Below are 67,120 nucleotides of genomic sequence, written 5' to 3'. Positions count from 1 at the left end.
ATAAACATATAGAGAGATGACTGACGAATTAACGAGTAACTTTCTGGCAGATTTTTTAGGCTTTTACGACAAGAAAAAATCTAAAGACGAATCTGTCAATTTTTACGCAATTACAACACCCGATTTTTATCGACAAGACAGGGGAATTTAGTTTTTCTCCATCGGGAGAGGTAATACCCCGTCTCTATGTAGGGTCCGAGCGGATTACGGACACCACACAAACGAAAAATCTCGATTTCGGCACAGGATTAATAGAAATAAATCGTTCGGATACCTCGGTGACGATCCGCTCGAACCGTACATAACCTCAAACATCCACCCAATGTTGACAAACGTACATAGTTAAAATACATAAAGCAAATTAAACAATAGCCCGGTTGCACTAAGTGCTTCAATAAGTTTTGCCCTTTTCTTAACTATTTAAGACATCTTAAGTAGTTACCACAAATAAAAAATTTCCATAGCCCAAAATCAGGGATCTACTCTCGCGGACTGACATCTGGGAGCGATGTGCGCTGTCAGACGGGTCTGTTATGGGCACGAGGCAAATTGCCCAACTCGCCTCTGTCTTTGAGTGTATCCCTGAGATCATATTATTTTCTTTTGATTCTCCAGTAACAGACGCCGGGACGTTTTCGTTCAAACTATGACAATGCTGTTATTTATGACTGATAACATATTTCGAATATTCACGTTTAGGACAGCATATTAAAAATAAAACAATAAAAATGAGGTTAGGTAACGGTATTGATATTGGCTCGGGACGGTCCGGTGGTCTGTTACCAATTTTAAGTGTATTTTACAAAATATAACGACTAAACTGCCCGATAACGTCGTATATTTATTGTAAAATTACATGCGAAAAAACAAAATTTATTTTGCAATAGCCCACAATTACAAAGTGTCGTCGTAATGGTGGCACACAGTTTTTCAATTTTCTCACCAATTTTCAGTTTCACTTTTCAGTTGACTGTTTTTTGACGGGCGCTGCCGCCGTTCTCCTTCTGCGGGGCCCAAAAAAAGTGGCCATCAAGTAGATTAAATGTAGTAACACACAACCTTCCCCTCCCACTCCCCCGCTAATTACACACTCAGACTTTCAATAGCCGATATTACAAGTATAAATGTAATCCAAATCAATGTTTATATATAAGCAATTATCGCGTAATAATACTTTTTTATCAATTAATTCACATCTGAAAGTAACCATAATGTTTACTCCTTAACGATATAAACAACAACTGCCCTACTCCGTATATAATAATTACATAGCTTAGTGAAATAGAGCCGACAAAACGCTAGTGAAAATCCCACAGAAGGAGGAAACGGTTGAACTGGCGGCAACGCCGGTTGTTTAATGTTTCCGTTAAAAAGCAATAGCCTAAACGGACGTTTTTGTTCGAAAAACGCCCTATACAAAAATTTTCGATAATCCACACTTCAGTTCGAGTTCTTTCGTAACTTAGACACTTTTGGGAAAATATTCAAATTCTTGTTAAAAAAAAGCGTACCGATGAAAACACAGCGGAAAACAAATTCAGTATGTTTCGCGACACTTTTCAGTTAACACGTGATTTTGATTTTTAGTTCCCCAAAAACAAGGTTTGGTATATTTTTTCAAAAATAAGGGTTACCTTATTATTTTTTTACAATAATATATAAAAATCAAATATATTACATTTTTACATTGACACGTACACACGTTTTTGGGTACATTTACAAAAATATTTATACATTCTTACGTAAAGATGCATTTCAAAAAGGACATTTCGATATTTTCGTTGACAATATTTATTTTAATGAATACGAAAATGTTGCACGCTAAACTACAATATTTCGACGGGATAAAATAACAAAAAAAATACTCACTGACAACCAAAGACCATTTCGCATTACGGTGCAACATATAATATTCGAATTAAGAAAAAAAATGATACAGATTTTAGCGGGTGTTATTTTTATGTTTCCAGTCAAAATTTCACACATTAACACTTTAAAATTGTTTGGTTGCCGTCGCAGGCCGGTCGGACGTTCGGAAGATTCCCTTAATACCGACCTTATCAAAATTAGTTGTCCAAAAACGATCACCGTCCTTCTTCGGCTAAATTCTCTTTCGTCTTTCGACAGGCCCAACGGCGGAAACCGATACCAATAAACAAAACGTCACTTTTGGGAAAACTACACACTTTTCGGCCTTGCAAAACGGAAAATTCTGCGGTTAAAAAATACTTTCATACAAAATAAAACCACATAATATTAAATGTAGTTTTTAATGTTTAGCTAATTATTGTTAAAAGTTATGTTTTCGTGCTATTTGTTAATAAATTGTTATGTTGGATGTCCCTTTAAAACTGTCTCAGGGTTGGATTATTTCGGTTAAATTGACAACGTCTATATTCAGCAGTCGAATTAGTCGTCATAGGTTAAAAGACCACGTAAGTACCAATGAGATTTATTGAATGGAAACAATAGAGATTGATATTTCACCAAACATTTGCCATAACATATACTGTATTAATCGCACCATAGCTAAAAATAAACTAGGTATACGTTGTTAAACTCTTGAATAGTACAATAGTTACAAGTGTCGTTATTTTTTTGTTTTTACTCTAAGCGGGGAAATATCAACGTTCAAACTTATGAGACAGGTTTTGACTAAAAGCATTAGTCTTTTGTAGCCTCGACTAAAATAAAATCTACCATCGGACAAAATTCTATAATTTATTTGTTAATTATCTTAACAGAATTTTGATTCTGTATACCAGCTTTGGTCGTACGAGGCCATGCATAACTATGTGCAATATAATTTATATTCGAAGCAAAACAAAAGATAATCAGGACAACAAACTCGGTTACACAAAGGCGATGCCAATTTTAGTTTCCGTACACTGGAAAGGGACAATTTTTTGATAATAATTACTGTATTGTGTAATACTGTATAAGAATTCTTCAAGGTGTATTTATTTAAATAGTTACTTTAAAATATTTTGCTTCCGATGCGCCTAAAATAAAGATAAATGCCATCTTTTTAATTTTAATCGAATCCATGAAATTTTTCGATGACATTTGACTTTTTTAAATTATTATCGTTCCAATCGATCAACTCGAAAACGTTACACGTCATTTCTAACAAAATTCACACCACATTTAAAAAGGTCAAATCAACTATGAAAAAAAACAAATACAAACAGAAGCTATATTAAGTGTTCTACAGTTGTAGGTATATTTATTTTGTTTTTTATGTATACGTTTATAAGAAGAAATCTATGTATAATGTTTTTAAAAAAATATATATATAAAATAATTTTAAGATATACGTATGAGCCTTTTTATATATTTTTTATTAATATTACGTTGTAGGCTTGAAAATAATGAAATAAAGGGAATTTCAAGAACGGCACCCAACTGATCAAAAAGCCGACCTTGGAAAATTCTGATTAATAATTATTTTGTAGGTTAAGATTTATATTGTACACGATTTAATTTTTTTTTTTACTATACCTACTACGAGACGTGTTTTGCCATTTTATGTTTTTGAATTTGACTGCCATTTTTTTGATTTAACTTATACGTTTGCTTTTTTTAGTTATTCTAAGTTCCTATCTTATATACTGTAGAGCAAATTTTTTCGAATGGAAGACTGTGGGAATGTGTGTGCAAAAACTCCTTTCGTCGCAATTTGTTTACTTCAAAAAAAAATGTTTCGCCACGTTTGGATTATGTTTAAATTCGAGAGTATCATTTAAAAGAGACAAAAATATATTTTTATTTGCCGCGCAAAAATTGTACGGACAACAAACGACTTGTATAAAGGAAAAGTTTAAGCCAATAAAGACAAAATGTAAATTACTGTATAAAGTTTTAGCGATAGCGAGAGAGGGAAACGTTTTTTCGGATAGAAATTATGTGGCCAATAAGAATTTATTTTTGAGTAAATGACTTGTATCGTTGAAATTAGGTTTAGAAAACTGAAAACTTACTGTGAAATTCATGGCATTATGGAAAAATAAATAATTTGTAAGATATAGGTATTTAAAGAAAATGTGAAAATTTTAGACGAATTTTGTTGCAATTATTTTTAACCAAATTTGATGTATGAAAAAATTGTATGTGTGACAATGTATTAATTCTATTTACTGGAATAGCAATCATTAAAAAAATACCACGGACTTTTATTTCGACCATTTACCATTTAAACGTAACACATTAGTTCCGCACCTAACTAATAGAACAATTTTAATACAAAAATCAACTTTACTCGTCAAATTGTCGTCTCGTTGGCAATCATTCCTTCATTGAAACCACATCTCTTTCCTTGAACTATTATTTTGAGCGCTGCCAAACAAGGTTGTCAATGCCAATTTATCCATTACACAAGGTATACCGGAAAGTTATTACCGGTTTTTCTAACAGATGTCGCTAGGCTTAAGTATGTGTAACGACCGCCACGACACTTTAGGCCACCACGCATTCACCTACAACAAGTTCAAAGGTTGGCAACGTCGGTGGATGGATACCACGCAGTTCCAAGCTATAAAAGACCATCACGATAACGTCTGACTCTCCAAACTTGCCGAAAAACCGATATTGAACGCATTAAACGATTTCACAGACGCACATCACATAATCCCGAAACAAACAATTTGGTTTCCGTGCTAAACCATCATGCTGCCTCCATCAAGCTGCCTGCGTGGCAGCAACTATCCACCAGGCAATGATAAAAGGTCGAAAAACAGGATCCATCTTCTTAGATGTCTCCAAAGCTTTCGACCAAGTATGGCACCACGGTCTAATATTTAAAGCAAAACAACTAGGTCTACCGAATGACCTAATATCCCTAGTAGATTCATACTTGGACGGCAGTGATCGGTGACGCAGTCTCCTCTCGTAAACAAATCTCCGCAGGAGTCCCGCAAGGCGCTCCATTAGCCCCAGCCCTATTCAACCTTTATATGGCTGATTTCCCGCTCTACACACAGCATTTTATGCAGATGATACCGCTTTCTTCACAACCGGTTACTGTCCCGACGCAACACGCAATAGACTCCAAGTACAACTGAACAAAGTGATAGCGTGGTACAAATTCTGGCGGCTGCAGATTAACCCGAGCAAAACTCAGGCTATTCTGTTCCACCGCAAGAAGGAGTTTCGCGCCTATCGCCTCTAAATCGATAAAGTCCCTATCCCATGGCTCCAGAAAGTTTCATACCTCGGTCTCCAGTTCGACCACAGATTCCAATGGTCTGCCCACGCCATTTGCAAAGGAAATGACGTATACATCCTATTATTTCCTCTACTCTGCAGAAAAAGCAAATTCCCAATCCCTCAGAAAGCGACTCTGTATAAAATGCTGGTCCGTCCAATCTGCCTGAATGAAGCACAAGTGTGGTACAGGTATGTCTCGGAGAGACAACTTGAACTACTCCAAGTGTTACAACCCAGAAAAGTCCTTGCGTTACTCAGAGCCCTGTGGTTTATGAGGAACGTTAATATACACCTCGAATCAGGCATCCCGTTTGTGAAAAATTTCATAAACATGCTCAGTGTGAGGTTCTCCATAGGAACCTTAGAATACGATAACATCTTAATAAAAATCCCTACCCGTCCACAAATCCCGGTAGTAAACAAACCACGACAGTCCCAGTCGTAACCCAGGGTCTCTGTCGCCCGCAAAACAATCATATCCCGAACCTGAAGCGACATCTGCCGAAGACCATTTGGTTCTAGCTGGTCATTCTAGTAAATTAAAAAAAAACAAAAAACCTTCTCGTTCTCTTTTCTTTTTTTTCTCTACCCCCTTGTAACAGTACCACTTCCACAGCGCTACCGTACTTCCTTTACCTTAACCTAATATCCTGTCCATTCCCCCGTCGACCACATGTATCAACTATAAGTCGAAATAGACAAGTATTTCTTCAACCAATGTTTTTAGTTCTCATGCAAATTCCTTCCAAAAATAGTAGTGAGTGTTCGGACAAATAATCGCATCGACAGCCACACATTTCGGCCAACCTGGCGAACATACCTACATATGCAATGTTATAAATGACACGTATAGTCTATACAAAGTTGGTGTGAACATACGTCATCTAAATTTCTGACGTTAAAATGTCGCGAATGTTGCCGTATCGACTCTGAGTTTTAGTTTAGTTTAAAAAGTGGAAACTCACCATGTTTCCTTGTCAAGTATTTTGATATCATTGTATTTGTATGTTTTTTCTGTTAATACCTGTGTACACCATTCTTGATAAAATTAATCACTGAATTATTCCTAATGCATTTCCCATATCTGCAAAACAGTTGGTATTTTCTCTCTCCTCGCACATTTTAACCAAGTGCTCATGTATATTCTGAAAAATTACACACATATCAAATGGACATAAATCTTTCACACTTTTTAAAATTCTTAAAATACTTACTTTAGTTGTTTCCGCCCTCATCACTGAATTGAATCATAATCCCATATTGTCTACAGCCTAACCTACAGACTAACCTGAGGAACCAGAGATCATCACAGAAGACATCCGGTCTTACCCAGCCTGATTACTAACGTAACTGGAATCATTTTCCTTGCTGGATTTTGCACTCTCTCCAGCCTAAGGACAATTAGAAATATAAATTTAAGACCATGCCACAGCAGGATTTGAACCCACGACTATTACAATAGTAAGAGGGCCGTCCTGCACTGCGCCAACCAAGCCGGCTTGAATCATTATTATTAAAATTATTTCATAAAGTTAGTATCATAAAGTGCCATGTTATGAATTGCTTGAAAGGTTAAACTTGACACGGCCGCTCAATTTCTTGTTATCATTAAAGACACTACAGTATCTGTAGTCGATATCGGCTCTTTGTTGTAATAGCTTAAAGACCCTAAATTTTTACTTAACCGATGCGTACGAAAACGATTTTTACGATGCGATTTTTATGTTTGGGAACAAGTATTCATATATTATCTTCATGAAGTTCAAGCCCATGTTGGGCAAACTCCACCAAGGCATAAGCTCGCCACTCGTCCTCTAATTTTTGTGCTCACACAGATTTTTGAAGCGCTGGCAGGAGTAAATAAAGGACCGCTGAAATCAAATCGCATGGTAGTGTCTGACGTTAATGTAATATCAAATTATTAGCATGTTCTATAGAAATCTGCAAAAGCAGTCTTCATCCTATGGATATTTCGCTTATATCTAGAAAACGTGTAGAATTGTTGAAGTTAGGGTTTGACATATTATTTTAAGACTTGACGTTAATTTTCATGAATCTAGCAGGCGGTGTATTCAAAAGATTTTCTACCTCTGGTTTCACTTTATAAAGAAGGGATGTTAGTGATTGAAACAAAATATTGAAATTCATTATCAGTGAAAGCAAATAAGACATGAATTCTAAATATAATGATGAATTGGTTGATCATTGTAATCAGCATTTCTTCGATAGTCTTCGAATTATCAGAAAAGGTATTTCTGTCTAGTAAGCTTTTAATGGAATGTACTACCCTAACACACGGTTTACACACACTTTTAGCGAGAGCCATCGAGTTTGAACTGATGCGAGAATTTTATTAATAACTCTTTAAATTTTAGTTGTCTAAAGTCTTGAGTTTAATACATAATCCCAATCCCCTATCAAGAGTTTCTCCTCAGATTAGGAAATTTTCCACAAGTTGGCAACGTACCTACTAATATTCAGTAGTCACACAAGTGTTTAGATTTGGACTACAACAACACTGTTTGATACTATAGGGAAGATAATTGGCTCGATTTGCGTATACTCATTTCGATAATCTATATCAGTTGTGTTTAATTTCTACTAATTCTATGGTACAGAATAGTCAGTCAGTATATTTTTCCCTGTTTTGTAGTTGTTTTTATTAACTTATTAATTTTGTGACATTTGATGGGATTGGACATTTATGATCATTTACCCTTTAATACCTTTAATTTTATGGCGGGAAACACTCATGTACAGCACCCTGCAAAGCATCAGATAACATGGCAAAATGAAAGAGGTATTGATTCAGCGATATTGCATTTTTTTGATACCATTACTGGTACTATTACTAAGTATTATTATTGGTGAACAGTAGATACTATCAATCTGTATTGGCTTTTTGTAACAAAAATAAAGGTAATAAAATGCCTTATATCATTTGTAATTTATAATAAAATAAATCATAGCTGTTGAAATATCAATCTTTATATATACTGTTATAATAATCCCTTATTTACCTTCACCAAATTGTCTTTAAAAATATTGTTGATTCTATTTATTAATTTAAAAAGTACATTTTGCGGTATGAATAAACATATAAGCACTATTGTAGGTAACACTACCGTCGAATATCAATTTTTTTAGAAGATACGGTGTAAGACATCAAATATTGATCCTTTAATCTCTCTTAAAATAATACCTTCCTTCGCAACATTATCAGTAAAATATTGTTTCTTATATTTTAAATAATTTATTTAATATAAAAAGTATAAAATTATACGATATCAATAAATATACATATACTATTATTAATTAACAGCAGACACTATCGCTATTGACTATAATACATTATAATACGGCATAAAAAATAAAATATTTAGTTTGGTAATAATCATTTTAAAGTAAATTTGTCTATCGCAAAATTAACAATAAAAAATTCGTTTACTTATTAATATAACACTATGACACTGAGCATGTCATGTGTTTATAGTCAAGGATTCAAAATCCGACAAGAAAGGCTACCCTAATCATTGGTAAGGAGTAAGACCAAATGTCTTCTATGGTAGCCTTTAAGTTGATCAATTACCATCTCGTAGACTTTAATCCCAACGCTCATATTAAGCAATTACTTAAGTCCAGATAGAGGAGAGTCTAAAATATAACAAATAGATAACTAATACTATGATAGAGATCAAATAACATTATATTCTACTAATAATTACTAGTTATCACAAAAAAATTAAAACTTTTTTATAAATACACTATTTTCATGTATTCTAAAATTATTTCAATTGTATGTTTATTTAACACAAATATTAAAAATTTCCTTCGCCATATTATCAAGGTACAAAGTGTTTAATAATAGGATATATGAGTTCATATTTTGATAACCCGGAGAAAAAAGCCCTAAAAATGATCTCCTCCTTATATACAATAAATTTAATTGAATTTTAATGTATTATAGTGTCTAAATAATTATTTTAATTAGGTTGATTTACATCTAGAATTCAAACAAATGAACACTTTCACACACATACATAATTAATGAACACTTTCTTCTATAAAATATCGATGACATGATAATCTTAAAATTATCCGTTTATTACCATAATTAGTACTGAGTTCAATTTCTCCTTTTCAAATCAATCAAGTAATAATAATAATAATAATTCTATACATGTTAAATATATTGTCATTAAAAAATTCCAGGCTTCACCATATATTTGTACACGTAGTTATATGTAGATACTATTTCTATTTATAATTTAATTAAAAATCATTTAAAATTAGCTAATTAGCTAACTTTTAAAAAAATTTATCATATATTTATTGTATCATATTATTATGAGGATATGGTAAATAATTTATTCACTTTCTTTTTATTTTATTTATTTACATTTATTAACTATTATATAAAATATATAAAAACAAAAATAAATAAAAAATTAATCATATTTTCCTGCATTACTTTTAATAGTTTAAATAGTTACTACAAGATGACGCTCAAAATTGGCCCTCTGGCGAAGACGGTTGTAGATATGTGTTTTAAATGTGACATTTCTAGAAACCGTTTTGTTTGTGTTTGAAAAGATCGTTATAAAAACTACTGCAAAAAAACCATAACAGAATATCATTCTTTGTGTAATTGTATTGTTTTGAAACATACTGATCACGGTCTATGTGTTCTCATAGTGGTTTTTATGTGAAATACCAACATTTCAGGACAATTTAACTTTCTAACAAACAATGGATCCATTTACGGAGGTGAGTGTCCGTTTAAAATCTCATATACTAATTAGTTCTAGTATTTTCATTGTGTATTCACATTTTTATCAGTTATTTTTATTGTTGTTTTAGAATATCTTATCTAGAGCTAGAGAAAGACAAAGAATGCTGGGTGAAGGAAAAGTTATGCCATTACAAGAATCAAATAAAAATGCTGTTTCTGAACCAAATTTGACTGAAATCAAACATATATCTCCAAAAGCTGTTCTTTCAGAAAGTAACTTAACAAAATGTGTCTCTACTAATGAAGATAAAGCATTAGGTATGCATTTCTCACTGCACTAAGAATATTTACTATAATCCAATACTAACATTACCATTTTTTTGTAATTCATATATATCATTTTGATTAACATACTCATTTTAGGAATAATAAATTGTTCAAATACACCTTTTAGTCGTCAAAATTCAATAACTAGAATTTCTTCCAATATTGAAGGTTCACCAAACACTGTACAAACCAAGACATTAAATATACAAAGAGAAGATTTTAACATGGAAATAAAAGTTAAAAGCGCCGATAATGTTCATGTTCAAGTTGAAATTGAGGAGCGTGAAAATAATGATAATTATAATGATGGTAGAGCTATAATTCACCATACACAAGAAAATGGACTTAGGGAAGAGTCAAAAAATAGGCTAAAGAGGCTAGGGAAACTTTATGCAGGCAAGTTTTTATAGCAAATTATTGAACATTTATTAAATAATTTTTATTTTTATAGGTGGAGATGAACCAGATATTTCTTCGCCAATTCATAGAACTGAAGCACAGTTTTACAGCAAAATTGCTAATGATGAGGAAAATCCAATTAATAATCAAAGAAATGCTCCTATAAGTAGAAAAGGCTTGAGCAAGCTGGCTGACCTTGCAGATTCTATTAATCAGTGGGAGGATGACCTTAGTCACTCAGTATGAAACATTATTATTGTGAATTTAATTATAATTGATTATTGTTTTAAATATAATATAGACCCATTTAACCAAGGCAGTACCAAAGAAAACATGGAAGCCTCCAGCACCACAACCACCTGTGAATAAACAACCATCTACTCCTCAAAAACCTACTTTAACAAAATCTACTAAACCTAGAGCACCAAGTCCACCAGTTGTTAAAAATTTGAGTCCCAAGAAAGCTTTGCCTATACAAGAAGAATCTAATGGAAGGAAGGCCATAGACGTGGAAAAATCAAATATTTCTACCAGTCCAAAAAAGACTAATTTCAATAGTTCTGTGAAGGATGTTGGAAAGGGAGCGATACCAAAACAAATTAATTGGGATCCAAAAGTTTTGAATACATTGGTATGAAAATAGCTAATTTACTATTTTTTACTTTAGTGTTGTATATTGCTTTGTAGTAGAATTTTCCTTGTGATTCCTCTATATATGGTGAGGTTTTTTGGGTATTCTCATAATATAATGGAATGTTCTGAAGTAAATTAAAATATTTAATTTATGGTTGAAAGGTGGGTATTGCACTTTTCATAAGTCACAGCACTGTAAATCTTAATTATTTAACACTTGACTTATTTAATTTAATTGCACCACAAATATACAGTTTTGTTCAGTGCTTGTGCACTTTCTATCTAATTTACGAAAGGCTTCTTTCATATTCAACTTTAAAAAATAATCATTTTATTGCTAATGAGTTTTTTGATTAAATTTTAAAAAATATTCAACAATTACAATAAATAAATAGTTTAGTTTTTATTTTAAATTGTTGGATATTATTTTATCATTATGTTTTAATGGTATATACATCAATCTGCCCACTTACTGCAAAATTTATATAAAAATGAATGGATAATTAACCAATAAACAAACTGTTATATGCCATAAAGTTTTATTTCTTTTATCTCAATTTACTTCTAGAATATTTTCATTTTCCAGATACAACTTTGAAAATGCTTCTTAACCTCTTTACTTAATGCACTTTTTATTTTATCCTGAATCAAATATATTTATTATTACAAATTGTGTTGATTGTAGGAATCACAAGGTTTCACGCGTACAACCTCATCATCGCGCTTAGTATACTCATACAATTCACAGGAACATGGTAGTAAATCAGAGCACTCCAAACCTAAGCTACAAAACTCTGACCAAACTATTGTTGAAGAGACTGAGCAGCAAATAAATAAAACAGACAATCAAAGGAATCAAGTTGCTTCGGTCAAAAAAACAGATGATAAAGCAAAATCAGTTAAACCAGGGTCTATAGCCAATAGGGCTGCCATGTTTGAGTCAAAGGTTAAAGTTAACCCAACGAAGTCGGATAAAGATCCGGCTCTTCTTAGTATTGCAGAACGGAAGGCTTTATTTGAAAAAAATAAAGGTGATGCCTTAGTTCCAAAAGCAGCATTTGGTATGTCTGCTGCAGTTAAAGTAGATACCACAATGAAAGCAAGTGAAAGTAAATTCATTGGGCTTACCAGTAAAGCTGTTTCATCTGTTAGTAATTCAAATCTTTCTGAGGGGACAAACAATATAAAAGTTTCTCAGAAAGTAGTACAATTGAAAGAAAACAATACAACGCCAAATAATGGTATTACAAATAAATCAACTGTTAATTCAGCACTATCAATGAAATCAGATAACAACTGTAATGGTAAATCTGCAACAAACTTACCTACAGTGGCACAAGTTCATCAAGCAGATGGAATAGCTAATAAAATGGCAGCACTTTTAGGTAACAAATCAACTATATCAGAAGAGCAAATTTTCAAGAAAATGAAAGAGGAACGTCAAAAAGAAATGGATATGTTATTAAACAGATTTAATAGGAATAAAGAGGTATAATATAGCACATCTATGTAGTATTTTTGACTTAATACATGTTATCTAAAGGTTTCTGCTCAACAAGACTTAATAGAACAGGCACCTAGTGACTCTGAAGATTATTCAGAGGATGAAAGCGCCGATGAAAACACTAGGATGTTAAAGGATAAGCCCGCAAAAGTTATAACTGGCACACCCAGGAGATCAGCAGAAAAACGGAAAAGTGGAGGCAGGATATCTTGTAAGTATTTATTTAAGTATTAACAACTACCAGATAGTCATTAATCTATTAACTCATTTTCTCTACTGTTAATAATTTACAGCTGCTGACTCAGATAGTCCCCATGTGGTATCAGTTTTAGAAGATGTAAAGCGAATCAAAGTGTCGCCACCAAAAGCTGGTCAACTGTATCCGAACCTCTCCGACATCGAAACAGTCACAACAGATGCCGATACTCGGACACCAACACCAAACCAAGAGAACAGGTGCGATAAAATTACCAACTGGATCTTATTTTGTCTTTGTCTCGCATGAAAAATAGGGCTTGGTGCTTACTTTTAACATTTGTTTTGTCTTATGTCAAATACGGCAGCTACTAAACCTTTTCTCCAATAACATAAAATAAATGTGGATATTTCTACCAAAAATGTCTATTTTAAAAAGTCTATTTTGCTAAAAAAAAATTATGAATTTTAATGTGGATATTCTATTACCTTTAACATGCACCCAAAAAGTCGATTCGCAAAAAAGAATGAAATGGAAATATCTGCACTTTAACTAATATTATTTATTTTACTAGGAATAAGTAATTTTGAATTCTAAATTTAGCGAATTTAGAAGGAAGTTTAAAATTAGAAAAATTTTCATATTTATTTCATAATAAATTTATACATTGACCAAGAATACTAACTGCTATTTATGTTCCATTTTTAACATTATGTGTGTTTTAAATGTCTTTTTATATATACTTAAGGGGCTTTTAATTAGCATAATTAAACCAGAATCATACTAAAAATACTTGTTTGTCTTGCAAGAAAAAATAGGTATATTTCAGCTGAATTCTTTATAACAATATAAAGCTTGTTTAAAATGTTCTAATAAGTTGATGAATATTCAATAATTAAGAACATTTTCAGCTGTTTATTAATAATACATTTTAACGTATTTAAGAATAATTTTAGTATGGTAATGGGCTATATATATATATATATATATATATATATATATATATATATATATATATGTTTTGTTTACATGTAAATACTGTGATACATGGAGAAAATTTAATAAATCAATATTTTATAAATTCATATTTTTCATTTCATTCACCTCCATACTAACATTCATTATTTTATGTTTACTAACGTCATTCTGAATAGTGGAATACCATTTAAATATATGCAAATGTACTCACAGCTATTTACATTGTCATTGAAGTAATTCTAGTTGTAAAACAATTGTGTTTTTGACAGTTTTATGGAAAATAGTTTTGATTCTGGCGATCCTAATACAAGCTTTGGACGGGACATTTTGGAAGCAGTTTGCAAGAATATAACTCCCACAAGAAAGGTAAGTTTAATGATGATACTTTTTGTACTAATTCAAAGTACTCTTAATCTAATTATATAGGTAGCATATGCGGAACCATCCAGTAGTGAAAGTTCAAGTCTTATGGGTGAATTAGATGAAATTCCTGAAGAAATATATGAGGATGGTAGTAGCTATGGCCCAACTCCACCGAAGCAGGGACGCCATGGTTCTCCAAAGGTAACTTGTAATAGAAATTTTTTATTTGTGACTAATGTATATTTATTCTAGCATTCAAAAGCCCATCAATCAAATTCATTTCATTACAAAAGTTTCACTACTTCACCATCTCAACAAAAATCAAAATTTCAATCTCCAAAAAGAGTTATCGACTCACCAAGACAATCGACAGACCTTCCTTTAGTAGTAGATGGGGAACAAGTCCTAACACTAACACACACAGTTAGTTTTTACAGAAAACAACAAAATGAGGTACGTAACAATATTGCATATTTAGGTATTCTATTTTTACTTTTATTTAAAAAAATTCAGGTACACACCCCTGTTCGCCAAATTTCCAGACAGCCGATGATAGAAGAGTCGTCTGAAACAGAAAGCTGTAACGAAGATGAAGCAGTCGAAGAGAAAATTAGTTTTCTGGAAGGAGAAGTAAGTAACTTAAGTTAATATTATAAAATATCTGTAACAACTCAAATTCTAGGTGAACAAACAACAAAACATTATAGCCCAAACCAGTCAAGCGCTGAATTTATGCAGCAGTACACTAGAATTTTCGGGATCTACAGAACAAGTCGAAGCAGAGAAAGTACTACTGGTTGCCAGTAAGTGTATTAATTTCTGGTTGAAAGATTTAGTTGGATTTAAAACTTTTTCTAGGTCATCGGAGACAAGCAGCTTTGCATGAATTGCAACGACTGAGGGTTGAAAGATCATTAAGGCCTATCAGTAAATTATCAAAGACGGTACCGTTAGAAAAAGGAACTTTAACTATTTCCAATATTGTGTTGCCAATGAAACAAAAATATGTCACAGCTTTAGCTGCCAGTATGACTAGCATTTCCTCAATTTATATAAAATTTCTAATTTTATTGTTTTAGCTGGTGGTAAAGGTCATCATGTTGTATGCCTCATTAAATGTGGAGAACAAGTTGTGCCGACTAAACTGATATCAACTGTTGCGAGTAAAAGTAAAAACCCAGACACTGACTTGTACATTCCTGGATCTGTTACTTTAAATAATATATATAGTGATTTCACTGTAACATTTGAAGTATACTGTCTACAAGCTCAAGAAGAATTCCTCCCACATGAAGTAAAATACCATATTAACAAGAAGGTAATTAATAATGAAATATTTATTGAAACTAAATTTATATTTTAAAAAGCTATTTATAAAAAAATCCATTCAATATATAATCTACTTGATATGAGTGTGTATGAAAAACTTAAATTATGAGGGATAAAAAAATTGATAATTTGCTGGGTCTCCAATTCTCAGGAAGTTCAGATTTTCTTTCCTTCAAGCGCCAAATTCCAAATAATTACTATGAGATTTTGCATCAGGCGACTGCGGTCAAGTTCTTGCAGTATGGTTTTTTGTTTATATTTGGGCAGGACATTTTTGATTGTCTTGTATATGGAACCACAGTTGGGCGGAATTTTTTGCTTAAACTATTAAAGTTATTATTTAAAGAATAACGCTTTACCGACATAGTTACAAAAATCATCATGTATTTTGAAGCCACTATCTGAAATTTTCGGTCATTCTAGATACAAATACAAAAACACGATATCGTAACATTTTCTGGAAAATATCAAATGAAGTCAGAACTAAGACTATATTGTTAGATTATAGTCAAGATAGAACTGGAGGACTTGATTTGATATCATCCTGGTTATGGTAGGTAGGTAACTGTTTTTACTGGAGGTGCTTACCCAACGTGGGAGGGCGGTATCTAACAATATACTAAGTATTTTAAAGGAATTGGCTGGATACTTGTTCATTACAGTAATAAAAAAAAAGCCATATACACTCATGCCAAACAGACTGTATTAATCAAAATAATAATTATTTCAGACATCTAAAAACTTGGTAACACCTAAAAAGAACAAGCAAGACAATAGATTGGTGAGACCTCCAAAAGAGTCACCGGCAGGACCGAATGTGGTTAGATCCTCCACTTTTGCTCTTATGGGATATGTGGTTTTCTCTGTGCAAGCATTAAATAAAAAGACATGGAGTCTAAACAATGTATGTTATACATGCAATATCTGGTATATTTATGGGTTTTTAACATTTACTTTTTATATAGACACCTCCCATGAGTCCCCTGGAAGGTAGTGTGGAAATGAAGATCAATTGCGATTTAGCAGTTTCGGTAGAACACCGAGGATTTCTAACAATGTTTGAAGATATATCTGGTTTTGGAGCATGGCACAGACGTTGGTGTTTATTGAAGGGCCACGAGTTAAGCTATTGGAAATATCCAGATGATGAAAAGAAACAGGTTAGTTAAATTCTTGGATTAACATACATTTTGAATTACGAAAAATAATTGAAATTAAAATAGAACTGTTGCAAATATAATGCACATACATATAATTTTAGGCTCCAATCGATACCATAGATTTAAAGACATCCGTTACTAAAAACGTTGCTCCTGTAAGTCGAGAAATATGTGCCAGGTTACACACATTCTTACTTGAAAGGGAGAGAGAAGCATATCCTACTGATAAAGATACTTTAGTAATTATAAGAAAAGGAAGTAAAACTATTATAAGGTAAGTTCAATAATTAATATTCAAATTCATAAGTTTTTTAATACAATCGATTCGATGTTCATGTGGAATGAGACTAAGTGTGAGGTATTTAATATAATAATATTAAATATCCTCGTTGTTTTCTCACAACGACATAGATGGAGCCACGTAGATCTGGCTGATTTTGATAATAACTACTCTTGGTAATTTGGCATCAATAAACAAATTAAAAACAGACTCCTCTAAAGCAACGTAACCGCCGCATTGGACCAAAATCAATCTGGCGTTATTGAAAAGCTATATAGGTTCAAATAACAGAAGTAGAAAATTTCTGAAGGGGGTGCTTTTCTTGGGAGTCTTTCTGATTTTGTGCTTTCATTTTTTAGGCATTTGCTCTCAGCTGATACAAAAGAAGAAAGAATTGAATGGTGCCATAAGTTAAATGCTGCTCTAACAGCTATAAGAATGTGGGGAAAAGACTAATAGCAATATATATGTATAGTTTTCCAGACTATCAAATCCAAATTTATCCACGCTTTAACAATATATTATATTATATTCAAAGTTTTTTAACAAAACATGTATCTAAATTTTGTTTTTATATGATTAACAATTTTATATGTTATATATAAGATGTATATTTAATTGTGCCTTAATAAGTGTATTTATTTGTTACGCTGCTAATATATTGACATTTTAACACCAAAATATTCCTTTTTAATTTTAAATCCATGGTTATCATCATCCTAATGCTCAATTTTTGTGATATGTGAAAATTAAATTGAATAAAAAACCTCAACTTCAGTTTACTTGAGAATATTAAAATATTTTAATAATATAAATGTCCGTTTTTCAAAAGATTTTACTGAACAAAATAAGTGAATATTATTGTTTTAGCAGTGAGTCACAAGCGAGGGCTCAGTTCTTTAAAAATAGTAATAAAAAGTTAATAAATATATAGAATAAAAGCTAATATATATATATATATATATATATATATATATATTATTTGTAGGAAAACTTATTAGAACCACCGAGTCAAACCATTCTGTTGATTAGCCCTTTTATTCTAAGCTATCTACACGAAAGCTTATAATTTCAAAATTTGATTACCAGGTCTTCACACATCTTATAACGTTTCCCCTGAAAAAAAAGTAGCCCACTCTGATTAATAGAATTCTTTGTATCGATTATACCTTTGTCCGCCTTTAATATTCATTTCAACTTCAGTATATATTCCTAAATTACAATAGTTGACAGCTAATGTTATTTTAAGCAACCTGAATCTGTCTCAATCACGGGTATTGTAATTACTCAAGAGCTAGAATGTAAAACGTGATACTGTAAGCTTTCTGAGATGACAAACATGTTTAGCCAGTTATTATGTTTTAGGAAATCCATAAACCAAGAGGAATAAGTAAGACGTACAGCAAGCTTTTAACACATTGTGCAAGCTTTAATAACTGAAAAATATGGGTAACAAATAGCAAATTAAACTGACTTGACGGAGATCTAGATAAACTGGTAATTCTTAGATTTAAAAAAATTTATGATATCTTTTTTTTATTTTCAATTTAAACCAGGCAGTACTGCGGAAACACAACAATAAAACAAGGTAAAAAATACAAAGATATGTGTCTATGATGGAATTACCTTTTTATTCTTGATAATGATATATAAAACATTCTTTAGTTGAAAAAATAGACAAATTTCAAACTCACAAAAATATCACAATGAAAAATCTTATAAAGACTTTACTAAAATAATTGTTTCCAAGAAAAACACCTAGAAAATATTAATGTACATTTTTCATTTACAAATTGTTGTCAATAATGTGGCGTTATTCTTAAAAACATATTTTGGTATTCATTATTTCAGTCTATAAATAGAAATAAGACCAGAAAACAAAATATATCACAAATTCTCTTTCAATAGAAACTTTTGAATAAAAGGCCTAAAAAAACTTAAGGAGGGTCACTATCTTACTTTCTTCTGTATTTTATTAGCTCAATTTAATTACTAAACATGTAAATATATGCATACAATGAAACGATGTCCTGCTTACATAAAATTACATTAAACGTTTCTGATTTGATGTAAATAAATTAAGTGAAGATTTTCCATTTCAAATATAAATACTCTAAATCTATACAGTTTAAGCTTCATTATATTATAATTTTACCTGTGTAAGAGATACGCTGCAAAATGTGTATTCTTTTTAGTAAAATATTTATATTTTGGTTGAAACAAAATTTGAACATCAAAGAGCAGCTAATATTAAAATCTAGATTAATCAATTCCGAACTGTTCTCATTGTATGCCAAATTTTAAAGAAGTTTTCAACAAACTTTTATTAAATTTTAGTCCAACAGCAATAATTTTTTGTTTTTTTTATATATAAATACAATTATTCAATTATTTTGAGTCACACCAATGTGATGACAAAACTTCAACACACCAATTTTTAGTATTCTATTGATCAGTTCTGAATATCCAGTATAACGAATTAGGATTAAAACATTATATGCCATGCCAAACACATGTTTAGTTATACTTTAAAAGAGAACAAAACAACTAAAACTAAAAAGATCAACACATTAGTAATTATGATAAACATTCCACAATGAAATTGTTCCATCAGCTCCTCCTGTTAAATGTAATTCATTAATAATTTCAAATTATTATGACTTATTAAGCATACCAACAGCAAAAATTTTCGAGTCCCAATATCTGACAACACTTGGTGAAAATTGTACATCAGATATTTGCTTCTTATGTTCCGTTAATACAACCAGAGTTCTATAAGTTTTTCCTGAATAAACCCTAAATATTACAAAAAATAATTATTAAAAAAATAATCTGTATTTGGAAAGCTATATAAAACAAACCTCAATCTACCATCCCATCCTCCTGCCACAAAAATTTTATTATCATTCCTAAATTTAACAATTTGGCATCCTTCATTTGGTAAAGCTAATTCAGCTTTTAAAGATAAATTTAATATTCGAGGATCAAGTCCAAAGACCTGTAATGCATTTGATGAATTTGAAACAACTCCCCTGAAGGTTATTGGGTCAAAGGTAATGGAAGTTATAAATTCCCTGATTTTCAATTTACAACATTGTTTCATTGTATTGAAGTCTAGCAAAAATATATCACCTGGAGATATAATTAGTAATTAATGTATAGACTGATTATGAAGCTTATTTTAACATACCACTTTCATATCCAATCAATAAATACTTAGTCCCTCTAATTTCGAAAGATTCAAGGCACATTACACTCCCTAGTTGAGAATCTTCTGTTTCAGGTACAAATTTATTTACACTTTCGAAATTATATGTATCTATGACTTCAAGGCTACCTTTCTCCTGCGGCAGTATTAGTTGATTGTTTATTAAAATGCTTTTACAAAATCCCCCATAGCAATTAAAAGTTTTTTGTATTCTACAAGATTAGTTAATATTTATATTAATATTAGGAATGTTTGTTGTAGATATATTACTTGTAACCACTATTATTTTCGATAGACCACAGCTTGACTAAACCGCTTTTTTCTTGTGTTATAATATCGTATTCTATGGAATGTATAGCTTGAATTGATTCACCCATATTCAACTTTAATTGCAACCTATTGCACTAAAAAGTAATTTCATATATGATAGCAGTTAAAAACAGTAAATTAAAAAATCGATAACTTTTAGTGTGCATTGCAGGATTTGTGAGTGAATTACCTCCAAATCCCAAAAAAACACATCGCCTTTTTCTGTTGCGGCTAATAGTAAATCAGAATAGTCGGGATTTCTTCTCGGGAAACATATACTATGGACGTGACCCATATATTCCTTAAAGCAAAATAATGGATCGGGAGGTAGAATTCCAATACCTGCAGACATTTTAAAGATAATTAGCCGAAAATAATTGAAAAATAAATATAGAAAGAAAACCGCGGTTCAAACTAAGCAGGGGCCATCGAGGGACTGAGAAGTCATTTTTTTGACTGTAATGACAGTTGATTTTGTCGAAATTTCAATATTTGAAATTGACATTTAAGCTGGCATATATAAAAAATATTTATATGTAAATATCTGTATATATATATATATCTATATATGATAAAAATATTGCGCCATCTTTTATATTTCATACCAAATAATATTTTTAAAAGAAGAAATCTTATTAAACATGGCCTACGTGACTATATGTATTTCAGTCAGCTGATTTATTGTATATATTGTATAGTATTAATCAACACTAATTAAAAAGTTTAAATGTTTTGAATTATTTAACATGATGAATATATTAAATAACACTTATCAGCAATTTGGTAATGCATAATGTAATTTTAAAAGTGTGTATATATAAAAGATATTGTTATATTACATAAAATTTAATTGAACATTTTATATTGATTTTTCTGCCCACGTTATTTTATTCAATAGACATGGTAATACAGCTCAGTACAATTCTCTATGTGTAATATCTATACTATGTAACAAATATAAGACATTTCAATAATAATCATCTTATATGAATAATATGGAGGAACATTTTGGAGCTGCTATTGAAAATTTGTATCCAGCATTATTACAATGTTTTATTGTTATTTTATGCGGGTAAATATATTCGTAATTCTAATTCTAAAATGTTTACACTATATATTTTAATTTAGCTATCTGGCTGGCCGTATGAATCTTATCTCAGAGACTGAAGCAAAAGGAATGAATACATTTGTAGGAACTTTCTCTTTGCCTGCACTAATATTTATGTCTTTAGCTGAATTAGATTTGAGATCAGTAAATTGGATCTTTCTTTTATCTATATTGATATCAAAGAGTGTAGTATTTTTTTCTGTGATAGTCATAACTGTGTTAGTGGGCAGACCAGTAAATTTAGGAAGAGCTGGAATATTTGCTATATTTTGTACACAAAGTAATGATTTTGCTATAGGATATCCAATAGGTATGCTGTTCTTTAAAAAATGTTTTAAAAGTTTAGTGTCATTGTGAATATCTGTTTTAGTGGCAGCATTATATAGGAACACTCATCCTGAATATGCGTCCTATCTTTATCTCATGGCACCTATAAGTTTGGCTATATTAAATCCTATTTCTTTTGTTTTAATGGAAATAAATAAAAAAAATAATTTAACAAGAGATGAGGAAGCGACATTAACAGAAATATCTCACATTAACAGCAATGTATCCAGGCATAAACAGAGATGTAAATTGGTACTAGTTATAATGAGAAATATATTTTGTAATCCTATAATTCTTATGACTATATTAGGGATTCTTGGCAATTTTATTTTTCAACATAATGTACCCCTATATTTAGCAGAGATCCTTAATGTAAGTAAGCTTTTGTACAGATACAGCACAGATATTTTAATTTAGTAAATTTCATTATAAATTATGTTTATCTGCTTAATATATTATTAAAGTTAACAGTATTTAATATAATGTCTCATATTAGGTTTTAGGGTCAGCTTTTTCTGCAAGTGCTTTGTTTTTATTAGGACTAAGGATGGTTGGCAAAATTCATAAACTGACTGGTGCTACTTTGGTTGTTCCAGGAATCCTAATCATGATTAAACTGTTAGTGTATATTCTGGATCTATTCATCTTCATTAATATACTCTTTTATTTCTATAGAATAGCTTTACCATTAGTCATAAGGGAAGTGGTGAATGTTCTAAATGCTGGTAGTAATACTTCTGAGACATTGGATCTTAGTACCTATGGATTCTTTTATGGTACCTTTCCCTCAGCTCCTGGTGTTTTTGTTTTTGCCACTCAGTATATGATGGATGTTGATTTGGTAAATTAATCAGATCATTTTTTTTAAGTTGAACACTTCATTTTATCATTATTTATAGATTGCTAGTGCAATGGTTGCATGTACATTTTTGAGTGCACCTCTTATGTTTGTGTCAGCTAAAATGATTACCATCACAAATTGTAATCCTTCAGAGTATATCAAGCAACTAGATCAATTTACATTTGATGTCAGTATTATTGGTATTATGGCATGTATTTGGGTAATAATTGTGTTTACATTAACAAAAAAGATTTCAAAAATACCTCACAAGATTACATCATGTTTGATTGTATCTCATGTAAGTATTAAATTGTTATAGGAATAAATGTATACCCAAAAATTTGCATATTTTTAGTTCATCAGTTGTTTAGGCGCAATATTGTGGAATGTCACACATCAAGATGACAAAAGTCGGAATTATATACAATTTTCATTATTTACAATTGGAGTATATAGTTCTCGACTATGGACTGCGATTTTATCTATAACACTGTTATTCTTACAATGTCGAAGTTTGTGTTTTGTTTTGAAGCTACAACCATACTTCTTTTCTGTTGGTTGGGGGTATGTGTGAAAGATAAAATAATATTCAAAGTATCGTTAATGTCTTGTTTTTAGGGTACCAGTATTATTATCTGCAAGTTTGTTGTTTCTTGACACGTCTACTAAAATGTCATTTGAAAAAAGGAATCCTAATTTTGCATATGGCGCACCTCAGGCTATTATAGCTGTGTCTTTATTAGTTCTTTGCTTTATTGGTAATAATATAAATAAATCAAGTATTTTTAGATACATAATATATTTTTATGATTTATTTACAGTTACAGCAGGTTGTTTAGTATTACATCAAAGATACCGGCGGCGATTTAATTATGGAGATTTGCCAAGTGAAAGTACAGATCAACTAGTAGAAACCAATGTGGAAGGTAAGAATATTAAAATATAATATTGGAATTTAATTAGAATAATATAAAATTAATATTAAATATAGGGGAAAATAAGGATATTTCATAAAAATAAAACAATTATTGTTAATTTATAATTATTTTTTGAAAAGTACGTAATACTCATAATAGCCTATTGGAATATTGTTTTTTTTATTAACGGACTTCGAAAATGGAGGAGCTTCTATATTGGACTGTATATATTTTTTTAATCTATGTTCGCCGATTTTCAAAATTCTTTTTTTGATTCCTGAGAGTAAGAGTGCACTTCCGAGGTGGTCCCATTGTAACCAAATTAGGATCTGTTGGGGGGAAGAGGGGTAAATGGAGGGACACGCTCAAATTTCAAAGGCACGTACAACATTTTCACATATTTTTTGTCTAAGATAATCAGATATTTGTGTATAATGTTATTGCTGAGCTAATGTGACTTAAAATCGGAAGTTGTTCAGTGCGAACCTCAGGACCTGAAGCGTTCCTTATTTTCAATCATTGTTTCTTTATTCCCGTTTTTCCTCATACCATACTGCACCTTTACATGGCCTACCCATTGTCATACTTAATAAAATAACTGCGTAATTTATTGAGTAAATACCTAACACTAAAAAGAGAAAAATAAAATTATTTTAACAAAAAAATTGAATCGACTTCAAAAAATAAATAAGGAATTCTCTAAAAATTAAAAAATTATTAAACTTAGGTTTTTAACACAAAAAAGGCATTTTAAAATAAAATATGTACATAATAATCGTTGTACTAACTAAATAACAATAATCAAAAACTTTATTTAACCTATCTTCTACACATATATTTTTTTAATATATATTTTAAAGTTTACCAACTGTGGGTTTATCTGGACTGGGCCTAAAGCTTAACGGTGGCTCCGAACCACGGTCCTCAGCATTAAGCTTACCGACTGGAGAGTGACCAACTTTAGAAATCATCCCAGAAGACATTCGGTCTTACCCAGCCTGGTTACTGGCGTGACTGGAATCATTTTCCTGGTCGGATTTTACATTCTTGCCTAGACATTCACAAATTTTAAACAACCACAAACATAAATTTACGACCATGCCCCAGCAGGATTCGAACCCGCGGGTATCGCAACAGTAGAAGGACCGTCCCATCGCCTTTACCACTGCGCCACCAAGCCGGCCACTACATGTATTTTAACTACTATCAACTGATCACATTGAAATCGGTGCCGAGCCCAAACAATAGAAAAATAATAACATATTTTTGTGGCATATACAAAAAATTAATATACCAACAAAACAAATTAAAATTAATGTGACTGTTAAGAGTTCGTATAAGTTTGATTATTTTTTAATTTTTAGTGAGTTCCATATTTAATTTTTGAAGTCGGTTAGATTTTTTCTTAAAAATATTTTATTTTAAGTTTGATCATTTGGATTTCCTAATTTTTATTATTAAATTGGTTATTATGGATTTCCCTCTGCACAGCTCCCAATTTTCTTTTCATACATATTCAGCATAAATGCTGAAGCATATTTGTTAAAAACCCATATATACATACATACATATAATAAATACATACTAATCCACTTCACTGGTTTATGGAAATACACTTTTTCTAGTATTCTTGCCATGGTGCCAAGTCTTTTTTACTCAAAATAGGTATTTTAATTTTGGAAATAGTAAAAAATTATCTGAAGCTTGTATTACCACAAGAAAAGCTTGAGTTAAATATTCAGGATAGATAGCTGGCAAGTTTTCGTTTTTCACATCTGATAATTTACTCCGTAAATGAATATGGCGTAGGATATTATCAAAAAAAGTCGTAACTGCGCGTAAATGATCCTCATATATGTTTTCTATGTACTTTTTGACACACCTCTTTTATGAACTAAGCGAGATAGGTTCTTCTTTGGCCCTTTAAAGTTATTTTAACACAGTTGAAAGAACAAAAATGAAAATTAAATTTTTTTAACCAATATGAAAATCAAAGATAGCTGTTTTCTATCCAGCATTGCGTGCGAGTTATGATTAGTAATTCATAATGCCGCAATTGAAATCGAAGCTAGATTTCAAACTTTCTAAAAATAAATAATATAAGTAGATGTTAAATTACAAAAGTATTAAGTGATCATTGAAAAACGTACCTACAATATATGCTATATAGTGCAGTATAGTACTCTTCCAGAAACTGGACATGCGTCTAATCAAGATTCAATTAGAGAAGAAAACGTAGAAATCGCTCCTAAATTAACAAAATGTTGCGGACTACCTACGATAAAAGAAGGTTGTTGTGAAGAGAAGGATTTGATCAGTCCAGTGGTTGACATTGAAGACTTAATCAGTGATAAAACAAGGTAATTTTTTTGTAATAAACGAGTCCTACTTTACTAACAGATAATTTCGTCTGAAGTTTAATTTCGAGAAAACCTATCGTCACTGATGACTCGGGTGTTGTGGACGATGGAACTTCTGAACAGTGCTCTACAAAATTCGGTTGTAATGGCCCTCAAAGGCAATCTTGCAGGTAAATTACAATTATCAAATTATTATTTCAAAATAGCTATAATTTATATGTAATGTTTGTTTTATAGAGCTGTCGTTGGACAGTATCAGGAACCAATTGATGAAGACTTAGAGCCAATTGAAGAGGAACCAGAATCACATGATCCACAAATTTTACGACACACAGTTTTGTTAATCCTATTGTTGTGCAGTATGTTTGTGGTATGCTTTATATTAATTGTAAATACTATATAGGATATACTTATTACTAATTCAATATTTTAGGGATTGGCTTTATCTGTTTGGACTTTAGTTATGGAACAAATTTCTGGCATATATATTGAGTTATCTTTCTTAGACGCAATTCTCAATTTTGGTCAGAGCATTATAGTATTTGTAATATTCGGATTGGACGTCAAAGAGGTGGTGCTTCCAATAATTAAATTTTGGCGAAAGTTATGGTATGGTGCAAATACATTAACTCTGCCAGTTTGGGATGAATTAGGCCCTGATACTAAACATATTTGTGATCAGTTTGTGAGTCATCATTTGAATAGCTGTAAAAATGCTATTGCTTCTGATAGAAGGTATATTGTAAGTTTTCTGTTGCACAGAACCATAACAATTTTTTAACTTCAGATGGCGTTTAACTATTTACAAAGATGTATTTACTGGTAATCAATTTATAGATTGGTTAATTGACTTGGGTCTAGCGAGAGATCGTGTAGAAGCGGTCAATTATGGACGTCATTTATTAGAAGGCAAAGTTATCAAACATATAAATGGTGTATATCATTTCTATGATAGAAATCTCCTTTACACTTTTGTGTAATATAGTCTAGTCATAATTATAATTAATAGCTATTGACAGCGAAGAATTTAGCGGTGTTTTTTAGTTTTATTATATTATATAAATATATGTATTTTTGGATCTAATATTTACAGATTGTGATATAGTTTTTAATATTCCACATTTATTTTTTGAAAATGAAGATGGAAAAGAAATCTTACATAAAAATAATTTAAACTGTGGATTAATGTTGTAACAAACAATAATTATTTAATTCACACAACTATAAAAACAGATTTTTTTTTAATCAAAATAGAATGTGCTTGTGACTCTTTTATGTGAATGCTTGAATATGATTTAAGCTTTCGAAGTTGTATCTTAACGTAAAATAATACCAATATTGTTAAATACATTTTATCAGGCTATAAGGTCATGTTTTTAGTAAGAAACCAAAGAAAATTATTGTTGATAACATTGTGAATCGAGACATATGTTGAAAAAGTCTGATTGTAGACAATAGAAATGTTGTGAATAAAGTTTCAAGCTATTTCTCGTTTTCATTTTATTTTTTAGAATATTAAGTATCTATAAGCTACTTTCCGTTTCATTTGATTGTCACAAATTAAACATTTTCAACCACTAAACTCCAGCATGAGTTCACTGGCCGCGATATATATTTCTATTCGATATGTTAAATGACTATTAACACTAGATCATTATGATTGTATACAATTTAAAGCATAGTATAATTCTTGTAAGATTATTCAATTTGAATTTATTTTATTTATTATCATCGATACGAAATTATCATGACAACTTACACGAATATCGTTCATCTTTTGTTGCAAAGTACCCACAAAAAGTTCTGTTTCATTTTGGGTCACTTGTCAGTACTTTTTTAGAAATCAGGATTATTACAACAAGGTAGGTGACCAGATATTTAGCCCATGTCCCTTCACGGTTATTCATTGACGTACCAGCAAGCATCATAAGATAAGCTGAAGACGTTTTAGTGGGCGAGAGTCCTACAGTTAAACCATCCGCCACTTATTCCTGTACGTATTTCTCCTAATGGTATCAGACCAAATCAAAAAAATTGTACATTTATATCAATAAATCTCAAACCCGGAGAACATTGTTCAAATTAATCATTCATTGATGTATGCGCCAAAGTCATTTAACACTGCCCTGTCATTTGAACGATGTTGTATTTCAAATTAAAAAAATCCTTAATAACTAATAGACAGTTGGTCTATTAGTGGTCTCGGCCTTATTGAAAGTGCTATATTTAAGACAGTAATATATACAAATAAAACAATTATTATGCTTAAATATTTCTTTTTGTTTTACAACATTTTTACTGAAGTATAAAAGAAGGAATTCATTTAAAAAAACTATATGCCAAACTAATGGGATACACATACTCTTTTCCTCTCTCTATATATATACGAACTATATAAAAAATCACAGGAATAAATTATTAAACTAAAAACATTATCAAAATATGTAACTTGGTATTAAAATACCTACTTAAACATTAAAATACAACCTATATATTAGAATAAGAACTTTTCCAGATTTTCAACATAAATTTGTATAATATTCAAAATCAGTATAATAGTTAAGCTGCTATACACAACGATATTCTAACGCTAAATTTTAAAACATTTTGTTGTGGTTATTATATACAATATAGTAAGTAAATTTATAAAAAATACTTTTAAAGCACTTTAAAACACATACTTAAATAAACAAAAATGGCAATTTTTACATTTAAAAAAATCAGAAAGAATCAGAGTTAATTGACGTAAAATAAATTAAATCTACAAACTAAACACTGTGAATGAATAAATATCACATAAAAATGACCAAACAAGTATAATAAAATCAAAATGTGATGTTTAATTGGGATGTACATTTCTTACATAAACAGCTCTTGTACCATAGAGTAATAACCTTAAACTAGATACACAAGCACCTAGATTTAATTTCCATCAAATCTTTTGTTTTGACAAAAAATACTTATTAAAAACCTTATGTATTGATTTTTTATTTTTGTCACGGCTACTTTCGAAAACAAGTTTTTGTATTTTAGAGAAATCATTCCTTAATATTTTCAGTCACGGTACCTAAGCTTTCGTTCAAATCATTTACAATCATCTCTAATGTTTTTTCTGTATTATCTTGTACAGGTTGCACATTTGACGTAATAACATCATCTTCCAATTCCAATAAACTTTCTTCAAGTTGGTTGTTGTCTGCAGAGTCTAATGGTAAAGCAAGATCTGTTTGAGGTGATTGGGCCAACAGATTTTCCTCTATAAAATTGGACTGTAAGGGAGAACTTGCTGATAAATTAACAAAATCTGCAATCTCGGGAATATCAAAGCGATCTAGCGTTTTCTCATCAGGATCACTAACATTTTTAGAATTACAATCAGCCAATAGATTTTGACCATCCTTACCATCATTATTATGTTGTGTGTCCCTTACAATATTTAGAAATGAATCAGTAACATTTGGTAATATTATGTCTGTATTTGGAATATCTGCCTTTTCTATACAATTTGTTATAAGAGAAATAGTTACACCACTTTCAGATGTGCTTGCCATATTTATTTTTTTTGTTAATATATCCGAATCGAGATTCATCTTTTGAACTATATCATCTGATGAAATATTAGATTTAGGATCATTTATATTATTAGGGCCATATGTTGTAACATCATTACTAAGGACATTTTCATTGTCTATTGCTGAAGTAGAGGCTAAAGATTTATGTAGATCTTGATCAATATTTCCTTTTGATGGTGCATTATCCTGTTTGTTAATTGAATTTTGACGTTTAACACTATCTTTGTCACTGTCTACACATTTCTGGTAATCTAAAAGTTCTGTACTTAAAGTTATCATTTGTGAAGATTGATCATTTATTTTCTGCTGATTGTTAGCTGTTAAATCTTTGTTTTCAAAATTGGTTGGTATACTTTCATTTTCATTATAGTTACCACAATAATTTTCACGTTTTCTAAGATTAAACTCACTTTCAGATTCCTTTGTATGAGATTTGACTGTTTCTAGATCATCACTTTCTTTCAGATTTAAAATGTTTTTTCCTGACTTTTTTGTATTAATGTCCTTCAAATGAGAACTACACTGATCATCTGTGTGTAAATTAATCTGATTTTCTTGAATTTCTGAACTGGTATTACCAATAGACTCTGAATAGTTATTTTCAACTTGATTGTGCTCATTCGATGATGTACCTTTATAATCAGAGATTTTCTCCGATAAATCTTGACTCTGACTTACTACACTTTCTATTTTAAAATTCATACCAACTGATGTACTTTCTATCGATTCGTCTATATCATTTTCTTCATTTTCTGATATATGTAAAGACTCCATAGAGTTTTCAAAAGTATTTGAGCTTTCATCCAATTGCTCCAAACTTTCTGTGATTTCTTCGGTCTCTTGTATATAACTATTATTTTCGACAGTTTCGGAAAGTTCTTGTTCAGTAGCTTCAAAAAAATCGTCTTTCTTGGAGTTAGGATCTTCAGTTACAGTTTGTACATTACTTATTTTAATAGAACTCGTTTTATCTGATAGTGTGCTTAAAGGATCACAATTGGTTCTATCCATTGTATCCTCTAATTGACTTTGTTGTGATGTTATATCTGCTACATCAATTATTTCAACAGTTTCATTGCTTATGTTCATTAAACTGAAAAACAAAATATATTGCTCAATTGATATTATAATGATCAAAAATATATTTTACCTGACATCCGACTGTTCGCTTTCTGTTACAGTATGCACGTCCATAATAACTGGATCGCCCATTTTCTTAAAATAATTCGCCGCGTTTCTTTTTGCTGCCCTTGGAATATTAACAATGGGACTATCATAGCTTCCTATTATCTCTTCACACTCATGTGATGTCATTTCTGAATTGAATAATTATGTTTACTTTCTTACATAAAATTTCATATGCAAATAACTTTACCAGGTGTAATATAATTAACAATATTATCTTCAACTTCAATTGTACTTTCTTCCATATCCAATGGTTCCGCTTTAATTGCGCTCATATCTGCTTCAATCAGTGGGTCGTTTTGATCGGTGTGGGGCACTCTAACAATTGTAGCGTCAGTTGTTTCTTTCGGCGAATCTTCATAAGAGGTATGAAAAAATTTTGGTATTTTCACATTTGGTCGAGATCTGGTACCTTTTCTAGATTGGAATGTCGGTGATGGAGACTGAAATGATAATTACAAGTGATATTTTTAAAATTGCATAACAGTACCTAAGATTCAGACAAATCTAGTGTGAATCTTAAAAGAAAAATACATTTTCATTTTGTGCTCACTTCATCGCGATCCTGGTTATATTCTGCATATCGCCTCTTCTTCACTTTTTTACGTGTTGTCTCTTCTTTTGTTTTTTTAATACCTTTTTTAAGGGCCAGCCCTTTATTTTCCTTAAATCTTGCCGGATTCAAATTTTTCGTTGATGTTTTCGGTGGTAATGGTGGTTCTTCTTTTGCTATCTCCTCATATACAGGTTCAAGTAAATCTAAAGGATCATTAATATGTTCATTTTTCTTTAGTGGCTTCTCCTTAAAATAACTCAAGTTCAACATAACATTTTAAAAACATGTAATTAATTAACTCTTAACCTTTTCCTTTTCTTTTTGCATAACATTTTCTTGTTTATGCTTTTCATTTCTTTTAGATCCCTCTCTGTTCGTTCTTGATGTTGATGCCTTCGAAACATTTTTGACAGAAGACTTTGAATTGCACACCTGGGTATAAAATAATATACATTAATTTAAAATCACTTATTTAAAGGGTTTATCATAAAAACACCTGAACTTTCAGTGAGTTAATGGCGGTTTACCTTCAATATTTAGTTAATTGAATTTTATATGGATGCATATCTAACTCTTGACGCGTCTTCTTAATACCTTAATAAGATATCCATTTTTGCATATTTTAGAACTTGACTTATAGGAACATGTCCTCAAGAAGATTTTTCAAAATCCAAATGATTCTCGATGTTACAGTGAATTTTGTGAAGCGGGAGTAGAATTGACACAGAAATTTAGAACAATAATAAATCATCATACAATTGAAATAATTATCTGTTACCATTTTCAATGATGGCCTTTTAAGAATATCGAAAGTTATGGAGATCTCAATGATAGTAAAGTTCCCCATTATTTAGATGTCCTAAAACACATACATTAGATGTAATGAAGCCGAAAATAGCCTTAGTCACGTTGTCCAGTATTTAATTTTAAAGTCTGTAAGTGGGAGTATAGATTTCAAAAATGTTTTCAAAACATCACATTTCTGCGAAAAAAGTGTTAATTTCCTTTTCAAGGTCTAGGTCATAGCTATTTCTACTAATTTTAATTTGAAAACGTTAATGAATACCTTATTATTACTGCTTATATCAAATTTTATACTATTCGGAAACCGCATAAAATGTCGGTTTCTAAACCATAATACTCCCTTAAACAGAATATAGCAGACGAAACATAGCACATATTGATATATGTAATATAGCTTGAATTATTTCCAAAAGCTTCTTAGCATTGTAATACCCTATGGAGCCCTATACCTCATGAAAGTTCAAGCGCTTCTTTTTGAAAACCCATTATTTTTGAAGCACTATACTTTTGGTAACACCTTTTGCACTACTTTCTGTACAACCTTTTGAACCATTTTTTGTGGTAATTTGGGCATCAATCTCCGAGGCGTATCTTCAGCTAAGGCCTCCTTTATGATCTGACTTTGATATTTGGTTTTCCGATCTTCTCTTCGTTTACTCCTAACTTCTTGCTTCAAATCCTGTTTTATATCATCTTTATAGTGCTTTTCCTCTCTAGTAGATCTCATTGTATTTTCCTCTTTTTTGATAGGTAATATAGGCATCACATCCTTTTCTTGTTTTATTTCTATTGGTACAAATTGTTTAACTTCTTCCTGATTATCTTTAGACATTGCTAAGCCTTTTATCTATATTGATGAAAAGAATGTATAATTAATATAAATCTGTAGTAATAAAATTTACCTTAAGAGCATTTGCTGCAGTGATAAGGTCTTGAAGATGTTCCTGTAGGATGTGTACTTCTCCAGCATACATAAAATCACACAGTGCTTTTAAAATCCAAAAAGGAATGTCTTTCATAAATAATACTGGATGCTGCAGAGGACTTATACCACTTAAAACTTCTTCAAAATATGGACTACACGATGATAATATAATCTGAAATTTAGAATATATTGTGGCACATACCTAATATTCAAAACATTTCTGGAAACATCAAGAAAATGCAAGCTTTTACTTACCCTGTGACATTTCAATGTTTTCCCTTCAGAAACCAATGTAGCATCAACATATTGTTCCTTTAGTAACAAACTAGGAAATGCTGACTGCATATTTGTATGATGGCTGTCCCACTTAAGACAAACTTTGTCAATTGGTATAGCAGACGATGATGTTTTTGTATTATGAATATGTGGTTTAACACTTTGTCTTGTTACCTAAATAGAAATAACATTGTTTATATGGAAATATACATTTTAATATGAATAACCTTTAATTTTGTTGGTGATATAGGCTGACTTTGTAAAACAGGTTCATTAGATTGAGGTGGCTCTAAATCTACAGAATTATTACTTGTGCATTGAGAAGTATTTTGTGATAGTCTTTGCTGTAATGGCATTGAATCTAAAATAAAAATATAATTCAGATAAATATTTACTTCTTTCATAAGAAGTATGTCTTGCAAAAAATATTTTAAGCTTTATCTTCATTGTCATTTTGCTAATAAATTTAATAATCAATAAAACAATTATTCATATAAAAATATAATTGCAGAGTACCTAAAAAACATCATAAACAAATATAGATAAAAAATAACAAAATCAAGAATTATTTGAATGTACTAAAATGGTAATTTAGTTTTACTAAACAGATTTAATAACACAAAACATATTTTACTACAGATTTGTTTAATATGAATTATGAAATTATATATTTTCTTTTTTTATTTTTAAACTTGGGTTTCAATTAATTTTGTATATGACAGATGATATATTTGCTATACCTAAATCTGTATCTGGTTTAACATATTCTGTCTTAATTTCCTGAATAGCATCTTTACTATTAGTTGATTGGGTTGAAGAATTTGATGCATTTCTTTTTGATCTTCTTACAGTAGGCTGTGACTTCTCAATATATTGGGGTGAAACTTTTCGCCATCTTTTTATGGTGTTCTCTGTAGTTGTATAATGCTTTATAGCAGGTGTACCAGTAGTCTTTTCTTGGTGAGAAATAATAGCTTTCTTAAATGGTGGTTCATATTGGGAAATTGCTCTTGCTACTGGGTTTGGCACATTACGAGTCCGGTGCTTTTTGGTTTTCATCTTTTAAAAAGGTAAATTGAAGATCTTAAACTATACCTGTAGTAAACATAATAAGTAAACAATGCCCTAACAAATCTTTTTAAAATATTGATTATATTCATTAGAATTGAGTAAAGTTATATTAAAGCTTTATATTTGATCACCTAATTTTTTTTAACCATATATTTCTCACATTCTATTAAATGGAGTGTTTTAAAAACAAATTAATTGAGAGCTTTATGACACTACTTATCTGAGCATTCACATGAATTAATGTGTCAAAACTTTTTTAAATTAATTAAATTAAATCAGTACATAGTGCATTTTAAGAACTAACACAGTTTACACTTAAAATTATAATTGTTTATGATGTTTAAACGCTCTAAACCGCAATTCAAAAGTGTTTTTTCGGGTTATTCCTAAAAATATTTCAAATTTGCCGCTTAAAATATACATAATCGTCATAAACCCAGTGGTTCTCAAACGAGTCAAAACAAAAGAAAATGATTAGACCAAAACATACCTAACTCATCAAAGTCCGTACTAGTATTATTATCTACTAGATCAGAGTTTTTTATGACATATTGGCACTTTTTCCATTTGTTTTTAACTTCAGCTAGCGTACGTCTATCTAATGAAACCTTGTTAACTTCCTCCAAAACAATATTCCAGACTTGACTTCTTGCTTCCTTATGATAGAAGCTTTTAGAGTTTTCACCGTATAGGATATCGTAATTATGCATAATAGTTGATATTAACACATTTATTTCTTCCGAGGAAAAGTTACTTTTTCGCGTTTTCCGGCTATCGGCGGCCATTTTTGTTGTCACTTTTTACTTTTTGTACAACTTTTCTTCTAATAGAACTATTGTCCAATCACCAAAACCGAAAAGTCGTTTCCTGATAACACATTAAACAAAATAAATATGGGTTAACAGGGTATATAATACAACTAACTTAACAAAACGGTTCGATAAATGAGAAAATTATTAATAAACCAAGTTAGTCAATGTAGGGATAGCACCTGGACTGCAGTGGTACCAAAAAGTTTACACGCGATACTTTATTCAAAATATTATAAACAACTGCGTTATAGAATAAATGAAATCAATACAAAGAATATTCGAGATGTATACTTCCTAATTGATGGGCCTTTTCTAGTCTAATTTGTTATAAAAAATAAGTTTTGACACATCATAATAAACATAACCTTACCCAACCTGCTTTCCAAGAAATATTTTAAAATCCTTAAACAACTAAATATTAAAAAAGATTTGTTCAGCAGTTTTATCCAACAAAATAAGTCGCACCTTTAATAAGTATTAATAACAATCACAATTCAAATATAATTTAATTGTTTTCAAACAGTATTAACCGACTCGAATTTTTCAAGAAACATAGTAATCACAGTGATTCTCAAACAACTACTAAATTAGAACTTCTTTAACAATTAAAAAAAAAAATCTTTCTACACATCGACTGGATATAATATTGTACAGAACATAACATTTTTATTTATATCTTAGGCTTTCTTAAATTAATTTACAAATTAATCGATTATATAATTAATATATGTACAATGTCCAACTCATAATTAAAAATATAATATTTGAAAAAGCAGTGTAGTTAGAAAATTATTAATAAGATTAATGCTTAATTAAATTAACAATAAATAAATGTTTTTAGACATTACAAAATTTTTAGTTAGGTATATCTAAATATAAAATATATTAAATGTAATCTAGAGATCACACATGTATTACATATTATTGTTTTAGAAACACTGTTTCTGGTTAAAACGTCTAAACGTCTCAGAATGTAAAAATTATTACGATTTAAAAAACAGGCAAATGTTCTTAATAAGTGTGTGATACGCATAGAAAAAGTGATATGCGTTACACTTATTTTAATTAAAATCGAAATAGAATACAAGTAAATGTAGTAACGTTAAATGGCTCTTAATCGAGCGTATCGAAAATATGGATAATGTATTTAAAAACAATAATTGCGATATATATTTTACCTATGGAAATAAATGAATGGAAAGACAGTTTTTATATAGCTTTAAAAATATCTATTGGCTATCCTGTTTTTGGCTGGATGGCGTCGGATAAATGACAATGTCATTTTCTTCTAACCTGTATTTTGTTAAATAGTTTATGTATATTTAAAGTATATTTGAGCGAACTTGTAATTGTGGCGTTTTTTGCCAAAAATGGCAGAAACATTGCCTTCTATAGTAGAGCAGGAATTGCTAGGACTTAAAGGTCTTTTGTGGGGCACCGAAATTAAAGATGACATATTTAGACGATGGTCCCAAGGTAATAACATAGTTACTTATAAAGAAATAAAATCTATAAACCTAAATACATTAACTGTTTATTGATGGTCTATTAATTAGAGGTATATTTTTATATTCCATTTTCCTTGCCTTGTGTGAATTACCTATTTCATCATGTGAGTCATTTTTGTTTATACCTACCTGTTTTTTTTTTTGGTTTTAGGCTTTTATTTCAGTAGTAGTGAAAAAAGCGCTTTAGAGCAGTCTGAAGGAGGCCCTTGTGCTATAATTGCTCCAGTACAAGCCTTCATTATAAAGAATTTATTAATAAAATATAAAGATCTAAATTTTAGAGAGAGGGTAACTTCTTCAGTTTTTATATTTTGTACAGTATTTAACTATTCTCAAATATTTTTAAGGTTACAACAGAACTACAAAGCAAAATTCTTGTTAATGCATTATGTGAAATTTTAGGCCAATGTAGTACAGAGAAATACTATATTGTGCGGTTATGTAATCATGAACATGAATCAGAAACTCAATTAGATGGAGATAGAAATGAAAATGTTTCTAACTATTCTGAAGCTTTAGATCCATCCAAATTTCATGAAAATTTAGATTTAATATCATTTTCATCTTTAGAGGATGTATCGAAGTATTATTTAGAAAATGTTGAAACTGTTAATGGACGTTTTGGAGTATTATTATTCTTATATTCTGTGATATTAACCAGGGTAGGTTTTTAATTTAGGCTTATATTAAGGTATATTAAAGTAACTAAATAAAAGGAAATAAATAAGTTATGACAAGAAAGAGATTTAAAAATTGAAAGTAATTATTTCATATCAATCATATTGTTCGATTTAGGGCTTGCAACAGGTTAGGTCAGAATGTGGTGATTCCCATGCATGGATTGATGAAACCTATGGTTATGGCAGCCAATCCCTTATCAATCTAATGATAACTGGAAGAGCAACAACTTATGTTTGGGATCATTATCAAGATGTAGCTGGCCTAAGTAAAGTAAACCTTTTTAAATAATTATGATAATTCTGATTTTTATATCTTTAGAGTTAAAAGGCATAGAGAAGCAAAGCCATGTAGGATTTATAACAATCATGGAATACCTTAGATATTGTACAGTAGGTTCATTTTATAAAAATCCAATTCATCCTGTTTGGGTCGTTGGATCTGATACACACTTGACAGGTAATTTTTTTTTATTATAGTCTTATATTTATATATAAGCTGTAATTGGAATTCTTAAGTAATTTGATTTAGTATTGTCTATGATTTTGTTTTTCAAATAAACTATTGTTTACAGTATTATTCAGTGATGAAATAAGATTGGTTAGTCCCGAAACAAAAAGTGAACAAGCACGTAGGATTTTTAAGAGCTTTGATCCAGATGGAAATAATTTTATAAGCTCTGATAAACTGCAAGAAGTTCTACAAGCCTTAGATTTAGTTAGTGAAATAGAATAGTAAGTAAATGGTATAATTTGTTACCTGAGATAATTTATGAATCATATTTAATTATTTTTAAGACAATAAATTTAAAGGAAATAATGTATCAGTATGTTTGTTATATTGATTTTTTTTAGTGTAAACATAATGATGAAAAAATTAGATGGTGAATCATTAGGCATCATACTTTTAAATGCATTTATGGATGAATTTTTTCCAAAAGAGGAATGTTCGACACCAGATATGTTCACTCTAGTACACTACAATGGTCTAGCTCAAAGTAATGTTAACGGCCAAGTAAGATATTTTTTTTCTATGTCTGTGATGGCTGAAACTTAAGGGCATACTGTAGCATCTGTATTTATGTAGTATTTTTCTGAAAAAACTATATATTTTTAGGTACAATACCATGTTGGCTCAGCAATTTTATTAGAATCAGACATAAAATCTGTATGCGAATCAAATTCAATGCTGACTGTTCTTCAAACCAAATGGCCCAGTATAGAAGTAAACTGGTGTGATGGAAAGACGCCTTCATTAAACTAGAATAGCTATTTATTTAATTTATTTGTTATTTCTATTTAATTTTTTTGCTTTGGTAAAATGTATTTCTACTAAATGCTTGTTAATGTTATTTTAATCTTTTTAATAAAAATGGAGAGTCATTTTCTTTCAGACATTATTTTCATTACTCATTTATATTAAACTTATAAGTTATCATTTTACCTTAGCAAAAACCAGCAAACAACTATTTGTTAATTTCTTACACCTTGCTTGTTACAAACTGATAGATTATAAATAAGTTTTTATAAAGATTTTAAAATGTTATTGCATTTATTTGTTACATTTATTGACCAAACATCACACGGAAGCTTTTTCTTCGTTCTTTTTTTTTATAACAGGGTGCCAATAATTCCCATTTCAGTTGAATCATAAACTTAACATATTTTCGAGATGTTCTTTTTAAAAATTTGTGTAGTACATCAAATATATAAGTTTAATCTTTAAGAAATGGCTTTTTCTTGAGGCAGGTACTGGAGTTTTCATAGCAGATAAATGTTAGATAATATATATTTTGTTACAGCATAATATAATCAAAATTAGTGAAGTGTTTCAATTATAATGTATTTAATTAAAATTATCACTTTTTAATTCCAGACGATTTAAGAAAATACTAATTAAAAAGTACATTTAAAAAAATTGGGTAACATTAACACGGTAATAACATTAATAGTAAAGTTTTCAATAGATAACACCAATTTTTAATTTTTTTTAAACAGCTGCGAGAGTCGCGGGCTCGAATCCGGCCTGACATGGATGTATGATTTATTTAGGTGATTTTTATTGTGAATGACTAGATAATAGTGCAAAATCTGACAAAGAACCATTCGTGTCATCAGGCTTGGTAAGACCAGACGTCTTCTGTGATGGTCTCTAAGTTGGTCACTTATTAGTCTTAGGTAGGCTTAATGCCGATGACCGTAATACGAGACCACATTAACCAGCAAAAGTCTTAGTTGGTAAAAAGGAGATTTTAAAATATAATAAAAAAAATAGCATACATGTTATAATTTGTAATAAAATAATTCTTGATTTTCCGTTTCTGAGTGTATTTGTAGTAGTTTTATTTGCATTATCGAATCTGTAGTTTCCATAATTTTTCGATTCTTCATTCATTAAATATTTAATAGAAATACATGTAGAATACTGTTTTTTTTTGTAGAGAGCCTATATTTTGAACTCCTTATACACTTTATGAAGTTTATGTTAACAGTTGCTTATGTCAGTTAACTGAATTAGAATTAATAACTATTATGACTTCAAGTTAATGTAATCTTTTAAAAGGCAAATACATATTTTTTAAATGACAGTTTGTATTAATTCTTGACTATGTTCTATTAGTTTTATTTTTATTAGTAATTTATTAGTAATATAACTTATTATGGTTTCGTTTCTTCCATATATTATGTATGTATTTCAATAATCTTTAATTTAAAGGAACTATTAATACAAAAAATTAAATAATGATATATTTGTAAATTTTGAGACTAATTTATCCATAATTATATATTTATTTTGATAATAACCATTTAATATAATCTTCATTATAATTTTAGACAGATATCAATAAATTATATCCGATTTGGTTGGCGCAGTGTAAAAGGCGACATGACGGTCCATCTAATGTTGCGATAGTCGCGGATTCGAATCCTGCTCGGGCATGGTCGTGAATTTATGTTTGAGATTGTCCTATGCAATAGTGTAAAATCCGACAAGGAAAATGATCCCAGTCATGCCAGTAACCAGGCTGGGTAAGACCGGATGTCTCCTGGGACGATTTATAACTCGGTCACTCGCCAGTCGGTAGGCTTAATGCCGAGGGCCGTGGTTCGGAGCCCACGTTAAACTGTAGGTCCAATCCAGTTAAACCACTAGTTGGTAAAAGGAGACTTTAAAACATATTTAAAAAAAAACAAAATTATATTTGACTATTAAATATTATAACGCCTTGAATTAATATTACTTTTTGATTATAGGTAGAATTTTAATAGGACATTTTTCATAAATGTTTTATACTTTCAAACATATTTTTTTATTATATTTACTTATTGACAAACTTGTATCAACTATTTTAGAAGGCTGAATTTATATAACGCGCTTTTGTTTAATTTTAAAACAAGCCCGGCATAGTCTTCGTTTTTCTCACTTCGTCTTCTTTCTGATATTAAAATTTTATACCATTAATTTATTTTTGCCTCCGATTGTACTTAATAGAGCTTCCAAAGTCTGTTTCGGACTGTACTGACGGCGTATGTACACTGCGGGGTGGTAACTCTGACACGGCAACTTCGATCCTTGCCGCGGGTGCCGCCGGTTGCGTAGCAACGGGGGATATAGAGAGTTGGGGGGATGGAGGTTCGTTCGTTATATCTTACCCGGTTCTAGAATTTTATTTAACCTATATTTTATTTTTCCAATTATTTTATTTTCAATAATTGGTGAATATACAATAAAAAATTATACATATAGTGATAATTTTTTACTGTTTTGATATATTTTTCGATTCACAAAAAATATTTATAATTAATACAATAATATCGAATGTAATAATATGGAAAGTATAAAAATAATACGCCTATTACCATAACGGTTCTTTTTATCTACACACTTTTGACTATATTGATGCAATTGTCGAATATTTGAAGACATTTTTGGGCAAATAACAGCGAACGCCCTATTATGCTCCCCTATCCAGAAAATGTACACGGGAACAGGATATGGCATCCAGGGACGAGCATTTGTACGAATTCGCTAAAAGGAATCCCGAATTAAATTTGGGAAGGCAGGAGATTGACTTGGTAAAATGTCTGTTTCCTGTTTCCTGAGGGTCTTTGGGGATTTCTATTTTTTCCCTTATCCTGGACGAATAACATTCGACAAAAAATCGGCCGTCTTTTTTTGTTTATATATATATATATATATATATATATATAAATATATATATGTATATATATATATATATATATATATATATATATATATATATTTATATATATATATATATATATATATATATATATATATATTTATATATATATATATATATATATATAAATATATATATATATATATATATATATATATATATATATATATATATATATATTTATATATATATATATATATATATATATATATAAATATATATATATATATATATATATATATATATATATATATATATATATATTTATATATATATATATATATATATATATATATATATATATATATATATATATATATATATATTTATATATATAAAGGCTAGTATTTTACAATCATCAATAAGTTATTGGTATAATTTTCCACATTCTATCCAAATTAACAGTGAATTCACATCATCTAAATTTATTACGTCAAAACGTCGGAATGTTGCCTTATTTAACTTTGACTTTTAGTTTATTTTGGCTCTAATATATAAGAAAATTCTAATGTAAATAGAACAATGAAACAAAAATTTTATAAGATACAATATATTATAAGATACTAATGCATACACTGATGTACACTAATGCATATATTATCGAAGGATTTAAACTACAATAAATTATATAGTCGACAGCTTGATTGGCGCAGTGGTAAAGGCAAAACCATGGTCCCCCTGCTGTTGCAATAATCGCGGGTTTGAATCCTGCTGGGGGCATGTTTGTGATTGTTTAACATGTGTGATTGTCCTTAGACAAGAGTGTAAAATCCAATAAGGAAATGATCGCTGTTACGCCAGTAACCAGGCTATAACCAGGCGGTAAGATCGGATATCTTCTGGAATGGCCTCCAAGTTTGGTCACTCGGCAGTCGGTAGGCTTTTCGAAGACCGTGGTTCAGAGTTCACGTTAAACAGTAGGTCCAGTCCAGATAAAGCCTAGATGGTAAAAAGGATACCTTAAAATACAGAAAAAACATTAAAAAGTATTATACAGACACAATAGTTTGTACGTTAGAGTCGTTTTATTATATTTACATTAAACTCTTTTCCAAACTACCTATAGTATCATCTGGACGCCTAATCATTAGATGGATTATTAACAATTATATATCCATGTAATATATTTTATTTTAATTATAGAGCATATTTACCTTTTTATGTTTAGTTCTTGTCTCCTTCGTTGCTGTATTTCCTTATCAAGTCATTCTAATATCACCGTATTTCTCCTTAGTTTATTCTGAACAATATCTGTACACACATATCTATGCATATAAATCTTTCACACTGTACAATACGATTTTCTACAGTTATCCTGTATTAATTATATAGTCACCTTTAGTTGTTTCCATTCTCATCACCATGTCTTGGTAATTGTCAGCATTGAATCATAATACCACATTCAAAAAGTTTAATTCAAGCCTTAGTCACTATTCAAGTCAATAGCTACACTATTAATTTTCAATCTAAACCTAGTTCACAATTCCACCATTTGTCAAGTCTGCATGTCTAATGTATTAATTCTTTACCACATCCCATAACAATTCGATCTGATCGATGCAGTGATAGGGAGGAAAACGTCGTCATATTCAACCATCTGATCTGTTGTGTTTCTTTTTTCAGGTCTATTTGTAAAAAAGTGAATTACATAAAACGCTATTAAACATATAATTTATATTTATCAAATAATAATATGAAATACTTTAATCACTTACTCATATATTGCCTTTTTTGAGCAATTTTAATTTTTACGTTTGCCGATTTATAACCTGTATTTATTATCACTAAGGTTTTGAAGAATTTTGTCGACAGTTGACAATTGGATGACTTTTGTAGGCTGATTCAGGCCCATTAACCTTTTATGCCTTTTAGCCTTTTAGTGCCTTTTATTAACTAGAATAAAATGACAAGAAATATATAGTCTGATAATAAAACGAATTTTGATAATGCCAGAGGGAATACATTATGCATCTTGATGACGTGAGTTAACTGTTATTTTAACTAGACTATAAATAGATATAACTCCTTTGAAGTTTAAGGTAAGAATATAACATAAAACTCTTATGTTTATACGGCTTTAGTATTCCAATTATAGATTCGTGAAGAGATTTCGAACATTTACAATTCTGTAATCATTACAAAATGATCCAAAGTCACCAGAAGATATATTCAGTCCCAAGAGAAAAGAATGTATAGGTGTAAATTTCACTATGAGGTAGACATAATAAAACCTTAAATTAAAAATATTACCTTTATTTGCTGGTATAAAATGTATAAATGGAGTCATCAGGCAATTCATACGTCAATGATAGGGACAGAAATTATATACACAGGTATTAATTTGTATTTACTGCATGATGTATTTTGTATATATTTTATTACTATTTTGAATGGCTAAGTACTATGAAAAAATAAAAGCTGACAAGTGCAAGATGATTTGGATGGAAAAACCACACTCCTTATAAGAGGATAATATGCTGTATGTTTCCAAATTATAAAGTAAAAATAAACTTGGTAACAAGCACATTTGGTACATATCTTCGAAAAAATGAAGGAGTGACAATTTGAAACCAGTGATATATCTGCTGTCTAAAGAATAACATAGGTAAGTGACTCTTTTCTCTAAAACTACTGTGTTTAATGAGTTTTATTTTATATTTTAGGTCGAAGATATGGTTCTTTTAGAAACAAGCTAGGAAGAGATTATTGAATATAGTGCCTTTAATCGGTGGTTATTTTTACATGTTGATGTGGTCGTCACATTTCCAAATGTTTGCATTGTTCTATGAATTAAATAAAATTTGTTGGCAAACTTAATATTTTCATGTTAATACTTATTTTATATGAGATTATTATTAAATATCTTTTCTTTCACCAGTTGTGAAAAACTTTTTCACAAATTTTCTACTATGGAGAGTGTCAAGAAATGTAATTCCCTTCAATGAAGGAAAATAAGAAAAACAATTCATAATTTTGACACGTTTTTTTGTAATTACCATTTGCAAAATAGAAATCAAAGTTAAATATTACAGATACCATAATAAGATTCCTGAAATTAAAATATAAATATTTTAATTTTTCGTGTTTTTCATGAGGTTTTTATATAATTATATGTATTATTATTAATCATTAATAGATATAAAACACATATTTCTCATTAAAAGACATCTTTATATATTTTTTATATATGATATTTTTATAGTAATAATTAAATTACAAGGAAAAACATGGTTAATTTCTCGAAACCAAAACATATGTCATTCATAATCCCGCCAATTTTTCCCACGTTCGCTTAAATTTCTTGGCCAGATCCGTAGCTCCTGGAACTGCGTTCTGTTCGTCGCCAAGCGCTGAAAGTCATTGTGGCGAACACTGGAACTAAGCAAAGTGCATGCGTACTACGACTTTGAATTAATTTTGAAACCTGTTCATCACCGAATGTTCGCCGAATTCAGTTCTGCTAATGCGCATTTTCAATTTTCCCAGAAAATTCGCTCCAAATGATCAGGTCTGTACCCACCATAATATGATTTATAAAAAATAGTCTGCAAGCCCGTTAATACAATATTGTTTTTCTTTTATCCATTTGCAGCAAAAGTTCTCTGAAACACACACCAAAATCGGAACAAGTAAATACATATGGAAAAAAAATTTTTCTTCCAATTTGATTCCGGCCTGGCACCGACGGCGTAGGTCTCGCAGAGGGCCCCCTCCCTTAAAAAACTATCCGTTTCGCACAAATGAAACGGAGATTTCGAAAACTCTTCCCTCGAAAGGGACGACGAACAATAGGAAGATGGCACTTGAATGTCCACGTTACTGCTGCTGCCAGCGGAATTTTTCTCTTTCGCCGGTCCTTTGTTCCCGTTGGATTTCTTTTTTTTGTCCGTGTTTTTTAATAGGCACGCCGTTTCGGGCTCTCTGCTTTTTGGACACGGGTTTTGATTTGCCGTGTAGTTTTTTTACTTGGTCTTCATTGATGTAATAGGGCCATCGCAGTAATAGGTTTCTCTAAATAGCGTTTGTATATTTTTTTATAAATCCCATATTGGCTTAAAGAAGAATAGTAATTTTTGCAGGTTATGTTAACTTTATTACATAGCCGGAAAAATCAGTAGTGGCTAGCTCTGGAGAGTCCTAACCGTATTTGGCAAACTTCGGTAATTCTCGCCTGATTATGGGACTTTGCCATTTAGAAGCAGTCGAGAGTTCGAATCCAAAGTACTACAATAGCCATTTTGGATTTCACCCAGGCGTTGGTAGAAGCATTGTTTTGTGAGGTTAAGAACTGTTTATAGTTTACTTGTTCTGATTTGTGAATGTTGTCGAAAAAACTGTTATAACACTATTAAGCCGAATAGACATATTAGGACATTCCATCCAGGGGCGTGTCCATTCAATTTGTAGTTTAATGTTGCAAATTTGATTCAATTCTATATCGAATTCTTTATACTTTGGGCATAGTTGACGCTGCGGAAATAAAAATACAGATAAATATGACTCGATGAGCTTTATGTGAGTGTATCTCATCAGAATCACAGCTCGTTGATAATATAGTCAATTAACCAACATTAAAATTGAACATGAAATGTTGAAGTTTGCGTGTCTTGAAGGTTTTTAACGTTGGGGGTTCCTATTTTGGTAAAAATCGATCAGGGATTCATAAGAGTCAATCAAAGAGTGAGAGGTGAATATTATTAAATTCAGATAAAAATATGATTGCAGCTAAAATTCAAATGAATGCTGTATTGGATGAATCATACGAGCGATGAAACATTTAAGAAGTGACATTTGAACAAACTATATTTACTGATGCGTAATGACTTATTTAATGTTCAGCAAGCAAACCAATTAAATTTTACAGGTTCAAAACACAAAACTGACCGCCAAATATACAGCTTCTTTATAAAGTCACAATATTAGCTTCTGAGTATCTACACTTCTTTAATTAAGGATTTTTTACGTTAATCATATTAAATGAAGGACAATATGAAATATAAAATGAATATAGCCAGCATATCCGTGCTGTTTTTTTGTTTATCGAAGAAATTCGATGAGTAAACAATGAAGGTATTTTTAGTGCTGTGCAAGATATATTATTGCGTAATTTTAAAGATAAATGTATAGTTGCATTCTAATATGTTCATAAATAAATTGTATTTCATGCCTTACATGTTGTTTTATTTTCTCTTTTTCATTTTAAAATTAAATATGTTTATAGATGATAGACTCATAAACTTGAACTTGTGTTTTTCAGAATATATATTACTCTTCAAATGTACGAATACTTTACAAGAATTATAACTTTGGTTTGTAATTGTATTGTTTATGTATTGATAAATAACATATTGTTTTATTTTTTTGTTTTATTTTCAAAATTATTTTAAAATAAAAGATTCTTCCTATTACATTTTTTATATTATAGGGGACGAGAAATATATAGAAAAATTTTAACTTAGGTCTCAACGGAAATATTAGGTATTATGATATTAACTTGGGAATGTGTCAAGGGAACTTATTGTATTTATATTATAATCTTCAAACATACGTATAATTTTCAACAACTGGCAACGTTGCAAAGTCAAACCCTTGTGCGCATGCGGATATTCTCTAAAACTAGGCTCTTATAGAAATGTAGTATGCAGTATTCGCATCCATATTGTTGTGTCATTAAACAAGTTTAACAGGTTTTAGTCAAAAGTATAATATGATTCTGATATTCTAATTTTTTATTGCAATTATTTATAATCTAATTCGTTAACCAGTAACACGACTTTGATCACGACTTCTCAGTTATACGTAATATAAGCAGAAGAGTCTATCGTTATATTATCATTTTATTTTTTAACATAATTTTTTATTTGTTTTCGTATACTTATTTAAATATGTATTTTATGGTATGAAATGTTATTATATTTTATCCAAATATATTCAATTTTTTTCGCTTAAGTCTTCTTGTTCTTAGGGTAACGCAGACATCAGACTAAAGTGAGAGTATGGTGGATTTTGGAGTTATGTATTTGAGTTAACATAGTCATCTACATGGATACAATTTACAAAAAAGCTGTCACTGTAACAAGCAATGTCTGTAGTTGTTTTATAGTATATTTCAATGAGTAAACAAGGCTAAAATATATTATAAGACAAGAAAAAATAAACGCTAAAAACAATTATATTAATTTTTAGAATTGGTCAATCATAAATGAACAAATTATGTAGCGGGATTGCAATGGTCATGTGGAAACTTACATAAGAATAAATTATTAATTTAATTATATGTTTTACTTATGCCACTTGAATTATAAAAAATTTGGTTCTCGTAGTTAGCAGGATTTTCTTTATGGTTTTACCGTAAATATTACAAGTTGACGTCCGCTTTTGTCTGAATATTTTAAATAAACCGATCAGGTTAATTTCTGATGTTTTAGTTTAAATACGAATCAAATAAATTGTAAAAAAGTATATTTAATTGTATTGAATTTAATATTTGCAATCTGAAACCAGGTCTTATGAATTTTTATAATAAATTGTTTTCATGTAAAAAGCTTAATCCACTGTCAGTGAAAATTATTGCTTCTTAAAAGTGTTTCACAAATGAAGATAATTGTTTAAATATGTATAAATCCATGCTTTATGGAAATTTATGGCTTACATTTAACACGAAAATACGGAAAGTACGACGAAATAATTTTGAGAACTTTTTATAAATTTACTAAGTTTATCAAATATATCTAAAGAAATGTATATGGTTTCAAAAGCTTTATAAGATAGATAGATAAGATATTTTAATAAAAATTGAAAGGCTATTTAACCAAAGCAATCTAAATAGACTTCAATTAGAACAGATGATAAACAAGAGTGATAATATATGGCGGGTCAGCGTGGAGTTGAGTTTTTATTTGGCCAGGCCCTTTGAAGCAACTTCTGCTGGTATATCGACTATTTTTCATTCAATGCTGAGCGGAAATCCATCTGTACCAATCGATGATGACGATAGTTTACGATGATATTACTTAGCTTGAGCTTTCGATTTCTAATCTTCGAACTGTTTTCATTTATCTGGAGATTATTTGGCAATTTTATCATTCATAATTTTTCCAATAGAAATTCTATTCGTACGTTGAAACCAATTAGAAACCAAGAGCACAAACATAATCACTCCTAGTTAATTTTATAATTTAAATCTTGTAATATATGTATGTCCGGGCGTATCCGCCAGAACAAAAAACAATTTGCCACGAATACAAAAAAAAATAAACGGGAAGGGGTTGTAAGAAGTTCTCAACGTATTTTTACCGTTCGCATCCGATTTAAAAGCCCCAGAGCATCGACTTTTCCCCGGACTATCATGCTCTTCCATCTCCGACCAGGCCAATTACGCGTATTCGCCTGGGACCCAATTTCGCCCTTTATACCGTAATAGCTTTTGTCCGCGGCCCATATACATGTCTCACAAGGGCCGAAGGGTTTTGTTTAGCGTTACGGGCGTTGCCAAATGGACACCGACAAAGAGAGCCGCCATTTTGAAAGGTTGCCGCTTCCGGTGTCGTGTTGCGCAATGCCGTACCATTTGCAATTATATTTTTGATTTTTCTTGTTCTTTACGTGGTGATAATTGGCCGTTTTATGGTCGATATAATGCATATGGGTTTTTTAAAGGGGTTGCTATTGGGTTTATTAAGGGTAACATGATAGTTTACGTAACACTGCGGGTGAAGAAATGGTTTTCGCTATTATTCATTTGTTGACCAATGTAATTCGCTTTTTAAATCTAACTTTTTGAACACACATTAAAGGTTAGAAGCAGCGGATGCACAAGGATCTTAAATTTTTGTAATTTTTATATCTAAATTGAAATATTCTCATTATTTGCTGAGGCTAGTTTTACTAAACTCTATTTATATTTTTTATTATGTATTATTTATATTAATATACATTTTACTAATATTTCATTCCATTTTTCGCGAGACTTAAATAGGTTTGTGAACAGTATTAGGTGCATTACTGATTTTTGTAGATTTTGTTTGAATTTATGCTTAAAAATTTAAACTAGGTAACGATCTACATTGTTTCGCGTGACTTTGTTTCGTTTATTAAATAGTTGATTATAAACATAAACATCAATTGACCAGTTTCCAGCTGTTCCACTGTTAGGACACGCTTTTCATATCTCATGAGATATATTAGAAATCCTCCTTTAAGAGAATGTTATATTTTGGCGTGATATAATTGAATAGCTAATGATTTATCTACAATTTTTTTCGCTTGTAATTTGCGTTTTTTTTTTGGTATTCGTATGAAATACCTCTGAATCTGTTGTTGAAAACAAACGACGGTGAATTTGTTTTTATTTAACTTTTTAATTCATAACTTAAAAGTCTTATTTTGTCATAATTAACCTATTTACTATTTCACCTATATTTCTTAAAGGGGGAGCCACTGAGTGATAGTTATATTTAAAAAATAAATTATTTTCTCAACAAAATGCATTCATATTATAAGTTTCGTACAAAATCATTTAAGTTTACTATAAAAATTGTCCTTATTATGTTAGACAAAAAATCAGACGCAATATCAAAGAACTATACTGGGGAGTCGGGAGATATTTCCAACCGATCTTCAGTTAATTATAAAGTATAATTGGACTTATGGGATGCAAATGTGGGATTTGACTAGATCAAACCTAATAGTAATCCAACGCTGCCCAAACAAATCGTTTCTATTAATTACCAACGCTTATCGCTACGTAACAAACGAAGAATTCCACGATGCCTTCGAAATCAAATAGATTTACCAAGTTATCCAAGATTTCGCATTAAAACATGACATAGAGTTACTAAATCACTTGGAAGCAATAGAGCAAATGAAACCACACAAGCTTGTAAAGTGTATAAGTGTTGTCCTTAACTTTTGCTTAAGTCGTATATAAATACTATAAAAATCAAGAAAGCGTTTGAAGGAAGTGAATTTGCCAGATAATGTGGTTTTTCTGTTACAGATCTGTGATTGGTAAAAAAGAGACTCTAAAATATCACAAAACAATTAACGCACGAATATGGAATTAATTATCATAATCATCATTATCAAGTAGAGAATGTCAATCAATCAATATGCTGCTATTGGTATCGCGGGACTATTTTATATTTTATTTCCGTGTCTTCTTCGCGGTGTGATATCAGACGAAGGTTTATATTTTCAAAATGCTATTACAGAGTAAGTGATAGGAGAAACGATGCTTGATGAATAGGGTGCACTAAATAAGACCGAAATTGATACTTTTCTTTAATAAATGACTGATGACGTACCATAAGTTTTATGTTTCGTATGATATTATTAAAATCAATTAAAACCAATTTTTCTTCACTGGTTGAAGTTCGACATTAGGGAGACTTGTTTCTTTATATTTAAAGTATTATTTTTAAGAGTGAGCAAATATTTTATTATATTTTTTTTGGGTCAGTTTTGAGATTACTGCAGGAGATAATGTTATTGGGCAGTACCGCTTTATTCACTTGTATAGTTGTTCAATAATTTTTTTTCCATACTAATATTTTATTAGGTTTATTTTAAAGTTTCCTAAATCTGCGTAAAATTAATATCGAAATTAAGATAAAAATAATAAATATTATATCTAATAAAACTTATTAAATTAAACTTATTAAACTTATTAAACTTATTAAACTAATTAAATACTAACTTCGGCATAGAGGTGATGTGAAAATCAACAATTTTTCACGTATTAATATAAAACTGAACCTGAGCTCTTTTGTATATTTAATATACTTTGATATTTCGATTTATTCCATTAAAATATATTGAAATCTCTCTTTTATTTATTCAATTAGAATGTTTAATAAATACAAACTACAGAGCTGGTTCTGTGAACATTTCCAAGTGTATCTTCAGGAGAGTGTTAAATTAATATCTATGTATTTATACAAGTATTGGTATTTTACTGTAGTAGAAAATAATAAAGTCTACAAATTATGACGTTCATTTTGAATTCGTTTTATTAAATCAAATTGTTAACAACAACAAATGCTATTACTCGAGCAGAAATTCATGGGTTTCAAATGATCGAAAATTTGTTTATTATTTCGCAAATTATTAGTTTGATTTTGCTCTATTTGACTTCCGGTTGTCTCTTATAGTTAAACGACGGCCTTAAGGATGTTGTGATAGCTGGATTGTTGACCGTAGAAGAACCTTATAAGGATTACTCTAAAAATTGATTTTAACAACTGTTTGTAAGACTGGAAGAAACGTGTGCACTGTTTATTTATCCAAGTGGAATTCCTTTGACGGTGAAGTAAATTTCGGTATTAGTTAAAATTATGATCCTGACAAAAACTTAAGGTAACGATAAATAATTTAATTTCCTGCATTATTTATAGACCGACAACTCTTTGTTATTAAATCACGATAAAAAGCATCATGCAATGTTTATTTATTGTAATTTTTTCATTAAAAATATGTCTCATAAGAATCTTCAACCACCCTATTTATTCGATTTAGATATTACTCTCAACTCAATCTCGAAGAGATTAGTTTATCAGTCAATCATAAAGATAATTTGGACCTATGGGGGGTAAATATGGGGTTGTACTAAAACATCAAACCAACTAGTAATTCAATACACAAAGTTCTACAATTAATTACTAGTGCTTATCGCTGCATAACCAACGAAGAGCTGCACGATGATCTCGAAATCAAATAGATACACAATTTGATCCAAGATTTCCCCTTAAAACACAAGGTTGCTAATTCACAGCAATGTGGAAGCAATGGAGCTACTGAGCAACACATAAAAAATCAAAAGATTGAAGCGAAATAAACCGCACGAACTTGTTAAGTGAATAACTATATTTTTAAATTTAGCTTAAACGGTACTGTTGCGATAGTCGCGGGTTCGAATCCTGCTGGGGCATGGTCTTAATTTTATGTTTGTGATTGTTTAAAATTTGTGATTGTTCTAGGCAAGAGTGTAAAATCCGATAAGGAAAATGATCCCAGTCACGACAGTAACCAGGCTGGGTAAGACCGGATGTCTTCTGCGATGATTAATGAAATAAATATTAAATATGAAATAATTTAATTTATTGCAAATTGCAGGCCCACAACTCTTTATCAAAATCTAAATCAACTCTAAATCACAATGAAATAAGCTTCATGTAGCGTTTATTCATTAAGATTTTTTCATAAAAATTTACCTAACGTTTGGCAACTATCCGATGTACTTGATTTAGATATGTTTGATTGGTAGCTGTTCTCTAACGTTAAAAGTCTTCCGCGAGCATATCATTGAGGATAAAGCATATTTGCTAAATTACTCATTTAGCTTTATGTTTAAATTATGACTTGAATAAGAGAAATAATCTAATTTTCCATATCAAAACATATGTTTTCTTTAATGCATTCTCAATTAATTAAATATTTGAATACCTTCTGTGAGTTCACTGCATAACAGTTTGAAACGCGCATCTCTTACCATTCTAATTACGCGTCTAGCGTATAAAAAAATACAAAGCTGTTTTAATAAAAGCTCTCGGTCATCTCCTTCAGCGACTCTCCAAACCATACACGTACGTATTTAAAACCCTAGAGTCGATGATTAACTCTCGTATGACAAAAACGGAATAAAAAAGGGAAATGCGAAAAACAAACAATTTCCAGTCGGTTTTTTACATCTTGGTCGGCGTGCATGTGACACAACAGCTCCATGCGACCGACCCTCCCCCCCGACAATCTCCGGCGTCCCTTTCGACGGCCCTTGGCCCTCGGCAAAGCATCGATCCTAAGATGGTCGGTGTTGATTGGACCTTGCGACACCTGGGCGTTGCTAGGCGACGATCTGGCGCCCTCCGGGTGCCGTTGTTATGGTGACGACGGGGATGGCCAACCGGTGACATCCGCAGGGGTTGTTTGGGTCGAGCGGCCACGGGGCGGGGGGCGAGGGGTGCGGATAGGAAGGGACATGCGACGTGACGGATGCGTTGTGGGGATGTATTGGAGAAAGCTGATGGGATATTTGTTGAATGGTTACGTGGATCGATAATGGTTGGGCAAAGTGATTAGATTCGTTGTTAAGTACATTAGATGCGAGAGTAGTTTCGGATGTCCTTCATCTTAAAAGAGTCCATGCTAATTATTGGCTGAAAAGTTGCAGCATTCTTAATTGATTGGTTAAGATTGGCCTTTAATATTATATTACTACTATTACTTTATCAAAATATTACAAATAAGATGTTACCCTTTACATATATTTTAAAAATCAATCCCAAAAAATAAAAAATCAGCAAAATAATCAGTGTCAAATGCAGGGATGTATGGAGTTCATACGGGCAACGCACAAAGGATACATTAAAAGTCATCGCGGTCCGGTATATTGAATACACTCCACCGTCCCAAGTGTCAGATTATATATATATATATATATATATATATATATATATATATATATATATATATATATATATATATATATATATATATATATATGTTAGTTTTATGATTTTTTTGGTACTTTGCTTGTAAATAACAATATATTGTACATTAATAGAGGCAGCATTTTGGAACGATATTTTTCTAGACCGTTAATGTAATAGGGTAAAAATATTAAAGTTGTGAATGATAAATAGTAAAATATTTTTAACTGTTTTTATGGCAATAATAATAACATAACCAATAATAACATTTCCATTACTCTCTGGATTTTTGTTAAAAAAATATTTTCGTTCAATAATAAATAAAGTATTTACTTTATTTTAAAAAGATCTATTGTGCGATCTTTTTAATTATATCATGAATTACTTTTTTTTTCTATGATTAGGTATAGGTTATTGTACATCTTTTTTTTTAGGTTTTGTTTTAGTTTTATTGTATTGTTTATATTTATTATAGTATGTTATTTTAAAATAGCAATTAACATATTAAAATACGATAAAACATTTGTGGGGTATTATTCCATTTCATAGAAAAATTCCATACCTTTTTACAGATCCCCAGAACATTCAAATATAAAAATATTCAGTAATTACTTTTCCCCTTTTTCCATTTTAAAGTTAGTACGTGAAGGAATATGTACATCTCCGTCTAGCTTATACTACCATTGGAAAATATTAACACACATAAAATTAACTGCTACAAGCAATTATCTGGACCACGATGATTTTTAATGTATCCTAACGCAGAAAAGTTTAAATTTAAACATTTATCAAAATTTTATTACAACAAATTTACAACAATTTTTAAAGAGCAATTATCAATATTAGTGGTGAAATTTTATTATCCGCCATCTACCAATACTGATCGGCCAGACCGGTGGTGAAATTATATTACTCTAAATTTTAAGACCGCACATAGTGAGAACAGCAAATTAAAAACCCAGACTAACCAAGATCAGTTTAGATATTCTAGAAAACTTGATGAAGCTGTAAGCGACGGAGAAACGAAAAAGATACAGACGGAACAGAACTTTTGAATACGTGACGTTGTCTATAATAGATACACCCAATTACATTATGATAAATAATTCAACTCATTCATTCCCAAACATTACTATTGCATTATGTATTTGGCATATAAATTAGTTTTAATAGACATTTTTAATTTACAATTTATTTTATTTAAAGTATTATTGTGCATCGATAGCTGCTACTGTTATCATCTTTCAGGTAGGTTAAAGATTTCATCTTAAAGGAACAATGTATATATTTGAGGACATCCATGAATTGACCCATTTTTGTTGTCTTTACAAAAAGTGAAGCGCTGCTTAGACAGGTCAGGTCAATGATACATCGGAACAAGTAGGAATTAGAAGCAAGGTCTGGAGAGTACGATGGGTGGGGTAGTACGTCCTATTGTAATGTCTCCAAGTATTTTCACTGATTTTGAAACATGTGGTTGAGCGTTGTCATGTTGGAAAATAAAATTTTTGGCTCGTATTCCAGCCGTTTTTCACGCATTGCATGAGTAACGCCTTCAAATGATCGTCTTCATATTTTCTTGGCTGTCCAGAACGCTCTTTGTCTTCGGTGTTAAAATTATTACTTTTGAAACGTCGACACCAGTATTTACATGTTGAAATACACAGAGCATGGTTGCTATAAGCTTCACACAGTATATTTCCATCGCACTCGAGCTTTCAACATGAAGTTAGTTACAAATGTAACCGATATTCGATGTAATTTAATATACAGTAACGTACTCTATTACAACTACTTTAAAATTAATTTATGGGCCTTATATATTATTAACAATGCCGATTTCTGTAGCTATAGCTGAGAGGTAATTCTCTATATAAATATTATATAAGTTTATTTTTATATGTGTTATTTGAACTTTTGTTCTTTGATAATTTGAACCACATATTTTATAACTTTAACACTGTTCTTTTATCACTGTGTAATACAATTTTTAATAATACTTTCGCGTGTATATGTGTTTGTACTTAATGTTTGCATCAAATAAAAATACATATATGGAACAAGTTTGAAGTGTTCATTCTGTACCGATTACCATTACGTTTAGTTTTAGAGATCATCAAATTATCGTCTTTTATTAAATTATGTAAAAAGACAAACAAAAAGTTAGGACAAAAAGTTAACGGGGTTAACGGCCGTTAAAATACTTTTGCCTCAATAAAGGCGCTATCACTGGTCAAATATGTTATAATTAAAGTCGAATAATATTAATAACATATAAACATATAAAATCATTCATATATAATTACTGAGACTAGAAATATGTTATTAAATGATATAAATATGAATGGTGGTTTATTAAATACCGTAAGCATTTATGTGTTCACGTCAGCTTATTATCATCACGTTAGACAAAAAACTAACAAATATGTTGGTTAGCCGAAAAATACTCAAAACTTCGAATTAAATCTATTTTTACTTAAGAGCTGTAAATATGAGGTTGCTCTAAAACACTAGACGGACTAGGATTAGACTAACTCAACGTCTCTAAAATAAAGTACTTCGATTAATTGGGAAAAACGAAGAACAACACGAACTACAAGTTATTAAATATTTTATCATAAGAAGCGTTCATGTTTTACGTGTAAAGAAATAAATCACAGTAACGCAGAAGCAATATAGCTACTGGACATACATACTAATAGTCTAAGATTTAATGCCAGTTTAGTTGGTAAAGTTTTGATTGAATTTATCATTTTTGAGTAACAATTTTTTAAATAAGTTTATGTCCTCGAAAAACTGTTACGAGAATTGTTTTCAGAGAATGGTTTACCAAAATTTCAAGAAAGACGTGAGTTTATGGAATGTATGAAATCTGATATTAAACTATAGGTTATAATAATGTGCTGATCATTAGAAAAAAGAAGTGGAGCATTGGGAAGAAGAATACAATATTTCAACGTTTAACCACATGCTGAAAATTCTGTAGAAATCTACATGGAAACGTTTAAATGATTAACTAAACGTTTCTCTTTTTATTTGATGTTTATTTCAAGAGACAGCATATGGTCAGTCAGTATCTCATGTAATATAGACATAGAAGAATTGTGTGGACTGCATTGACCGTCGGAAGATAAAACATTCTTCTGATACCAGCATAAAGATAGAATGCTGCCACAAAGTTGAATACTACTAAAAAGGCTAGTGATTAACAATATATTATATTTGTATTTCTAATATATATTGTCCACTATCAATGATCCCTACAATTTCGCAATCTTCTCGAAAACATATTTGAAATGAAGCAAATTTGTTATAAATAACTGTTTATAGAATTTCTGTATTTGATTTAATAATCAATAACTGACAGTTATAACATGACGTAAATGAATTATATTGAGTGCAAAAACCATAATAATTTAAATTATTTGAATGAAACATGAAATAAAAATTGTAAAAATGAATAATCATAATATGCATATTAAAAATAATGTTACCTCAACACTTGTTTAAATTTTATACGTTAAAACAAATTATTTCCTGTTAAGTGAAACACGGAGGACACATTTAACACATTGGATATACATTTTTTTTTATAACATCTTTATTAGATACGCTTAGTGCAATCTTAACTTACAATTAATTTATTACTACTTTTCATTTGTACTTGGATTAATTCACAAGCAAGATGAGTGCGAGAAAATACATCAATATGTATTACTCAATTATAAAATTATAATAACTTATAGCCATAGTTTACACTAAAGGTATACACTTTATATAAGTTCGTATGGTTTGGTTAGCTTCAATCTCCTGACATCCTGCGTGCTGTCCAGCAGTTGTATTGCTTCCACGGTAGTATGATTTAGTAATCTTTTTTCGTGTTTCAAGGCGAAATCTTGAATAATTCGCAAATCTATTTGATTTCCAGATCATCGTGCAGGTCTTCGTTGGTTACGTAGCGATAGGCATTGGTAATCAATCGAAGAACCTTGTTTTGACAGTATCGTATGACTATTTGATTTAAATTTTTAGTGCAACCCCATATTTGCACCCCATACGTCCAAATTGGCATTATAATTGTCTTATTGATCAACCTCTTTGATTTTAGATCAAGTTGAGAGTATCTTCCGACTAACCAGTATAGTTGTTAATTTAAAATTTAATCTACCGTCAGATTTCAAGGTATTTAGCTGATTCTGCTTAAGGAATCGGGCATCCATTGAGAGATATAAGTAAGTTTTTAATATTTCACCGCAATGCAAAATTAACGTGGACATATTTGGAGCTATTAAGTTGAATTTTCCAATATTTCGTCCATTTGTAGATTTTGTTGACTGCCACTTGTACTTTTTCTATTGCCCTAGGTAGAGATATATCGTTTGCCAAAATAATTGTGTCATCAGCAAAGGTTTCAAGTAGTGTAATGTACTAAATGAATGGAATTATGTGCTGCGGTTTATTTCCATTTTAATTAAAATTGTGCTCTTTATTTGAAAGTATTTTTAGATGTTGTGGTTGGCGTTATTGCTGAAAAGTCGTTATATATATCCGGTATAAAGATATTTTTAAATTATTATAGTTTTATTTATATAAATAATATATAATTATTTATATAAATAATATATAAAATAATATATATAAATGTATTTTTTTAATGAAGTTACATTTCTCGTCTTCAAAATTGATTTAACACTATTTATGTTGTGATTTCATCTTACTTCTATTGATTCTCGTTCAAAATATATTTTTTCAACTTCCTGATATGATTGGAGGCTAGCACAATGAATATACTAACAATTCAAATTTTATTCATATAATTTTGCCAGTACTGCCAACCTTATTGTTAGGTAAAGAGATCTTTTTTATTGTATTAGTATCGTTTAATTTTTGGTACATGCTAGATACAATTAAGTTAAAGTAGGCCAAAAGCATTTTGAATGATTGTTAGGTTATCTTAAAATTACTGTTGAGATGTCGGTTTATAGGCGTGAATTGTAATACATCCTTATGGAATTATTGTTCTTTCTACAAGTCGAATTGAATTTGTCGTGATTAATTGGTGATTAAAAAATTGACAATTTCATTCACTTATTCACAATAATTCATTTTTATCGGGTTATATTGTCCCAGATATGTTATCTGTTATAATTTTCTTATGAAATTTTATTCAATTTTTTTTACTAGTCAGTTGCATTGCCCTAATTTAACAAAGGATGTCATGAATTTCTTTAGGACATTTGAGTCAGATCACTTAGAAAAATAATTTTCTTTCACTTAATTTCATTTCAATCTTCATTCGAATTGATTTAGAATTATTTTGTGAAAAATAAGAAAATTGTTTAGCAAGATTATAATATCCGTATAGTATCTTTTTCATCGGTTAGCTTGAAAAAGGTAATATAATCAATAGCAAATAGTTGATCTCATACATTGAACTTAAAATAAAAAAACGGTCTTATATATGAAAAAAATGTGCTGTTCTATCATTACAATGTACCATATCACAAGTCGTTCAAAACGACGACTTTTATGGATGAAGTACGCTTTGTACCCTTTCTGTACCCTTGTGATGGATTCGCTTTTTGTAGATTTTAAAAAATACTCCGTGGAAATAAAATTGGCAAATATAAACAAGTGATTGTTTATTTTGAGAGCATAGCTAATACTTCTACAAAAAAGGAATGAAAAGTTACAGAAACGTTGCAATGAATATATTACTATTGAATAAGAGTATGTTGATGAATACAGTCGAATTAGAAAAACGTGTTTTTAGTTAGACCAGAAACTTATTGAGCTATCGGTTAAAGGTCTATATAATTGTAAAATATTGTTAGAGATACCGCAAAACAGTAGATTTTGTACTATATTAAACAAACCTTCTTCTTTTTGCTTCTTTTTATATATAATTTATGTTTATTTTAAAAATATCGAAATTAAAATTAGGAAACGACAAAAAATTATAAATTCCCCTGGAGTACTCACCTTACATAAATTTCGTATTAGTTCAAATTTTATTTTATTAAACTTAAAATTATTCAATATTTTTATTTAATTTTTTTGTAACCTAATAAAAATATTCCCTTTTCTCAGTTTTTCATACTGTTGTTTGAGTTAAAAAGATACTCTCGCAAAAAAGCATTTTGTAAAACGTACAAAAAAGTCATCTATTTTTTTTATTGTTTCGAATATTTACAAAATTGGCTTGTTTTCAGTCGTTAAAAAATTCGTTAATAATGCTGGAACGGAATCTGCGAGAGTTAAAATATCATCAAAGTGGGCGTTGATTAATTTTCCTTGTTGTGAACATTTTAGGAGCACGCGTTATATATATTATTAATTAATTTAGCTCGATTATAGTATTTTAGGGGAAATACGTAAAATAAGGAGTTTTATTTAAATTAATTTAAACTATAGTTTTAATGAGATATAAGTTACAGTTTTTTTAAATTAATTTTGAAGCTCTATTTGGAGAATTTAAAACATATATAACTATATTTTGGAGTTTCTTTTTTTACCAACTAGGGTTTATCTGGACTGGATCTACTGCTAAACGTGGGTTCCGAATACTCGCTATTAGACTTAACGACTGGCTAGTGACCAACTTAGAAATAATCCGAGAAGACATTCGGTCTTACCCAGTTTGGTTACTGGCGTGACTAGGATCAGCTCTTGTCGGGTTTTGCGCTCTTGTTTTTTTGTACAATCATATTTATAAACAGTTACAAATATATATTTACGATAATGCCCCAGTAGGATTCGAGCCCGCGACTATCTAACAGTAGGAGAAACAGTAGGCCTTGACCATTGTGCTAATCAAGCCGGAAAACCCTACTTTTATTGGATGTACAGTATTTATTACATGTATTTTATTTTTAACCGACTTCAAAAAAGTAGGAGGTTCTATGTTATGTTATGTTATATTCTTTTCGAAAAAGTGCACTTCCGAGGTGGTCTCATTAGCACAGGAAGTCAGGATCAGATGGGGAAGGCGGGAAAATCGAGGGAAAACCTCAAATTTCAAAGGAATGTATGGAATGTCTTCACATATCTTTTTATCTAAAATAATCAGATATTTGTATATAATGTTATTGCTGAACTGATGTGATGGAATATTGGATTCAGTGTAAAAGCCGTTCAGGTTGCTTTTTAAACACTAACCATATTATATGAGGAACCGTATAAATACCACAGGCAACTGATTCTATGGTGTAGTGGTTAGAGCGTTCAGTTCACACGTGGAGGTCGCGTGTTTGAATCCTGACGGGAGCATCGACTTTTTGTTGTTGTTCTAGTTTGGGTAGAATATTTGTCAAATCACGTAGGTTAGGTAGTGGACTCCGGAGCCTGAAGTTTTGTTTTGTCTAAATCAATAATCTATAAATAATAAATAATCTAATTTTATGTATATGTCACAATTTTATATTATTATTTTTATATTGTTTGGGTTTGGCATGGACTTAAAGTGATTGATGATGATATTGTAAATAGATAAATAGGTTTATGTAGTGTGTATATTTTAAATTGTGCGTATATAGTAGAATATAAAATATGTGTAGTAGATAGGTTAAATAATGTTTATTTTTATTTTGTAATTACAACGATTATTATCCACATATATTATTTTAAAACGTTTTTTTGTCTTAAAATGTTTCAGGGCCTGGGGTTCGCCACCTAATCAAGGTGATTTGACAAATGTTTCAATCAAATTAGAACAAAAAAAGATGCTGCCTTGTTGAACTACACCATTGAAACAGTTGCCTACAACGTTTCTATGACGTCTCATATGATATGGTTAGTGTTTAAAAAGCAAACTGACTTAGCTTTACACTGAACTACTTCCGATTTTTCATCACATCAGTTCAACAATAATATTATACACCAATATCTGATTAATTTAGATAAAAAATAGGTGAAAACATTGTACGTGCCTATGAAATTTGAGCTTTTCCATCGATTTCCCCCCTTCCCCCTAACAGATCCTAATTTGGTTCCAATGGGACCACCTCGGAAGTGCATTTTTTTGAATAAAAAAATAATTTTGAAAAACGGTCCATAATTGTCGGAGAAATCGGCGAACATAGATTAAAAAAATATATACAGCAGAACATAGAACCTCCTCCTTTTTTGAAATCGGTAAAAAAAGAAACGGTATCGTTATATTGCCAGAAATGTGTAGAAAATAATGGCAAGTAGTTTAATTAATATGTAATATATAACACCAATTTTTCTCAATAAACTCAAAAAAATTTTAAAGTGAAAAAATGGTCAAATACACACAAGGACCTAATAATTTCTATATGTTTTGTACTGATTTTGTACAAACATTAAAGTTGATTTATTATACAGACCGTTCTCTCATCTGTGCACGCAAAGTACTCATACGTTTCTCTCACACCTGCCCACCGGTTAGGCCATTGAGGAGCTGTCGGATATCCATCATAAACCCATCGAGCGTCTAATAGAATCGTAAAGGTGGATGTTCGATCTGAAAAAGGAATAAAAAACGAGTACGCGTTGCACAACGGCAACAGATCTATAGGGCTTATTATTTTCGGCTTGCTAGGGGAGTGTTTTCTTTTATTTTTGTCGAAATAGGCTGCCGATATACTGCCGGAAGCTAATTTTGAACTTTGAGTAACTGATAGACAGCGCCTTGAGCTACGGGGCTATCGAAAACGGCCCGAGAAAGCTATTCAATAGAAGAGCAGAGAACAAAGTCTGTTACATTCGTTTTACAGACATGTTTGGCCTTGTTGAGGGATTTAATGGTTGGTTTTAATTACCGTTGGGAAATATCGAGTGAAAACAGTCGAAACAGTCGATAGTCAAAAAAACTAGGGACTGAAAATAAAAATTACTATTTTCAGTTAAATGCACGGTTCGACTGTTTTGTTTAATTCGTTACGTCAGACGAAGATGTCCGAACCCTTTCCTGTATAAATTGTGATATAATGTGTGTGTAATATGTGCTTATTTTTTTCCAACGGTAGTATAAACGAGACGGAGATGTACATATTCCTTCAAGTTAGTACTTTAAGAAAGAAAAGGAAAAATAGTTACTGAATACTATTAACATGCAATTAATAATTTCATTTTAAACGAAGTAGAATTACTTTTGTATTTGAACGGAATGTAATGGAATAATACCCCACAAATGTTTTATCGTAGTTTAATATTGCATAGCAATTAATAATTAATTGCTATTTTCAAATAATTTACTATAATAAATATAGACAATACAATAGAACTTAAACAAAACCTAACTAAAGATGTACAATAACCATAAATACTAAATAATAATTAAACATACACCTAATCATAGAAAAAAAACTAATTCAGACACAATAATAACTAAGTAATTGAAATATTACCTATTATTGTCATAAAAATAGTTAAAAGTATTTTAATATTTATCATTCACAATTTTAATCTTTTTACGCTTTTAATATCGTTCCAAAGTGCTGTTATATTAATATACAATATATTGTTATTTACAAGCAAACTACCAAAAAAAATCATAAAATTATATATATCACATATAAATAAATCTATGTAAGCATAAATTGGGTACTTTACGGCTAGGACGACACAGCCAAAATATTAAAAATCAGTCGAATGAAACTAGTAGAATCGAAAATAGTAACTAAAAGTAAGATTCCTACTTATCTTTTCAGTCCGTTTTACCATTTTATTGTTGTAATCATACCCTTTCTGGTACCAGTAAAGTTGCAAATTTTCCGGCTTGGTGGCGCAGTGGTAAAGGCGATAGGACGGTCCTTTTATTGTTGCGATAGCCGCGGTTTCGAATCCTGCTGGGGCATGGTCGTAAATTTATGTTTATGATTGTTTAAAACTTATGATTGTTTAGGCAAGAGTGTAAAATCGGACAAGGAAAATGATCCCAGTCACGCCAGTAACCAGACTGGGTAAGACCGGATGTCTTCTGGGATGATTTCTAAAGTTGCTCACTCGCCAGTCGGTAGGCTTAATGCTGAGGACCGTGGCTCGGAGCCCACGTCCCAAAGGAGACTTAGAATATATATTAAAAAAAAGTTTCAAATTTAATTTATAACTAATATTAATAGTTCTTCGAGCTCATTCAATGACCTTTAACATTAGGAATTATTGCGATATTCAAGATTCACGAAAATATCACGATTCAAAAAACGTCTCTCATTTCTAAGACTTTAGGTGTTTGCGTTAATAAATCATGTCTCAATTATTTAAATAATTGAACAAAAAAATTGAATAATTAAACAAAATTCTTCTATTACGTAAGGCTTATCGCTACGTAACCAACGATGACCTCGAAATCAAATGGATTTACGAAGTTATAAGATTTTGTATTATTAATAAAACAAGATTACCAAATAACAGCAGTGTGGAAGCAATACGAAGAAGAAGATTGAGGCGAACCTATCATATCACCATATGATCATATCATTATCCATTATTCCAGATCATATATATCATATTGTGTTGTATAACTAAATCTAATTTAAGATAATATATTTTACTTTGAAATCAGATTCAATTTCAACCGCAAAATTACGAGTTACTGGTTACTAATCAATTAATTGAAAGAGAAATATATGTTTTGGTAGGAAACATATTGTTAACTTGATAATTGATTGACAATGATTGAAAGTGGGATATGAGACAACGCCATTTTTTTTAACCGACTTCGAAATAGGAGCAGGTTCTGTGTTCGGCTGTATATATTTTAAAGGCACGTACAAAGTTTTCATATTTTTTTAAATCTAAATCAATCAGATATTTGTATATAATGTTAACGCTGAGCTGATGCGACGAAAAATAGTAAGTCGTTCAGTGCAAAAGCCATTCAGTTTGTATTTTAAACACTAATTGTAGCATATAAGACTTCATATAAATATTGTTTATATTGTACTACTACTTCTATTGTGTAATAGTTAAAGCGTTTAGCTTTCAAATGGAGATGGTGGGTTCAATTCCCGGCACGGAGAACAATTTTTTGCTGTTCTGGTTTAGTTAGAACATTTGTCAAATCACCTTGGCTAGATATCGAATCCCGAGGCCTGAAGCGTGCTTATTTTCAATCATTGTTTATTCCTACTTTTCCCCATACGGGCCGCAACTTTACTTGGCCTACCCATTGTAATATTAAATAAAATAACTACGTAATTTATTCAGTAAATATCTAACACTAAAAAGAGAAATATAAAGTATTTTTAGCAAAAAAATTGAAACGACTTCAAAAAATAAGTAAGGAATACCCTAAAAATCAAAAAGCAATCAAACTTTGAAAGGTTTTTGGAAAGGTTTTCAGAGATTTTTAATACAAAACAAAATATTTTAAAATAAAATATGTAAAGGCAACAAGACGGTCCTCCTACTGTTGCGATAGCCGCGGGTTCGAATCCTGCTGGGGCATGGTCATTAATTTGTGTTTATGATTGTTTAATATTTGTGATTGTCGTAGACAGGAGTGTAAAATCCGACAAGGAAAATGATCCCAGTCACGTCAGTATCCAGGTTGGGTAAGACCGGATGTCCTCTGGGATGATTTCTAAGTTGGTCGCTCGCCAGTCGGTAGGCTTAATGCCGAGGCCAACGTTAAATAGTAGGTCCAGTCCAGATAAACCTAGAGTTGGTAAAAGAAGACTTAAAATATGTTAAAAAAATAGAAAAATAATAATATAATTTTAACATGTACAAAAAATTAAATTACCAACAAAACAAATCTAAATTAATATAACTGTTTGGGTTCGGCACCGTTCAAGGTCAATGATTATTATTACATATTTTATTAAAAAAAAATTGTGTAGAAAATCTAAATTTGATTATTTTTTCCTTTTTAGTGAATTCCTTATTTATTTTTTGAAGTCGGTTAAATTTTTTTGCTAAATATATTTTATGTTCTTCGGAAGAAGATTTCCTTAATTCACTCAAATGCAATTTTGAGCATTTCATGATTAACGTCTGTACACACTGAAAAAGTCAGCAATGCTAAACAACAAACTGTTAGTTTATATAGAGAAATCGAACTTAACCTTTAGGTTATGTATCGCTATTCAAAATACATGCAAACGGCTAATATTATGATGAATTTTGTTTTTTCTTTATTCTCTCGTATCAAGAGCTAAAGTTTTATGTCACTTTTAGAAAGTATTAAATAAACACATTTTATAGTGTATAAAATTTATGGCACTTTTTTGTAAAAATAAAAAAACCAGCTACTTTATTTTTCAATCTCTTTTCATCCGCCAACGTTACGCTTTCCGTACAATGCCGGAACGGGGAAAACTGGGAAAATTGAAGAAAATTAAGTGTCCTAAAACTCAAGAGACTAGAAAATTCAAACGGGACCTAATGAAAGACCTGGGGATTTAGAGGGGACGTCGAATGTTTGTACTGACGAGCTGTTCTTCCTCTTTTTTCTCTGTTTTGTTTTTCGTTATATGGGAGGAATGATATTTGAGACTTAAGCGGGAGATATTTTAATGGCACTGGAAAAATAATATATTTTTTATAAATCACACGTACAGATATTTCTAATTGATTTGTCAGGAAATTCATTAAATATTTAGATATATTTTGCCTGTTTAGTAATAAGAAAAAAATTCAAGTCTCATTTCGTCTTATTTTTTTTCCTATGATCGACTACTTTTGTTTTCTGACCTCTAAGTTTCTGCAGTTTTTTATGTATTTGTTAATTATCATTATTATCAAACTATAGCTGTAGCTTGGGGGAGTGTCTACTTTTCAACCAATACTGCTATTGGTGTCACAATACTTCGAACATTTTCCACTAAATCTCGCCATTGGTGGCGGTCGGCTGCAGCTGTTATGGCTTCGAACAATGTTAGTCTTCTATTTTCCAGATCGCTTTCTATGATTCTTCAATTAATAATATTCAATCAATTATAATATTCTTCTATAATTCATT

The 67,120-nt window shown here is 30.4% G+C and overlaps 5 protein-coding genes across 18 annotated transcripts; 3 read left to right on the top strand and 2 right to left on the bottom strand.

Annotated features, from left to right (window-relative positions):
- The first annotated feature begins 9,712 nt into the window (after positions 1-9,712).
- Positions 9,713-17,787, top strand: scra (anillin, actin binding protein). Of its 4 annotated transcripts, none has more exons than XM_076399645.1 (19): positions 9,713-9,972; positions 10,066-10,255; positions 10,361-10,660; positions 10,716-10,903; positions 10,965-11,294; positions 11,982-12,785; positions 12,840-13,011; positions 13,094-13,256; positions 14,244-14,340; positions 14,401-14,538; positions 14,590-14,790; positions 14,851-14,967; positions 15,020-15,140; positions 15,196-15,363; positions 15,417-15,655; positions 16,397-16,570; positions 16,632-16,826; positions 16,928-17,100; positions 17,466-17,787. In XM_076399645.1, the coding sequence occupies exons 1-19, from the start codon at positions 9,955-9,957 to the stop codon at positions 17,560-17,562; spliced, it is 3,885 nt and encodes a 1,294-aa protein (XP_076255760.1). In that variant the 5' UTR covers positions 9,713-9,954; the 3' UTR covers positions 17,563-17,787. The 4 variants fall into 4 exon arrangements, with proteins under 4 accessions (XP_076255760.1, XP_076255763.1, XP_076255762.1 ...); XM_076399648.1 differs by having other exon boundaries at positions 9,756-9,972; positions 10,433-10,660; positions 12,045-12,785; XM_076399647.1 differs by having other exon boundaries at positions 9,756-9,972; positions 10,433-10,660.
- Positions 17,788-18,712: 925 nt separating this feature from the next.
- On the bottom strand, positions 18,713-21,083 carry LOC143193445 (guanine nucleotide-binding protein subunit beta-like protein 1). The gene is made up of 6 exons (XM_076399644.1): positions 20,814-21,083; positions 20,585-20,718; positions 20,297-20,526; positions 19,968-20,238; positions 19,781-19,902; positions 18,713-19,726 (listed from the first exon to the last, which is right to left on the bottom strand). The coding sequence occupies exons 1-6, from the start codon at positions 20,973-20,975 to the stop codon at positions 19,677-19,679; spliced, it is 969 nt and encodes a 322-aa protein (XP_076255759.1). The 5' UTR covers positions 20,976-21,083; the 3' UTR covers positions 18,713-19,676.
- Positions 21,084-21,288: 205 nt separating this feature from the next.
- On the top strand, positions 21,289-27,662 carry anchor (integral membrane protein GPR155 homolog anchor). Of its 2 annotated transcripts, none has more exons than XM_076399834.1 (15): positions 21,289-21,430; positions 21,522-21,695; positions 21,752-22,041; positions 22,102-22,430; positions 22,555-22,676; positions 22,734-22,899; positions 22,958-23,197; positions 23,255-23,463; positions 23,518-23,657; positions 23,721-23,825; positions 26,008-26,176; positions 26,233-26,346; positions 26,414-26,546; positions 26,610-26,911; positions 26,964-27,662. In XM_076399834.1, the coding sequence occupies exons 2-15, from the start codon at positions 21,610-21,612 to the stop codon at positions 27,154-27,156; spliced, it is 2,598 nt and encodes an 865-aa protein (XP_076255949.1). In that variant the 5' UTR covers positions 21,289-21,430; positions 21,522-21,609; the 3' UTR covers positions 27,157-27,662. The 2 variants fall into 2 exon arrangements, with proteins under 2 accessions (XP_076255949.1, XP_076255948.1); XM_076399833.1 differs by having other exon boundaries at positions 21,303-21,406.
- A 773-nt stretch (positions 27,663-28,435) lies between these two features.
- Positions 28,436-35,962, bottom strand: LOC143193556 (uncharacterized). 10 transcript variants are annotated; one of them, XM_076399823.1, is made up of 11 exons: positions 35,843-35,962; positions 34,235-34,553; positions 33,722-33,855; positions 33,474-33,668; positions 33,196-33,390; positions 32,799-33,140; positions 31,796-31,921; positions 31,487-31,735; positions 31,124-31,376; positions 30,899-31,064; positions 28,436-30,841 (listed from the first exon to the last, which is right to left on the bottom strand). In XM_076399823.1, the coding sequence occupies exons 2-11, from the start codon at positions 34,551-34,553 to the stop codon at positions 29,215-29,217; spliced, it is 3,606 nt and encodes a 1,201-aa protein (XP_076255938.1). In that variant the 5' UTR covers positions 35,843-35,962; the 3' UTR covers positions 28,436-29,214. The 10 variants fall into 10 exon arrangements, with proteins under 10 accessions (XP_076255938.1, XP_076255941.1, XP_076255946.1 ...); XM_076399826.1 differs by having other exon boundaries at positions 32,811-33,140; XM_076399831.1 differs by having other exon boundaries at positions 32,835-33,140.
- Positions 35,963-36,321: 359 nt separating this feature from the next.
- On the top strand, positions 36,322-39,292 carry LOC143194075 (ubiquitin carboxyl-terminal hydrolase MINDY-3 homolog). The gene is made up of 8 exons (XM_076400641.1): positions 36,322-36,853; positions 37,037-37,173; positions 37,233-37,547; positions 37,681-37,831; positions 37,885-38,022; positions 38,138-38,297; positions 38,418-38,577; positions 38,680-39,292. The coding sequence occupies exons 1-8, from the start codon at positions 36,748-36,750 to the stop codon at positions 38,824-38,826; spliced, it is 1,314 nt and encodes a 437-aa protein (XP_076256756.1). The 5' UTR covers positions 36,322-36,747; the 3' UTR covers positions 38,827-39,292.
- Positions 39,293-67,120: the final 27,828 nt, after the last annotated feature.

Source organism: Rhynchophorus ferrugineus, unplaced genomic scaffold (assembly GCF_030347505.1).
Source record: "Rhynchophorus ferrugineus isolate W39M unplaced genomic scaffold, kcgeb_rfMv2 rfM3, whole genome shotgun sequence".
Lineage (NCBI taxonomy): Eukaryota > Metazoa > Arthropoda > Insecta > Coleoptera > Curculionidae > Rhynchophorus > Rhynchophorus ferrugineus.
The sequence above is the reverse complement of the archived record's forward strand: the minus strand, read 5'-3'. Positions and strand labels throughout refer to the sequence as shown.

Excerpts from the sequence above, each read along its gene's own strand:
- scra (XM_076399645.1), top strand. Across the intron at positions 15,364-15,416 it reads TGTCACAGCTTTAGCTGCCA|CTGGTGGTAAAGGTCATCAT; the intron begins GTATGACTAGCA and ends TTATTGTTTTAG. Across the intron at positions 16,827-16,927 it reads CAGATGATGAAAAGAAACAG|GCTCCAATCGATACCATAGA; the intron begins GTTAGTTAAATT and ends ATATAATTTTAG.
- LOC143193445 (XM_076399644.1), bottom strand. The coding sequence starts at position 20,975 with ATGTCTGCAGGTATTGGAATTCTACCTCCCGATCCATTATTTTGCTTT. Across the intron at positions 20,719-20,813 it reads TGTTTTTTTGGGATTTGGAG|TGCAATAGGTTGCAATTAAA; the intron begins GTAATTCACTCA and ends ATTACTTTTTAG. Across the intron at positions 20,527-20,584 it reads GAAAATAATAGTGGTTACAA|AATACAAAAAACTTTTAATT; the intron begins GTAATATATCTA and ends CTAATCTTGTAG.
- anchor (XM_076399834.1), top strand. The coding sequence starts at position 21,610 with ATGAATAATATGGAGGAACATTTTGGAGCTGCTATTGAAAATTTGTAT. Across the intron at positions 23,198-23,254 it reads CATGTTTGATTGTATCTCAT|TTCATCAGTTGTTTAGGCGC; the intron begins GTAAGTATTAAA and ends GCATATTTTTAG. Across the intron at positions 23,464-23,517 it reads TTCTTTTCTGTTGGTTGGGG|GGTACCAGTATTATTATCTG; the intron begins GTATGTGTGAAA and ends TCTTGTTTTTAG.
- LOC143193556 (XM_076399823.1), bottom strand. The coding sequence starts at position 34,553 with ATGAAAACCAAAAAGCACCGGACTCGTAATGTGCCAAACCCAGTAGCA. Across the intron at positions 31,065-31,123 it reads TGTTAATTATATTACACCTG|AAATGACATCACATGAGTGT; the intron begins GTAAAGTTATTT and ends TATTCAATTCAG. Across the intron at positions 30,842-30,898 it reads AGCGAACAGTCGGATGTCAG|TTTAATGAACATAAGCAATG; the intron begins GTAAAATATATT and ends TTTGTTTTTCAG.
- LOC143194075 (XM_076400641.1), top strand. The coding sequence starts at position 36,748 with ATGGCAGAAACATTGCCTTCTATAGTAGAGCAGGAATTGCTAGGACTT. Across the intron at positions 36,854-37,036 it reads ATTTAGACGATGGTCCCAAG|GCTTTTATTTCAGTAGTAGT; the intron begins GTAATAACATAG and ends TTTTGGTTTTAG. Across the intron at positions 37,548-37,680 it reads ATTCTGTGATATTAACCAGG|GGCTTGCAACAGGTTAGGTC; the intron begins GTAGGTTTTTAA and ends TGTTCGATTTAG.